The 65,034-nt window shown below is 40.0% G+C and overlaps 1 protein-coding gene across 1 annotated transcript; it reads right to left on the bottom strand.

Annotated features, from left to right (window-relative positions):
• Positions 1 to 4,738: 4,738 nt before the first annotated feature.
• Positions 4,739 to 38,502, bottom strand: FAM160B1 (family with sequence similarity 160 member B1). The gene is made up of 17 exons (XM_035029715.1): positions 38,257 to 38,502; positions 31,941 to 32,019; positions 27,347 to 27,516; positions 25,567 to 25,671; positions 25,000 to 25,122; positions 19,876 to 20,169; positions 19,490 to 19,686; positions 18,318 to 18,432; positions 17,674 to 17,750; positions 17,399 to 17,591; positions 17,050 to 17,219; positions 16,526 to 16,669; positions 15,544 to 15,634; positions 13,340 to 13,483; positions 8,595 to 8,735; positions 8,132 to 8,235; positions 4,739 to 8,030 (listed from the first exon to the last, which is right to left on the bottom strand). The coding sequence occupies exons 1-17, from the start codon at positions 38,299 to 38,301 to the stop codon at positions 7,925 to 7,927; spliced, it is 2,298 nt and encodes a 765-aa protein (XP_034885606.1). The 5' UTR covers positions 38,302 to 38,502; the 3' UTR covers positions 4,739 to 7,924.
• Between the last annotated feature and the right edge of the window lie 26,532 nt (positions 38,503 to 65,034).

Raw genomic sequence — 65,034 nt, 5'->3', positions numbered from 1 at the left:
ACCAATTCAACTTAAGAAAAAGATGATCTATTGTCTAATAATTTTTTAAAAATTTTTTGTTATGTTAATCCCCATACATTACATCATTAGTTTTAGATGTAGTGTTCCATGATTCATTGTTTGTGCATAACACCCAGTGCTCCATGCAGAACGTGCCCTCCTCAATACCCACCACCAGGCTAACCCATCCTCCCACCCCCCTCCCCTCTAGAACCCTCAGTTTGTTTTTCAGAGTCCATCGTCTCTCATGGTTCATCTACCCCTCCGATTTCCCCCGCTTCATTCTTCCCCTCCCGCTACCTTCTTCTTTTTTTTTCTTAACATATATTGCATTATTTGTTTCAGAGGTACAGATCTGAGATTCAACAGTCTTGCACAATTCACAGTGCTTACCAGAGCACATACCCTCCCCAGTGTCTATCACCCAGTCACCCCATCCCTCCCACCCCACCCCCCACTCCAACAACACTCAGTTTGTTTCCTGAGATTAAGAATTCCTCATATCATTGAGATCATATGATACATGTCTTTCTGTTTGACTTATTTCGCTCAACATAATACCCTCCAGTTCCATCCACGTCGTTGCAAATGGCAAGATCTCATTCCTTTTGATGACTGCATAATATTCCATTGTATATATATACCACATCTTCTTTATCCAGTCATCTGTCAATGGACATCTTGGCTCTTTCCACAGTTTGGCTATTGTGGACATTGCTGCTACAAACATCGGGGTGCACGTACCCCTTCGGATCCCTACTTTTGTATCTTTGGGGTAAATACCCAGGAGTGCAATTGCTGGATCATATGGTAGCTCTATTTTCAACTTTTTGAGGAACCTCCATACTGTTTTCCAGAGTGGCTGCACCAGCTTGCATTCCCACCAACAGTGTAGGAGGGTTCCCCTTTCTCCGCATACCCGCCAACATCTGTCGTTTCCTGACTTGTTAATTTTAGCCATTCTGACTGGTGTGAGGTGGTGTCTCATTGAGTGTCTAATAATTTCTAAAACAGAATGGAAATAAAGATTGCAGGACACTAATAACTGAAGCAGCCAACAAAGATTTGAGAGCCATCAGATGCTCTGGGACTCGCTACATTGTTGATAAGAGCAACAGGATAAAGAGATTTAAGAAAGAAAGCATGTTTTAAACATGGAAGAATAATGTTTAAGGAATGGCTGATTTGTTTCCCTCTAGAAATCTTCAGTAGTACATGGTTCTCTGGGGAAGTCTAATCAATTAAAACCCAACATGCTGTTCCCCTTGTGAGTGGCATGAGAAATACATTTCTCGTGTTATTACATAAATGAGTCTCATCCTCAGGGCTTTGAAATATAACTTCATCCAGACTATAGGGAATTTGTATGCCATCTCATCTGTCTGCATTATCGTGAAATTGATTTTATGATTCCTTACTCATAAATTACAGGCCTGAGGCAGTAACAGACTTGGAGATGCCTTTGCTTTGTCTTCCCTACTCTCACAGGCTGGGCGGGTCACCTGCTTTTTTTCTGAACCACATCTAGCTCTTCAAGCTTTGCAATTCTGGTTATAGTTCTCAACCTAAAAAATGTGTTTTGAAAAACAGAGGTCTATTAGACCCAGGATGTGTTCTTGGCTTGTTTGGATTCTCTAGCCTGAATATTATCCCTGAAGCCCTTGGCACACTATTGGAATTAAACATTTTGTTAAGAGTTAATAGAATGATCACCATGCAAATGAATGTACCTAACAACATGAGTACCATTAGGAAACAACTACAAACGTCAATGGATGTCTTCTTTCTTTCCCCGCCCTCACCTCCTCAAATGAGAGCAAAGTAACTATGGTAGTGCTTGAGTTTCTGGCAGTCCTACTGGGTCCTCCTTTCATGTCAGGATTTGGTTAGTCATCAAGAGTCAAGAGAATTTGGGGCGCCTGGGTGGCTCAGTAGGTTGACATCTGATTCTTGAGTTCGGCTCAGGTCATGATCTCAGGGTTGTGGGATTGAGCCCTGCGTTGGGCTCTGCGCTCAGCGTGGAGTCTACTTGTCCCTCTCCTTCTGCTCCTCCCCCACTCATGCTTGCTCGCTCTCTCTCTCAAATAAATAAAATCTTAAAAAAAAAAGTCAGGAGAATTATTACCTAAATGTCCCCTCCTCTACCCTTCTAAAAAGAAAATTTCTATTGGTTGATATACTGACTAGTCTAATTAGAGCGAAGAGTAAGATCAAAATATAAAACTGAATTTCCTTCAATTCCTCAGACTCACCCTTGGGAGACCAGCTAATTCCTTGGGGCTATCTCCAGATGACTGAGGGTAGGAAGGGAAACATGTCGGGTCTCTTCATTTTGCTCCCTGGCAGGTATGACCCTTAGGTTGTCCTGCCTTGTAGCCTGACCTCAGCCTTAAATTTCAAGAGTGGGAGTTATGAAATGAGAACCAGCGGAGGTTTAGACATTTCATCCATCTCCCGTCTCCAGCCTGTGGCTTCTGAACTCACCTCTCCCGTCTCTGTCAACCCCAGCTGGTTCTCAACCGGATATGCAGCCATCTTGTGCCCCAATAAAGAATGGTGGTCAAGGAAGCATTGAGTTAAAGCAAGGAGAAACATTTGGTTCTACAAATATTTTACTAAACCAAATTTTATGCCTAATGTTCAGGTCATTTTTTAAGACTACTTAAATCTTTTGGTTTTAAGATTTCAGTTGACTTTTTGCCTTCTCTCTATGTAATAGTTCTAGAAAGAGATCATTTAAATCAGAACAGTTTACTACTATTCACCAACTGAGAAAATATGGGCCCCAAAGCACAATTGTTTGGGCTGGTGCTTTATACCAATCTCAGAATGAAGAAGGTCAAACAGTTAACTGTGATAAACGTAACAGGACAGAGAACCGTGTTCCATTTCTCGCTGACTTGACTTCATGGTTATGACTTCCCGCAATATCCAGCATATCTCTAGTTCCGAGTAAGAACATAATTCAGTCAAGACTTGAGTTTTAGTTCTGTTTAGGTGATCTCCAACACTAGTAAACCCTTGAACAACACGGGCTTAAACAGCACACATCCACTTACGAATTTTTTGGCTGTAGTACGGTATTGAAAATATACTTTCTCTTCCTTATGATTTTCTTAGTAACATTTCCTTTTCTCTAGCTTACTTTATATACTGAATACAGTATATAATACACATAACACAGAAAATATCTATTGACAATTTGTGTGACATTATATGCAGATTTTACTTCATGATGGTGGGGGGGGGATAAACATCCCTAACACCCTGGCGTTCTTCAAGGGTTAACACTACTTCTTTCCCCCTGTGCTCTCACAACACTTGGGCACAGCATTCACCAATGGGGGCTGGAATTCACCAGAATTCCTTCACCTGTGACTGTGACTTCTTGAGGACAGAAATTGCTTGTGTTTCTAGCACCTTAAAACCTGGCTCATGACCCAAGTTCTCAATAAGTTATTTGTTGAATAACCAAATTACTGTTTTGTTTTCGACAGCGTATTTTTGACGTTTAGAGATGCTATTATAACACAGAAAAACCTCTGATGCACACAACAAACCGAGAGCAGTGAGTGTACATGAAACAGGCTTTGGTGGATCTCCCTGATAGGCAGTCAGGTAAAGATCAAGTAAAATTAAAAGCCAGTCTCCTAAGAGCTGGGCCCATGAGCAACAACTTTCCTAACTGGCTTAAGACCAACTGAAACCGATTCCACTTCTTCCATCCATGGATCCTTTGGCATCAAACTGTCATACAGTGCTTCTGCTGGCTCGTTTTTTATTTGCTTTGAGAAAGAGGTGTAACTTTTACTTGAGAGTTACTCTCCCCAAATTCTGACTTTAACAATTTTATGTCAGTTCTTTAAACTCCCTTGAGATAACAAGTTTTCCAGATGAAATACTGCAAATTTCTTAATGAACAGCAGCCTGAACTAGGTTTTTGGACTCGGGATCTGATTATACATCCCTAAAATGCAGTTTTCTTTGATAGCAGCTCAAGGCAAGAAGGGTAATTTCAACTCCTCAATGTCTAAACCTACCTCCCTACATCCTTTCAACCTGTTCTCCTCTTTTAAGTTCTTCTAAAACTATTCTGAAAAACAGTGGCTGAAAGATCCTGGGTAGGTGGGATTAATAATTACGCTTTTTCTCTCCCTGGCTATGCTATGTATTACGTATTTCTTTCAGTTTCCAATCAGGGCACTTTGGCAAATACTCAAATGAATGGAATAAGCCTAGAGTCTAATTGTCTTAGGTGTCAGTTAAAGAAAAGTTTTTATATGCGTTACAAATATATTAAGAAATAATGCTTATAATGAATTGTTTTTCTAAGACTTGTATAAACACTCCTTCCTTTAAGGATGTGGTTATTAAGGAATGGGGTGGAGGGTATATAATGAGGCTCACTCAGGGGGATTTTTCAAGCTATACATTCCCCTGCCACAGATATTCTGATTCTCTTCCTTCTTGTTCTCTCCCTGGAATCAGTGCTATAGTGACCCATGAACTGTTTTGTGTCACACCTTTTTTTTTTTTTTTTTTTAAAGTGAGCTGTATACACAATGTGGGGGCTTGAACTCACGACCTTTAGATCAAGAGTCTCATGCTCCACCCACGGAGCCAGCCAGACGCCCCAATTTGTACCATACCCTGCTGTGCACGATGAATTACTGTTTTAGGCTTATCGGTGAATAAAATGTTTTCAATTAGAATTCTACAAAAATATAAGACACTTTGCTTAAATTACATTATTTATTTTTAGATTATCCCTCTTAGTCCTGCATGCATCATTAGCACAAAAAGTTGAACTTAATCACAACCTCCTTTTGAAGAGACGGTAGGTACACAATCACCATCTGAAGAGTTCTTCACAGATGGCCCAAGAATTCCGGCCTTGGTAATACTGTCAGTAACCTACACAATGTTCAATAGAAAAATTTACCAAATATCCTTTGTTTAATATAAACAAGGCAGGAGGCCAGAGTATTATAGTAACACTATTTTACAGGGCCCAGAAATATGATTATCTATCATGTTTTAACATATCAAGTGTCACAATGACATGCATATTTTGATTAATTATACAACCCAAAATATAACTGCCATATAATTTGTGGTTTTAGCACTTGACTGCAACTTCTGTCAATACCTGTGAACTTCATAATTAAATGGGAATTGTATATTCATGTGATAATTTATGGAAATATGTCACCATGACTTATGAAGTAATTCCATAATTTGTGCCCCGTAAAATTAAGTGTAACAATCTTTACACTAGCAACAGTGTAAGCAAGCTAAGGATTTTGGTCCTTTTGTGTGTGTGTGTGTGTATATACATACACACACACACAGACACACACACATATATACACATGTACACACACATAATAATGTACAATTAAACCAAAGGGCTATGAATCCTCTCATAGCTTCCATATTGCACAGATAGATACATTATGAGAACATTACATAGTTAGAATGTGAGTACTACAATGATAATTGGATGAGGACAAATCTGAGTTCTAGCAAGTGAAGGATGTGGCTCATTACTAAAAATAAAGTCAAAGACTATACTGTTAGAAAGTTAAAAAAAATGTGCATACCTATTTATACTGATGTGAAGCAGGGCTAACATTCAGCTTGGAACTTGCTATGGCAATCGGTTGTTAAGGTGCTACTTTCCACCCAACACAGTGCATTTGAGTCACTGTTTTGCAAGTACTGAGTAACAGAAATATTCAGCTTTCACAAGACAGTACGGAACAGACTAGTAGCACATTGTTTCACTGACAAATCCAACTCACTCTGAGAACTTGTGCTGGCTCTAGGTCTGTCTGAACTAAACAGAGAGAAGAAAGAAAGAGAAGCTTAGAAGAGAAACAACTCAGACCTTAAGCTTTAGCTGACTACAGCTCAAAATCATTACAATAACTTAGGAAAATTAACCAGCAGCATACACACACACAAATATAAAAGTTAAAGCTTTTCTGAGCTTGGTGTCATGTATTAGCTATAAGGTCCCACTGCGAAATCAAGGATAAAATAGTATTTGGCTTGAGAGGTAATTGCTAATACACCCATTGAGCACTACGAAAACATTAAGAAGTATCTACTATCTCTTAATGCCTTATTTTAAATAAACCTACATCAAAGTAGACTACAGCCGTGTCTAAAAATGGAAATGTTGCAGTGTTTCTTGCCTGGGCTGGTCAATAAATACAGAGCACTGAACAATGCTTTCCCATCATTAAAAATCATTTGAAGAAAATCACGCACAAAGTAACCATCTCCCACTTTTGTTTTTTTCCTTGTTCCGCTTAATAAATGTGCTTAGACTGAGCTAACAAAGATTTGCATTAAATTAGAAACGTAGTCTTAACATTGATAAGCATTCTAGAGCCAAGAATATTCATAATCTTTTGCTATTTTGCTCTTAATAAATAGCCAAAACTAACTATAAATCAGAAAAATACAACAAAATTAGCAGAAGGTGTAAAACGCGCTTCTATGCACGTGCCACATGATGTACATAACGCAAACATGCTACATAAAACAACTTCTTACAAGGAGCAGCGACACCTCCTTCCAAGCTGGAAATTTTGATAGTCCGCTCCCGGCAAATTTCAGTAAATGGAGAGGTAAAGCACAAAGCGCTGCTGCTTAACATTTCAACGGGAAGAGGAGGAGGAGAGGAAGAAGAAAGCTTAAAAGCAACATTTGAGTGACAAGCATCACTTAAAGGAGGAGTAGAAAGTGGATCAGCAAACAGCATTCTGTAAATCTAGGACAAGCACGCCGTGCACAGCGCAGCTCTGCTCAACTACCACACACAGTCCTTCATATAGACCCAATTTACCCAAATTCCTTAACACGTAAACAGGACAGACTGGTTTTCTTTTTAAATCTCCTTAGAATCATTTAAAACAAAAGACTGAACAAAATGGAAAAAAAACAAACAACTGTAAACACTGAGGAGGCCCACTGGCATTTTGATTGCTGCCGAAGGGTTATCCGTTCCCGCCTAGACACTACCATGCATTTCAGTAAGACATCAAATTATAAAGCAATTTTTATAAAGCAACTTTCAGAGAGGGACAGAAGAAAAAAAAAGGTTCTCAACCCAATATATGTTCATTAGCTTAAAAAAATACTATTTCAGCAAACATTACCAATGGTGAGCACAAATTCAACATTGTTGCAAAAATGACAGTTTAAATATACTGGGACCCATACGTGAAAATCAATCACTAACATGGCTATGTGCACCAAGAGTAAAAGAACGTTTTTTTAAAAAATATATATTATATTAATCAAGAACTTCTTTATCATATTAAATTGTTATTCTTAGAAAAGCTGAAGAAAGTTAATGGTGCTCTACACATTTTTATCTCCTATTAACTCATTTGATGGTTTCTGAATTGTATTTTTTCTCATTTACAGTTTTTTACCATATTTTGTTTGATAAGAATTGACCTTAAAAAGTTATAAAATTAGTTCGTTTTTTTCTTTGCTACTTATTAATCCAAAAGAATATAAGCATTTGAGTCCCAGAGAATGTCAAAATGCCTTGCTACCTAAAAGGATATTAAAATAACAGAAATATCATCAAAGTCATGACATCAGAAATTTTGCAGCTTTTCACACAGGCATTAGAAATGCTTCTTTCCTGAAGTTCCTTTGATTGTATCCTGGATTCAAGGACGTGCAATCTTACATACAGAACCATTACGGTAAAGCCAATGAAAACAACATCATACAACATTTTACTGAGAATGTCCGCTCAATGGGTTCTTAATGGTCCTGTCCAGTTTACAGCAGTACTTCATTTAAAAAGGCTTTTTATCCTCTCGGCTGGGTGAAGCGGAGTCTTTTTTGATGAAATGTACACTACAGTTCGGCTCCCTTAGTTCCTTGCAGGACGCTATCACGGTGTGGAGGAAGTGTGGTATTTCACAAACGCGATTGCCGCCAGTTCCTTACAGAACTCTTCCAACACGATCACACCCTCTAGCAAAGTGATGTGGTCAATGCTGGTAAAAGGAAAGCAAGCAGTCAGTCAATTCAAGATACTACCATTTCATCAAGTTTTGGTGACTTGTTTAGATCAAAAACATGTAAAACACTGGCTTACATAGGGCCTTCAGGTTCCAAGCCAAGCAATCGCTTTCTGACTAACAGAAGCTTGGGAGTAAAGTCTGGAATACGCTGGATTCGGACCATCAGGTCTCCGACAACCTGCATCAGAGACAAAAGGCACTGCGTTCCTGAAACCAATTACACAGGGATTTCCAGGATTAAAAAAAGACACTCAACTTCCTATTACTAAATGAAGAATGTCACCCTTCACTATTCACATAACGATCTTTGGCAGAGGACTCACACCTGTTCCTTAAAATATAAACGTTACCATTTAAAAGAATGGATTTTTCTTTTTTTCTCCACATGCTAGAGTAAAATAATGACTTCTTGACAGTATACAAGTAGTATTTCCCATTATATGACACTAAGCACATACAATGGTAAGGAATGTTAATGGACATGTGTATCACAGGTTTCATCAATCCTAGAGAACATAAACAGAACTAAGAACTCACCCTGACGATGACAGAGAAGAGGGATCTACAGCCAGAAGCAAGGTTCACATAAGGATCCAAAAGGTACTCGTGTATGTGTGGATGAGGGAAGAGGGAAAGTCTAGATAACACGGAGGTGACTTGTAAATTTACATCATATGGCTATGAAGAGGTAAAAAACAAAAGGACATTTGACATTATTTATCATGTATATACCTGAGCACTTCATTTACCATTTCAATGTGTCTTTTCAGGAAAGGAAAATATTCCATCTTATTCCTCCCTCCACACGCTCTTCTACAACGAAAACATTGATAACTAAGTTGGCTCTCACCGTCTTAGTCAAAGTACATATATCACAGTGCTAAAACTTAGGAGGAAAAAAAAGCATGCATATAGATATGTGAAAAATACTAATATATAACATAGTCATAATGCTTCTGTTTTACGCAGGTTGTTCTAATTAATGAGTGTTCAAGAGGTCATCAAAACTCACTGAAGTGTCATATGTAACATTAATAACAGCAACACAGGACACACTGAATAGAAGACCAAAGACAGAAAGGGAACTATTAAGATCTTTCAAAATATGGTAGTCTAATTTTAGAAATGATATTTTTCATCTTTTAGATTATTCAACTACTGCCAATTTATCAAGAGCATGTATACAATAAAATAAAGTCAGATACACCACAGAACCTTCTCGGCAGAAGGAGAGTACCTGGGGATAGAAATGACCACCACATGCCTCACAGTGAATGAAAAGGTTCAAAATGGTGATTACAGACAAGGATCATTTCATTTACACAAGAGCATTAATTCTCCCAAAACACTTACACATCTGGGTACAATTCCTCATACATTTTTTTGTACGCTGTATCACATTTTACTTGAATTCTAGTTTTTTTATTTTTAATCTGTTTACTCCACATAGAAAACAACTTGGAGATGCTTTACAGACTATATCAAAATCAAAGCAAAAGGTACACTGTACAAAAACAGTTGCTGTCATCGTGCCTAGAACTTTCAACAGAAATCTCATTCCTTCCAGCTTTCTTCTAAGCAGCCAAAGGAAACCGAGTGGCTGCGACAAAACTGACTTCCGTGGGAGGGCTGGGAGCAAGGTAGGAACCCGCGCTGAGGCTGGGGAAGAGAAAAGGGATTCTGGACGAGTGAATGTTAACCACAGACTCTGCCGGCTTCACTCCATTCACTGAGCAGCTGCTAAACCCTTGATATATGGGGGGCCTGGGCAGCTCAGTTGGTTGAGGGTCTGCCTTCGACTCAGGTCATGATCCCGGGGTCCTGGGATGGAGCCCCGAGTCAGGCTCCCTGCTCAGCGGGGAGTCGGCTTCTCCCTCTCCCTCTGCCCCTCTGCCCGGCTCATGCTCTCTCTCTTGCTCTATCTCAAATAAATGAAGAAAATCTTTAAAAAAATAAAAATAAGCCCTTGATACAATGAACACCAATTAAGAAGTGAACACTGGCATTTGGAAGACAACAAATGCTAGGGCATGTGCCAAAAGATAGCAAAAGTGCTATTACATGGAGAAACCACAAGTCCTGTGTTAGAAGTCCAAGTGTAGCGGGTTGGTTTGTTTTTTGGGGTTTTTTTTACCATGAGATTCGTGAACATGGATTTTCTGAACAAAGAACAACGATCCCTAAGTCACTCTTATTCACAATCAAGCCTCAAGCAAGACAAATGAAAGGAGATACTATTCCTACGGAAGGATAATTTGAAGAGCGTATTTTCCAACTTGATAATATGTGCAACAGAATATAGCCTCCAGGACTCACTTCATAAACAACAACGAATGCACATGAAGTTGTATTTTAGGCACAGAGGAAACATTTTTAAAAATCTTTAAGAAGAATGCATTTGGTAAAGCATGTGAACAAAATCACTTAAAATACAACTTTAGTACAGTTTTGTATGTGACTTGATTTCTGATAGTTCAGATATTTAGGTCACTAAATTCGCCATTTATAGGAGCTTCAATAAGTCAACAGAATTTGGCTTTCAGCAGGGATATAAGTTGCCCCTTAAACTTTGTTTTTCCTTATAGGGTGTTAGTTCGGTTTTTAGCTTTATCTGCAAGAATCTATGGCCTTGGTTGTTTAAGAAGTTTAAGGCTGACTCAGATTATATTTTAATGTGAAAATGAAAACAAATCTCAGCTACGCATAAATTGTTCTCTCTCTGAAATGGCTTCTACTTCATAATGGTAATAACTTTAAAACAAGTTGGCCTTTTTTCTTTAATATGAATAACCCTTTCTTGGGTTAACAGGAAGTGCTTATATCTATTATTTTGGATTTATTTTCTGCTTTTACATACAGTATTCACCTGAAACAAAACCTAACCAGATTTTTCTGACATATCAAATGGACTTGGCCCACCTTTGAGCTCACACTAAATATAAGGCCTGAATTTCAGGACAATAAACTTTGACTTAAAAGCATACTAATGACCAAAAAAACAAACAAACCCCAAAACAAACAAACAAAAAAACATACATACTGATGTCACCAGCAAACTCAGTCTCAACCCTTCTCCTAAAAGGCTAAATTTACAGAGAGCCAAAGTAATATGATTTAGTGATATTAAGTCAAAATTATGATAGCCTCTGAAATTTCTAAAAACTCCTGTACTTAACAAGATTTTGTATTTTTTAAAGTATTTTCAATCATTTTCTTCATTTAATTCTTACAAGCAAATCTAAGTAGGAGGTTACGGCAAGTAACACCAGCTTCACCTTAACAAGAAGAAAATGTGACAAGGGGCACAGTTGCCCAAGATCATACTCTTCCCTGTTGGGGCAGAGAGAAGCTGGACCTACCTCCCTACATTTTTCATGGTGTTCTTTACATTCTGCCTATGGACCTCAGCACTTTACTATCTTTATAAAATCATCACAAATACTACTAAATGTTTGTGTTATAAGGTATTTTCAGAAAATTAACATTGTGACAACACAACAGTATTATGAATGATTTCTCATTTATAATAATGCATATAATATATAATACATATATATTATATATAATAATTTCATGATTTCTCAATTATACATGCAGGAGACTAGCTACTTCACTAAATTATCTGTAGTAAATGTTTAATCCCAGGTTGGTTACCCTGACGCTATTTCTATACTAAGAGAACACAGGCAAACATGATCCTCAACAAAACACATTTAGAAAAGAGAGAAAATGAAACTAAACCAAGCACGCTCAGCACACCAGGACTCATGACTGTCTTTGAGATCTGACTACATAATGTTCTTACCAAAAAAGGCTTGGAAAATCAAGGGTTTTAAGACCAAAGGTTTGAGGCTGGGGCCTGTAGTGAACCAGCTGTAAGTCACATTAACTGCAACTAGGGATCCTCCCTGACAAAGTATGACCAGAAGTCAGTCTTGCCCAGCACTGAGGGTTACAGAAGAATGGTTGAGACAGTGTGCATGAATCAGCTCTGCAGTGTGACGTGCTAGCTGCTGAAATAAAAAGAACTTTAAAGCATTTCAGGATATTCTGCCTCCAAGGATCCTTTTATGTCAGCACTCCACAAACTAAAGGGAAAAATACCCACGATCCAAATGAAGCTTAGCAAACCAGCACAAAGAACACAGTGAACTGATGAACCCCGCTACCCAGGGGGCTTCCACAGCCAAGATGTGTACGATGTATATACAGCATAATGCCTACAAGAGCTGGATTTACCAACCAACCAAACACGAGAAATACAGCACTTGCTATTAAGAGGTTAAAAGAAAAAAGGACTTACTCTATCTCTTAACTGATTACTACCAGAAACAGCAGTGACTGAAGTCTAACCCTGTGAAATACTTCTTAAATTATAATTTCTTTATTTGGTTTTCTGGGAATTGAAGACAGCCTGCTTAGGGAGTAAATTTCTTTTACAACTCCCTATGCTCACATAAATATTTAACTAAAATGCTAAAAAAGAACAAGTACTTTAATAAACAATTTTAAATTAATTCCGAATTGGTTAAGTCAAATTTCTATGTTGAGGCAAGTATTACGCCAGGTGGTTTTATTTCAAGTGTATATCCCAGGGTGTAAAGCATTTCAAAGCTCTATCCTCACTCTGTTCATCTGTCAAGGAGAGAGGGAGGGAGGGAGGGGTTCTGTAATCCCAAATTCATTTCTCCTGACAGCCACACATACATACACAGCAACATACCAGCTGATGGTGCTTTTTATCTACCTTGGAATAAGTAAGTTTACCTTTTTCATTTCATCTCCCCCTTATGAAAATGAGTATCTTTCATAAGTTCTTTATCTGAAGAAGCAGATTCCTCTAATATTGTTCTGTCAGTTTAATGAGACCAGAGTGCTCAGGATTCAATTTGAAATGACATTTAAGGTCGTCTGAATTGAACTTTACAAGGTTGACTCAATTTGTATCTGTACTAACTGTACTAATAAAAGAAAAGGCTTTCTACGTCATACAAGGAAAGCATTCTAATCACCTCCAAAATGTGTGAAGGTTATTAAGAGAATGGTCTATAATGAGAAGTAAAATATATGATTATGGAACAGCCATCAGGCCGAATAAAGGTTTCGAACATAACAAACGCATCAGAAACGCACCACTCGCTGGCAATCAAGCTTTACGAAAAAGTCATCTAGTGGAAAAACTAAAAAAACAAAACTATTAAAGATCTAAACTAAAACTTGAGATGAACCCATGGTGAATGGTAACAAAATAATGTGAAAATTAGTATTTTAAAGCTTATTACCTGATCAAGAATTCTTCCCATTCTGTCAAATAAAACTTTCAAAAAATGACCTTCAAAGAAAGTAGCTTCTAAATTGCACTTTTCCAATGCTTTTGGAGACCCAGGCCACTCCCATCTTAAGCAGATAGCACAGTAGTCCCGGAACTAGGGAAAAGCATTTGCATCATTAAAGAACAAACCAGAACAAACTGAGATCAAACATAAATGATTTCCTCCAACAGGCATATAAGAACGCACATGAGTGCCAAGTGTCTGTTCCATGGGAGGCGCCCGTGGGAGAGGAAGGACTCAGGGAACAGGCTAAGGAGAGGGACAGGTAAGCTTATGATCACCAGTGCCAACGTATGTTGATGAAAACATAGGCATGTGTTTTCCTTTAGAGGAATTTAACTCTTATTTTTATCACAGATTCAGAGAAAATTTAAAAAGCAAAGTAAGCCCTAGCCACATTATCAAATCTATCTGAAAACATTACATGCAAATAGATGAACAGATGCATGTTGTCGGGAAGGCGGGCTTGGCTCTTCGCCGCTGCACTTCCACCACGGCCCCAGCGTGGGAGAAATCCGTGCTGCGTGGGGCGTGCTCCGCAGAAGGTTTGCTTCCCTCGCAGTGAGAGGAGCACAAAACTGAGAGTCAGCATTAGAACCCTGACTGCATTTAACTGAGCAAATTTTATGTCTGCTGAATCTAATAAAATAATCAGGGGTGGTATTTTTTTTTCATCTTTCTAGTAATTCATTTTTATTATATTTTACCCAAGTGTAATCTGTCTGGGACAGATTGGAAATAATAAGAAACTGGTCCTTCACTACACAGTTTACCACTGGGATAAACAACATGGGTTTTGGTAAGTGCAAGACCTCACGTAACAAAAATAAATTTGAAACGTCTTCCCCAACACATAATTTACCTGAGTTTAAACAAAAGAAATTTGGAATACAGTTTTCTTCCCCATTCTTTCCCTTTTCAGATTCCCCTTATTCAATAAAGCGACATTACTCTGACCTCTCTAGTTTGGAAATTACCTGAAATTAAATCATATTCTCACCATGAAGCACTAACTTCAACTTTTAAAAGAAAAACATATTCAAAACAATCAAAAAGCCAGCTTCTTCAGTACTTTGTGAGTTTTAACTAATTTGGCTTTCAGTAGTTTTCTATCCTAAACCACACCCCAATATTTAATAAAGCATTTTCCCATTAACATGTCTGAAATTCTCACCTAGAAATTAAACATTTTTTATCCCTCTTGTCTGTCTTCTAATATTTCTGAAACAATCCATAATAACTGCATTTGTAGAAAATGGAAATGGAACTTTACAGAAAGAATAAACGAAAAATCCAGTTGATACTCCTGAGATCGGTACCACTTGTCTTGCCTTCACTCTCTCGTCCCTGAAGGCGCCAGCTACACAGTTACTCTAGTCACTCGTGCAGTCATCTGGACTTGCGCATTCATGCTACAGGCCCATGCAAATTAATTATACAGAACTGTACACTTCAATCTCAAGGATTTAAATGAAAATTAAATGTGCATTTTTCTGACTTGAGACATTTTAAAATTGGGACTTCTGTAAAATGCTAGGGAGAGGAAAGAAGACCTTGAGAAGGCCATTTAGGTTACTGCTTCGGAGAAGACCTTTCAGAGAGTCCTATCAGGGAGGTAGCAAGCTGCGGGGGAAGGGAGTAGTGAGCGCACGGAGTGAGGGAGCGAGGCACTTGTACGTAACTGTTCAGGTGAGAAAAGAGGTGGAGAAGGGTACAGGGCAATGCCTGTGGACTAGGAGTAAGGGTGGGTGGTGGGTAGAATCATTTAGAAGTTATGTTTTGGATCAGTAGGGAAAAGCATAGGGGGGCAGATAGAATTTAAAGTATAGAAAGAAAGGGAAGACGGAGACAGAGAGGGACAGAGGGAGACAGAAGAGAAGGGGAGTGGTGGGGAGGGAGACACAGGGGAAGGGGAGAGGTGGGGAGGGAGACATAGGGGAAGGAGAAAAAGGAAGGGGAGAAGCATAAAGAAATTTTGAGACAGAGAGAGTCAGTAAGAGGCAAAGTAAGGTCACCTGCCTGAAGTTAAAGTAACAAGAGGGAGTTCGGGTCTCGTTGAGGGAAACCTTTGGAGAAATGACTGTGGGCAATGGGACAAAGTGTGTATGTGCACTCATTAGATTTCATTTCCAAAAATTAACTACTTCACTTACCTGCCTATGAGCATCTCGGAGGTAGGTGTCATATCCAGTGCCCTCGACATGGTAGGACGATTTTGCTTCATCGGGTACCAGACAGAGAAAACTTAAATGAGAAAGCCATAGTCAATAACAGAAATACTCCCACAATTCAGTATCTTTATACCTTAAACTATTGAATGATATCTTCAGTTTAGGCAAGTGTTGATGCAAATGGAAACTTGAAAAATGAAATGATACATTCTTAAGTCCTTAATCTTGAATCAGTTTTACTGACTGATTACTCTTTCATATCTCAAAGGTTTTATTTAATAACCACTCATTCCACTTAAAGTAGAAGTAAGCCTAAAACGATCTTTTACATTCCAGCACAATGACAGACTGCCATGATATCTGTTAACGTCAGGAAACTGGCTTTTAAGTAATTGAAGATTTTTATGCACCCTAATTTTGCATCTTGAGCCACATGCAATTTCTCTAAAGTCACCTGCCAGAACCAGGCACATCAGTGACAGCGCTGTGAAGGAAGAAAGAGAACATCAAGGGAGAAAGAGAATATCGCCAGAGAAAGGGCACTTAAAAAAAAGAAAAAGAAAAAAGTAAAACCACAAGTATCAAAAGGGAATGGCCCCATGCTTAGCATACGTGAGTACATGACTAAGAAGTGCAATTTGTCAAACTGGACATTCTCCATGTTGTTCCAACTGAGAATAACTTAAAATTATTTATGTTAAAAAAAGCAGGGCCATCTGAAGGTTCATCTAACCACTATGACCCATTTTTGTTTCTATGTTAAGTAGAGCTTTCCCCCTTTGCTATCGATTGTTGCCCCGAGGCTGTCACTTGCTATATAAACATGACAAAAAGCAGATATAATTTAGATTAAAGAAGGGAAGATTGAATTTACAATATATCTTTGTAACAATCTAAGAACAGAACTATTATGGGTTATAAAAACAGCAAAAGAAACATAAGTCAAATTTATATGGCAACTTACCTATTTACAATTTTATGGACTTCAGTTTTCCCATCATTTTTGGGGTGGTCTGGAGTAGCAGGGGGTGAAGAGCTAAGCCACTCCTGATTTGACAGAGTGTTATCCGGCGAAATGTCAGTAAATAATGGGTCTTCTTCCAGATCTCTATGTTTAATTTAATGATGCATAAAAAAGACAACATTTTATTACATTTCTCTAAACCAATGAGATTCTCTGTCATGTTCTTAGAAAACATTACATGGTTTTGCTAATAAAAGAATTAAAGAATTACATTTTATAGGGAAATTAACATTTTATACGAACATCAAACTCCAGAATATATTGATTTTGTTCCGTTTAATGAATACCACTTGTGATTTAAAGGTATGATGATATCATGGCATCTAAATTTTATTTTCAAAAATCTTGTAAACTGTTAGAGGCATTTTTTTTTTTTTTTATGAATAAGGGACAGAAGTAGGAGGAGAGAGAAGATGACAGTTCTGTAGGAAATGCTAAGCTTGCACGGCTGGGTGGGGACTTACACGGCTCCTGCTATCAATCCATTCTCCACCACATCTTTATCTTCTGGACACACAGGCTTATACTCGGTATAATTTCTTTCTTCGAGATTCCTTAGGACCAAGTTGTAAAGAATGTGCTCGTTGGGTTTTTGTAAAAGATGTTCAAACATTCTTAACGTCATTATGCTTATCTGAAACCAAAATGATAAAGGCTAACTGAAAAACATCTCTGAATAAATGATTCTTCTTGCCATCCTGTAAGTCATGCTTTTGATTTTAAAGCCACATCAAGAAAGAAGCTATATTCAAAACATCACAAGTACATTAAAATTACGCTTCAAAGCCGCATTCTAAATCTGTCATAGCTTACCTCATCAGATATGTGATCACAATGCTCTATTAACCTATGTCTTAAAGGGTGTCTGCTAACGTCTGCCAGAGTTTCCGGTTCCCTCTGTTCTCCAAGGATAAAAAACACCATTTCTTGAAGCAAAACATCAGAGGTTACTTGCCGAACAATGCGATGGAGCAGAGCAGTTGATGTTAGAATACCCATCTCAGAACTGGGCACAACAAACAGGTCATTAGTGGGGAAAATGACATGAAATAGCAACTTTTTGTTTTTTAAAGGAAAAGGCCACTCACGTTTGCATCAACTGAGGTTCCATAACTCCGATAAAAAACCTTTCATGGACAGCTTTGGCAAGAGTAATAGCAGCAGTCTAGAATACGGAAAGAGCATCGCTATCTTTTTTTAACGGGAAAGAGAAATTAATTTGTAACATCAATAAGTCAGTTTGCATTCTCCATTTGAATTAATGTGGAAAAACAAACTTGCCTATTGAGACTGTCAATGGCATATAAACCTAGATTAGATGCCGGCTACTGGGTCCTTTATATTTTATCTACATTTCCAGGAACAAGGTGAACAGGACAAAAACATTATCCCAATCCCATATAGTATTAACGTCTCCCCAAAGAGGAGAAATGGAGGGAGGCCAATGTCACCTTATGGAGCTTTCTGTTGTAATACTGTAAATACAACTTTCTATTGCAGAACTTGAACTGTGATTTATTCCAGAGTGGTACTACACACACACACACACACACACACACACACACACACATGCGCGCGCACGTTTTCTTGTCTTATTTGGTTGTATTTATTTTACTGACTGTGCTATCCTAAGATAATTAAGACATATTCAGGGATATAAACCGAGAAAATTTTACTTAATAGACATTTACATTTTAAAATTATCAGTAAGTAACAAAAAAAAAAATCAAACCTTTTGTGCTTCCTTTATAAGTTGATCACAATAATCAAACCAGGAAAGAAATGAAATTAAGGCTCGTTTTCCTGGAAATGCTGAAGCATCTTCTTTATGACTATATGAGTCCAAGCTGTAGGACGCAGAAGAAATGCTTAGTCCAAAGTAATCCCAAAGCGTTAATCCAATTTAGCGCATATGGAACAATGAAGGCCCGTGAATGAACTTATGCAGTAAGATACACGTATACAGGCAGTGCTGGATGACCACCAGAAGCAGGTTTTATAAAAGTAAGCCAAGGATTAGAGAAAACCTTTCAAATTAAAGCTGTAAATAACTTTCACTCATTAAGTGGGAAGAGGGAGACTAACACAGAATGGAACTGCAGCGGAAAAACCACACAGACAGCTCCTGATGCTCCCGTCGTAAATTTGACCAAGTGGCAGGAATGAGGCGTGGGAGGTTCTCAGCTGCTGGGGTGGAAGAAAGGGTAAAGGAGGGTGTGCAGAAAGAAACAAGTGGCCTGCTTCTCTTCCTGCCTTAAAACATCGGACAGCAGTAAAGTTAACCTGTGGCTCTGCCCTACCGATGTTGGCAGGATATCGGGTGGGAAAAGACTAGTAAAAACCAAGGAAGAGTTAAAAATACACAGAAAAGTTATAACGGGTTATTATACTAAAACATTAGGCAGCTTATAGATGATAGGATTCGGGGTACTTTTCCTCATGCTGCTTATAAACCTATAAATGTTCTGCGATAATCACATTTTCCTATGAGAATCAGGGGACCCCTAAAAGATGGGTCGGAGGGGAGGGTCCATACACGCGGGCCACAAAACTGAGACTGCCCGAGAGGCATATTCATAAAAGGATGTTCCTTCTTTCAGGCATCAAAAAAAAAAAAAAAAAAAAAAATCAAAGTTACTGGTTTTAATGTAATTAAGGTCTTCATTATTCATTACAATGGAAAAATAGCTTAACTATGTAACAGCTGGATTGTTCCCACACCAGTTCACTCCTGACTGGCCACACATTTCAAACACGCCTCAGAAAAGAATCCCATTTAATGATCGCAAGTAATGTCACATTTTCCAAAACTGAAGATTTAGATCCCTGCACAACAGAAGCGAATTTACAGGTACAGGTGTTAAGAAGTCGCTTCTGTGGGAAAGCACAAGCAACGGTCCTTACCCCCAGTTAATCGCTTCCACTGTTTCAATATCTAACGGGTCCACGGACTGAGGTAGGGCCTTGTACAGGGAGGCGAGTCTGTCCGTCAGCAGTTCGCACAAGCACGTGCTCTGCGTGAGGCACCTGGCAGCCGCGGGCTCCGGCAAACTGACTAACAGCATCAAGCCCTCGCAGGCTTTCACAGCTATCCGGCCATCCTGCGGGAAAACACACGGACCCCTTCAATTCTTGAATTAGACGTATGTCAAGTTGTGTGGAAAAAATGCAACTTAAAAAGAGGTGATGCTTTACACTAAAAGAAGACCAGACTTTCGTTTTTGTTGTTGCTCTATTTCAAATGCACGTAACTGTGATCAGGTAAGCGGGGAAGAGTGAGGAAGACTCACAGGACTCCTAGTGAGATTTAACAAGGAATTCACTAAGTTGTAATCCTGGTTTGGACGAACAGCCGTGGCCTCAGGCAGCGGGCTGACGGCGAGGTTCTCCAGGCTGGCGGACAGCTCATCCATCTGCTGAGGAGGCTCATCTTCCGTCTCGGCGTGCTCCAGCCCCACGGCACCAGACAGTTCCTCTGGCTGACAGAACTGGCCCGTGTCTGTGGACAAGGAATGCTGACCTTTCAGGGAGTCTTCTGAAATTACATCTGGTGTGCCTCTGGAAGCCAATGACTTCAACTTATTCTGAAAAAGAACGCATGTTCTGTAAGATGCGTATCAAACGGCTTATAAAATAGAAACCGTGTTTTTATCGGTTTTTCTATAACTCACGTTCAGTGTCTAGCCAATGTGGCAATAGGTAAAAGTGTTAGGACCAATGAAAATACTCAGACGTCAACAAGCTGTGTTTTAGATATTTTAAAATTGCCCAGGCATTTATAACACTCTTTACACTAAGTACAAAACGGTTTACCATGACCAAAAGCAATGAACAATATTAGTGATAACTATATGACTACTGCTAAAAACAACTGATGTTAGTGGGGAAAAAAGATTCAGGAGGTTTCAATTGGAAATAATCGTCTTCTCATCACTGGGCTACTGAAAATACAGAACCTCGATGTTGATTCTTCTAAGATCAGTTTTCTAAGATGATTTTTCTGTTTCCCCTGTACCTCTGCTTTATAAAAAGAACTCAATACTCTCAGGACCTTTTTATTAGTGTTCTTGATGAGAAAAGATTTACTTGAAATGTTGGTCCCACCTCCCCAATACACACACACAAACACAAAGAGAATCTTAACTGAAGCAGGGCGCTTGGGTGGCTCAGTTGGTTAAGCGTCTGCCTTTGGCTCAGATCATGATTCCAGGGTCCTGGGATCAAGTCCCACATCAGGCTCCCTGCTCAATGGGGAGTCTGCTTCTCCCTCTCCCTCCCCCTGGCTCGTGTGTGCTCTCTCCCTCAAATAGATAAATAAAGTCTTTAAAAAAAAAAAAAAAGGAATTGTAACCAAAGCAAATCATTTGTTTCAGGGGAGAAGTGTTTTGCTTTCCATTTGAACCTAAGAGCAAAAATCAAATCACACACACAGGTTAGAAGTCATCATCAACCAGCTTCTCCTCAGGGGCCTCTCACCGTGCTTCACCCACCACAGAGGTGCATTCAGTACTGAATGAATTCAGAGTTCTATTTCCAAAGTTATATTATAGTTACTAGAAATCACTTTTATTACAGTTAAAGATATAGTTTGGACCAATCTTCTTGAGAAATTGAGGCCACAGCACATGTTAAAATAAAACAACTACTCCAAACAACTTCCCAATTTCCTATAAAATCAGTTGCATATCACAGTCCTTACGAATGTGAACACTCGATTCCATCTAAAATACTAGTAATATTGTTGGAAATGGTACCTCAGATAAGAATGGCAAAGGAAGAATAACCTTGGACTAGCATTCACTTCTCAGACGAGTGTTTCTCAAAGTGCGACTCAAGACAAATGAGTCACAGTCGTCTCTGGATATTGATTTCAGGTGTACAATGTCGTGATGGAATCTGCATTTTTAAAAAGCTCCCAGGTGATGAGGAACTGCTGCCTTGTCTTACACTTTGGTTCTTACTGAAACTGTTCCCTTTCTACTTCAAGGGTTTTAATGATAACCACAGCACATTTATATACATAACCCCCAAATCTCTTGAACCCAGACTTCCCTCGCAAATCACAGATTTGCAAGATCAATGCCTGCCAATTATCTCCATCAGGATATCAGGAGGACTCAAAACATCCAGAACTGTAACTACCATCTTTCCCTCATTCCCTCAAAATAAGCTCCCTCGGGGCTCCCTTCTTTCTGTTAGCGACAACCTTCCTGGTTCAGAAACTCAAGCACTCATCATCCTTTCTCTTACTTCCTGCACAAGACCACACAGAATCTACCTCTGGCCTCTCTGGAATATATTCACTTCGTTCCATCTCACTGCCTCCAACTTATAGTCCTTGCCCCTTCTCGTCGGGGTTACTCCCTCAGCTTCCAAGTTGGTTTCCTCTGCTTTTCTTTTTCCTTTAAAGGAATCCACTGTACAAGATGCTGCCATCAATCTGACTTAAGGTACAGACATCATCATGTAATAACATCCCTGCTCAAAAACCTTCGGTGGCTCCCCAGTGACTTCAAGTATGTTCAAATTCTTCATCCTGCCATTCAAAGGTTTTGATCCTAGTCCATCTCTCCAGGCCCTTTTCTTATCACATATCCTAATTTTATACTGTTTCATGAACACACCACAAACTTCTATATCTTCATTCCCTTACGTATGTTCACCCATTCTTATCTGAAAATCTGTCAGGGCTCAAATAAAAGATAACCTCTTCTATGAAGCCTTTCCCAACGACCTAGAGCAGATGTGATCCCTTCATCCTAGGAAGACTTAAGGCACATTAACTTTGTACCCTTCTTAGGATACTCACCTTACTCCACCTCAGATTATAGCCTGAATATTAGTCTTACCCTTGTCACCAGACTATGAACTCCTTTAGGGCAAAGACTGTTCCTAACTCACTTATCATAGGCACTTAAACCATAGTAGATGCACAGAGTAGCTGCTTTACATGAAAAGAGAGATTAGATTTCAGGGGATACACGCCTGAGAACTGCAAAGTACTTTTATTACTCTCTGTACTTACAAGTAATATAGCTGCATTTCTCTGAAGATTCATTCAGTAAGTGTTAATTAAGTAGTTATTATACATTATACTGGATACTAGAGAAGTTGTGGAAGCCCAAAGATTCATGAAACAGTCCTTGCCCTCAAGGAGCTTATTGACCAGCAGGAGAAAATAAAATACATTTAAATAACTCTAATGACAGGGTGACTGTAACAACCACATTAAAAGCTTATGAATAGTCTTGAGAAAATGGAGATGCCTACTACCTCAGGCTGTGGAGAAGTATGCGCTTTAAAACTGGGCGTTCTTTGTAGTGAGGTCTAAATGTAACTGTCTCTATGAAGACAGGGAAACAGAGGACACCTATATCTCCATCAGCATATGTATGCCCATAAATTTTCTCTGCTTCTGATCGATGGCTGTGTCCTTCTGAATGAGTTTCAGGGATTCTGAGAAAAAGTCCTTAAAGCTCAAGCGTGGGCAAAAATCCATGCATCGAAAGTAACTAGGTATCTAAGAAAACTTTAAGTAACTAACGTGAACTTTGAGAGGAAAAATCTCAGACTTAGCCAGATTGAGATATTTGATATATTTATATCAAAACCTAAAAAAACCTGTAATAAACCCTTAAAATCTGAAATCATAAGTGTATTCCAGCCATTTTGAAACAAACCTTCAAAATATGATGCCCATCATGAAAAACTGGCATTCAGCATCTTTATCACTACCTAAAAAGTTAAATGCATGCAATTTTGCAGCTTGGCTGCTCACCTATCTTCAGTAAGAGTGTAGAAGAGGATCTTGGGTGACTTAGTCAATAGAGTGAAACGGAAAACAAACCCACCTACTAGAACGGCTAAAATTTTTAAAAACAAGACCCTGACAACACTCACTGTGACAGGATGGGAAACAACAGGAACTCTCATACGCTGTTGATGGGATGCAAAATGATAAGGGGTAAAACAGTTTGGCAGGTTCTTATGAAAATAAATATATACTTGCCACAGGATCCAGCAATCCTACTCTTAGGTATTTACCCAAGTGAAGTGAAAACCTAAATCCACAGAAAAAAACCGCGTGTGAATGTGTATAGTGGCTTTATTCATAATGCCCAAACTGGAAACAACCCCACGTCCCTCAACGGAGGGATGAATAAACAACTGCGATATATCCACGCCACGGGATATTACTCAACAGTATCAGGGACCAAACTCATCTTTGAATCTCAAATACATTATGCTAAGGAAAAAAAAAAAAGGCAGACCTGAAAGCTGATCCCATCTTTGTGACTTTCTGTAAAAGAGGAAACCTAGGACAGAAGCACATCAGTGATTGCTGGGGACAGGGGTGGAGGGAGAAGGGCTACAAGGAACCCGCCGGAGGGTGGCAGACCTGCTGGGTCGCTTGATGGTGGTGGTGGCTACATGACTGTGGGTTTGTTAAACTCAGAGAACTACAGACCAAAGAGAGCAAATTGCACTGGACCTCACTTGTACCTAATCTAGGGAAAGAAAAACAAAAAGAAAACCAAAAAGATTTTTTTAAAAACCTAGCAAAATTAATTTTTTCTTTTCTTTTTTTTTTAAAGAATTTATTTATTTGAGAGAGAGAGAGCATAAGTGGGCAAAGGGGAAGAGGGAGAGGGAGAAGCAGACTCCCCGCTGAGCAGGGAGCCCAATGAGGGATTCGATCCCAGGACCCTGGGATCATGACCTGAGCTGAAGGCAGACACTTAACCAACTGAGCCACCCAGGCGCCCCCGCAAACTAATTTTTCTACTATATTCCTAAATGACTTCACTGCACAAAAAAAAGAAGTGAATGACAGAAGAAAGTACACAAAGTATTTTCTAATTTAAAACTGGGAGTAAAACCCAAAATATCAATTGATGGAATACGTAAAGTATGATCCAGTGACTATGGCTAAGAAAAGACAGGGCGGAATACTAGAGCGACTGCGACTGCTGTACCAGGCTGGAGAGGTCACTCGGGATTGTGCGCATCCTGTCCCAGTCCGCACACACCATCCCTATGGACCCCAGGCCAGATTACCCGCGCCCCACGCTAGAGCAGACTTGGCTGATAACATGATAGTTTATAAGCTCCTGTGACTCACTCTCCCTGATTTTCCCCTTCAAGCTGCATCCCTGCTAAGCCTTGACTCTGTATTTGTCCAGGCCCTGTACTGCCCTGTAGATCGGCTCAAGTACTTTCTCTGAAAACTGGCCTCCTCAAAATATTTCAGGTTAAAACAAAACAGTGATCGTCAATGAAAAATAATTCTGGGAAGTGAAACAAGCCATATGATACCCACAAAATGTAATTCCTTCTAATATTATTTACAGAATTCAATTCTCAAAATAATTTTAATATAAGCATGCTTTGAAGGTTGACAAGAAGTACCATACCTCCAGAAAAAAATTAACCAAGTAGGGATTTTGTTTCAGCTTTGCACATACAATACAGAGAAACTGGATTTCTTCATTTTCCGTTGGTGTTGCAAGTACTTCACCACATAGTCGAATTAATTTCTGTTAAAAAAAATTTTTAAAAATGTTTCAAACTTGGGTTACTTTTTACAGGTATGTAAATAGCCATCTGTTTGCCTTAAGAGTATTTACAATTTTCATATAATGCAAATACCTTGCATTCTGCAGACAGAACACTATTTACCATCACCTCTAACAAAAGAGATTTACTAGTAAGTTTTTCAAATATATTACCCTAGAAAATTCATAAGCACACAATAAACCCCTTGAGATGTCATAGAGATAAGTTAAAGGAAAAACTAATGTATAAAACTTTAAGAGAAAAATAGAGTATATAATAACCAGAAGCTCAAGTATTTGCTAATTTACACATTATTTTCAGAATAATTTCCTTTATTATTTTTCATCTTAGAACAATCACATTAAATTACTTATACACGAAAAGAAACAGAACCCAGTGCTGTTTGGAGAAGGAGAAGAAAATACCTGCACTGGCCTGTGGACGTTAATGTGTGGGAGCAGCGGCTGCTGGATCCTCCCCAGGAGTTTAGTGTAGAACACCAGCACCTGCTGCTTCATCCCTGGGGGACACTGGGCGCAAAGAACAGAAAAGCAAACAAGGGAGAACAGATGATACAAACACACTTACTTAAAAAGCTTAAAGAATAGGAATGTGAACGTATTTCACCCTCAAAAGTCAATGCAACCAGCCAATTAATGAGTCTTTCAATATAAAATTCTCCATCAAATATTAATGACTGGTATTCTAGAAATAAAATTACATCTGGGACTATATAATACAGCCAATGGAACCGCAGGCCGATGTAATGACAGCCAGCATGGTAACGACACGCTGTTGAAATCAGTTTGGTTTGGGCAACATCAACCTGTTTGTATTCTAAATGCTAGGGTAACCCCGAACTATTATGGTTAACTCCATGGCTGTTCTGCATTAGTTGCAAAATTATTTACATTATGATTATTATAAACAATGAATATTCAATAAAGAAGTTCTTATAACATGCCATGCTTTAAATCTTTGCTGAAAAGTAGGTAAACCTGATGACTGCTTACGCTGTGGGTTAAGAGAGCACAAACTAACAAGGTTATATGTTCTATCACTAGCCTGCTTATACTGTTTGCAATTAAAATACAGTCACAAAATGAGCATTTCCACAGCATCCTCATAGACATGCTATCTGGAAATGGTATAAACGATAATCTTATGCACAGTATTTTTTTTAGATAGCAAATACTTTGCATTATTCAGATAAACCCATAATATTTACAGTCACCAATATAAAAATTAATTTGCCAGTGCTACAATTATTGACCTTCACTCAAAAATAATCTGTATTCAACTTAGTGTTGTACCGTCCCTCTCTCCACACGATAGGGGAGCAGATACCCTGCCTCAAAAATATAAATTGCATGAATTTAACTTAAAATGAATTGGGAGTACTACAGACTTAGTTAAAAGGAAAACTTTCTGTAATACCACTATTCATAACTCTATTTGGTGTTCAAACATGGTTTTTTTCCAGTTTGATTTTCACATATATTATAGAAATTCACAGAACAAAAGCACAGATTTTGAGACTTGGGGGAGGCCCTTCGTGATCACCTGTTCGATTGTTAAAAAGAGAAAGATTAACCAAAGGGACGTTCAAGGTCACAGTGTGTTAGTGGCAAAACCAGGCCTCCCAACCGCACTCCAAAGTTCTTCCCTTTCCCTCACACCCCCACAGGCTTTGAAACTTGCCTTTTTATGTAGTTTTAAAGTTTCCTGGTACAGAATATTATTTATATCATAAATACCAGTTTTGCAAAGATTTCTCAGGATTCATGAGGCCTAAAAACTTAACGTGGCTCCACTCATCGGTAGAAGTAACATCAGAATAATCAGTGACATTTTCTTTCTAGATTATGAAAAATAAGCCCTATTTTCCTAACCCAGTTTACACTGGGTTCCTTCTCACGTCCTTTGATTCTGAGTACATGCCCTTGAGCGTATTTTCATAAATGTTTACACTAATTCTCAGCAGCCTGAGGACCAGTTGTCACCTAGAGCATCTGGGGGCTTTGCTGGCTCTCTGGACAGTCACATTTGTGCAGGCTGCACGTTTTCTGTTTTTCACAGTCCTGACTTGGATCCCACCATGCTTAACACATACCTCTATAATTAAATTTAGTACTTGCAGCTTCTTTACCTCTAAGACATTAATGCATGTATTACATGCCCAAGAACATGTGCACAGGAACTTACATCAGCTTTTCCTAAGGTATATAACGTTTCCAAGATCTTGTGATGAAGCAAATATTCCATACACGGCCCTGTCACTCCGAACTCTCGCTCCCGTTCTTCCTGTAGCAAAATACCTAACATCTGGTCCAGATGAGAGGGAATATTTGTATCTGTCACTGGGGCTTTATCATCTAAATAATAATAAAAAAAAAATTCATCAAACATTCAAACAATTTAAAACTGCCTATTTGTACCTAAAATGCCCTTGATATTTCTCTATTCCAATTCAAAATGAGAGAAAAATCTGAACTACACACTAAAGTGGTATATAATTGGTATGTAATTATCTTTGGTATATAATTATCTTTGCCAGGATGTAGGTGATTCTTTTTGCCACGTTCTTATTCAAAAATGGAATCAATATTCTGAAATATATTCTATTAACTAATGTCTATGTATAATTCAAAATAAGAGCCATTTATACAGAAATGGGGACATGATCAAGAAAAATACACATAACATCAAAATTTTGTATACACTTAAAATTAAAAACAATTTTTTTTTCAAACAGCTAGTTCAGAAGTTCTGAACTTTTAGATCTGAATTTTAAGTCTCTTTATATAGAAACAGGTTGGCCTTAAACATCAAGCTGAATTAGGTAGGATACATAGAAAGGGCAGGTTCTGTTTTTGTTTGCTACTGAATCATGTCATAACACTGGGAAGTCAGACACTTACAGCCCCTAATTCATCTCCATCTGTGAAAACAGGAGGAGCCCAAAGAACAATTTCCGGCATCTCTCATGAACAGACAACTATTCCCAAAGCCAAAACTTCTTCTCAGGAGAATTCTTATTAAGCACTATTGATTTTTTAAGATAAAAATCCATTGATACTTTTTCGAGTTCACAGTTGGGACTTAAAAATCACATGGTTTTCTCAACTTACCCTTACTGTACGAGGGCTAAATTGCTCTTAATAGAATGTTTAAATACAAAATATACTTGGAAATGCCAAGTTCCTATTTATGTCTCTACTATGATTTCCTTAGTACTCCATACTATGTGCAACACAATCCTAGTATGCTATATATTTGATGATGTTGCTTTGCCTGTATGTGTGCACATGTACGTACGTACACACAAACACACACACGCGCACAGTGTAAACCGTAACACTAAGCCCTATAGAGAAAACAATGGAAAGACAGGGGTCACCCTTGTTTCCAAGGATGACACATGTACCAAATTTGATATACAATGTGGCAGGTACTAAAAGCATGGGGCCTTGAGTTAGACAACTTGCATTCAAATCTTGGCTCTGTCGCTTGTAGCTGGATGACCTTGGCAAACTATTTAAGCCTCCGTCACCACCACCTGTAAAATGGGGGTAATCAACACTAGGAAGTGTTGTCATATGATTTCAATGAAACCATGTGTGTAAAGCTCAATGCCTTCGCACACAGTAAGAATTCAAGAAATGTTAACTTTTGATGTTTCATTTTGTATTCTTCTAAAACGAGTGGCCAGCCACTAACAGAAGATAATTTGTAAATTTATTTGAAATTTGGGGTTTTTTTTTTATGTTTTTTCCTCTTTAATTGCAGACTTTATATAAACACTCCAGGAAAGAATGAATGTTCAAGTATGGTTTGATTACAGTTATCAATGGAGAAAAATGACCAGAAAGGCTTTGTAAATTGAGAGACAAATGAATTGTAAATGTGACTTGACAGGATTAAAATCCTAGCTCCCTAGAAGGCAAGACGTAGTTTTTGCCCTCTACCCCCTTCACTCCTAAGCTGCATGTAGGTCTCTGTGCCTCCATATGCTATTCTTCTACCTGAAATGCCTTTCTCCTCCTCCTGGATCTTGCACCTAATCATCCTTTAAACCCCACGTTATGGACTCTGCCTTCTTCTATTTCTCCCTTCTTTGTTCTCTCTGTGCCTGACACATATACACACATTTGTCCCATACTTTATTATAATGTACATACTTGTTTCTACTAAACTGCAAAAAAAAAAAAATCATTTAAAGCAAGAACTTAAAGCCTTTCCCTTGAAGTATTTCCTTAAAGCTATGGAGGAGGGAAAAATTCACGTGGGCTAAGGAATAGTCATTTGAAAAGGCAGCTCCTCTCAAAAAACTTTCCTACAGATCTGCTGTCTAAATATCCAAATTAAGGTAGAAATTATATTTTATGTGGAAAGGTATACATATATTTTGTGTCTAATTTTTACTTATTATACAACTATAAAGGATTTTTTGTTTTAAGGAATTATCACCTACGACCCCATCAGCTTCCCCAATCAGACTGCCTGAATACTCTTATTTCAGGAGGTGCCAGACTTTGGCCTATGGGGCAAATCCAGCCTTACTACAGGTTTCTGTTGGATTCGAACAAAGAAACACTATTCTTTTACATACTGTGGATGGCGGCTTTTGCACAACAGAACCGAGCAGTTGCAAGAGAAGCCACAGGACCCACAAAGCCTAAAATATTTACTATCTGGCCCTTTACAGAAGGTTTGCCAACCTTTGACCTATGTATTTCACATTCCCCTTACTCTCCATACTTCTTATTCACTGAGAAAGACAGAAGCAACCAGAAAAAGAACTCTTGAAGACTTTGTAGACCACAGCCACCCTCCTTCTTCATCTATACTTATGTGCTCTGCTTTCCACACCTTATTTTGACGGATGGACTGTCCACATGCCTATTAAGGCTCAGCCCTCACTTGTGTACTAGACCCCACTCCCCTTGCCTGTTTAAGGGTATTGCTCAGAAATGATTGCATCTTACTCTTGTCCACCGCTCCCTCTCTACTAGATCATTCCATCAAAGTACAAACTAAAATATCTTCCATCTTGGAAAAAAAAAAAGAAAGTAAAACCCTCTCTTGAGGGGTAACTGACTGGCTCAGGCATAAGAGCATATGACTCTTGATCTCCGGGTTGTGAGTTCAAGCCCCACACTGGGTACAGAGAGTAAACAGATAAAGAGATACTTAAAATGAAACCCTCTCTTGAAACCATACCTCCCCTTGGCTAACGCTCCATTCTCAGCGCCCCTTCCCACTGACCTGAGAGAGCAGTCCACACACATTGTCCATAAAGGTTTTGTGCCCTTTCTCTTAAACATAATCCAATCAGGTCCCCTCTCTCTTCCTTGCCATTAAAAGGGCTCTTATCAAGTCCACTAATGAGCTCCTTGTGGCTAAGTCCAAAGATCCTTTCTTAGTCTTCATTAACCCGACATCAGCGTCATTTGACACAATTAATCCCTGTCTCCTCTCCTAGCCTCTAGGACACCATTCTCTCTTGGCCGTCTTCTACCCCACTAGCAAAAGTGGTTTTCTTTGCTATTGTTTTCATCATCCCAATGTCTGAGCATGGGGCCCGAGGGCTCCATTTCTGAACATCTTCTCTCTTCCATCTATCCTTACTCCCTACAACATCTCATCCAGTCTCATGGCTTTCAATCCTACTTACGTGTGATGACTTCAATGTCAATCTCTGCTTTAGAACTCCACCTTAAGTTCCAGATTCCTATTTCCAACTGTCTACTTGACATATCCAATTGGACATATAGTTGGCATCTCAAATTTAACACGTCCAGAATACTCTTACAAACCTGCTCCTCCTGCAGTCTCCCTGTCCTGGTAAGTGGCCTTTCTATTTTCCAACTGCCTAAGCCCAAAACTTTGGAGTTTCCTTGACTCAGTCTCTCATACCCAACATCCAATCTGTCAACAAAGCTTTCTGCAAAATACACCCAGAATACAGTCTCATCTTACCAGCTCCCTGGTTTAAGCCACCATCATTGCTCAGACCACTGCAATAGTCCCCTAACGGTCCATAGCTTCACCTCTGCGTCTTTCCAATCTAATTTTTTCTCACAGAAGCTAAAACAGATTATGTTACATGCTGCCCAAAACCCTCTGATGGCTTCCCACCTTGGAGTCAGAGTGAAAGCCCTATAATAGCTTACAAGGTTTGTGACTGCATCTGGCTCCCATCTGATGTCACCTCCTCACACTTTTCTCCCTGTTCACATTACTCTAGCCAAACTGGCTTCCTTGCAGTTCCTGGAGTATGCCAAGCATGCTGTATGCTCCAGCCGCAGGGTTTCTACACTAGGTCTTCTTCCTGAAACCAACCCCCCAGGCTTGCTTCCTCTTTCCTTCAGATTCCAACTGAGAAGTCTGCTCGGGCAATGAGGCTTTCTCTAACCTACAAAAGCCAACTGCCCCCCTTCCCCCATGTATACACTTCTATCCCCTCAGCCTGCCTCATTTCCCCCTCAGCCCTTGCCATCTGACACACTATGTGCATCTGTCTATTTTGTGCTCGCGTCTCCGTCGTCAATATATAAGCTCTATTAGGACAGGGATTTTGTCTGTTTGATTTACTGTTCTATTGCTCAGTGCCTAGAACAATGCCTACACATAGTAGGTGCTCAACAGATACATTTTTAAAGTGAATCTAAACGAGGAATTAAAAGTAAAATAACTTGTTTATAAATTTAAATATAAAATAATTTTGAAAACTAATTTGAAATATATTTTAGTATTTCATAAACTTTGTTTAAGTAACATTAGCTTTATTTCTTACCCGAAGTCTCTATGTAGTAATGGGTAATTGCCTTCCAGTGATAAACAAAATCTTCTTGTAAAGGAAGAGAAGGTGCAAGCTACACAAACACACACACACACAAAAAGACCACAACAGTTAAGAAAATAGCATTAAACGTTTCCCATAAAGTATAACTCTGTATTTGTCTACTAATAATACAAAAGCAGCATAAAAATAAGGGATGAGCTTTAATTTGATTCTATATGTCAGAATATCAAAGAAAAACAAAAGGAGTCAAAATCAAGAAAGTAAAAATGATTTATTAAGAAAGAGAAAAAATGTATTTATCAATATTATTATTAAACTACAAGGTCTAGGACTTTTTTTTTCCTCCCCAAAACTGGTTAACTACACATGATTTCAAAAGTAATGGTGTTAAGTGAAAAGATGCAAAATCCTATTTAAATTATCAGTAAAATGAAATTATCAGTAACCAGGGATCTTTGTACCTAGGACTTTGAAATGCAAAACAGTAAAAAGCTGCTATGTAATTAGTTACATGTCACCATTACAAAAACATATACCAAAGTCAACCATGTAATCTGATTAAAACTGTTCCCTACTTTCAGTGACATACAGATGTAAACCTTTTCTTTTTAAGCCTGGATTAGGCAGTGCATATTTTTAGCAAAATACCTACGTGAACAAGACACTACCAATTTAAATTCCACAAGGCCAAAAATGTTTCACTTCAAAGTATTCAAAATTTACTTCAAAAATTTTAAGACCAAAATTATATGCCTTCAGCCATCTCATAGCCAACCTGCCATATATTTTAAATGTGTGTTAAACAGATAAATGACCTAGATGCACCTTCCACAACACTGTCTTTTCCTTAAACAGAGAGAGAGAAAGAGAGAATGCTCTCCCAGTCCTACTATTCCCATAAATACTGGGCAGAAAGTTCACAGTGGATCCAGCTTACTTAAAAACAACCAGGTTTCTATTCTGGCAACCTAAAGCCTGGCACAGTCATCTTTCATTCCCAGATACTTCATCTAAACTGATGACCTCGGGAATCATGTTACTCCTGTCCATTTTGATTTTTTGTGTTCTCAAGCAGAGACCTCAAAGTCTGAAATCCTAATAAAACAATCTCAAAACTACTGGACAAATTATAAACACTGGTCATAGACACATTACGCCCTTCAATCCTAATGAAATGTCCTTAGGGAAGAAGTGGACCTCAACATTTCGTGGCAATCGCCAATGTTTAAAGGCTCGCTCTCATGCTTGCCTGTGTGCACTGCTCTGAATCACACTGGGTTAAGAGATCTAAGTATCCACCTCATTTCCAAATAGAGTGCTAGGAAATTTTCAAAAAGGCTTTAAGATCTTTAAAAGTAGTTAAAGCCTTTGGGATTACTATCCTTCAAGAAGAACATGGCAGAGAGATTATTTGGGAGACACTGAGAAAAAAAATTAAAAAGAAAATTAGAAAGTGTTACCTTGGGAAGATGGATTATCTTCCCAAAACTTTCAGATTAAAAAAATGTTTTAATCAGCTACTTGTTTTTAGGATCGTCTTCAAAATATGTCAAAATTCTCTTGGTTTTTTTGGACCTGTTTTTTTATACACCATCTTTCTATAGTTAAATGTATTAACAATTGGGATAAACTCAAATGAAATTTGGCATTTCAAAAAAAACTACCTAATTTCTTAAGTGTAAATATTGCAATATGTTAAATTTTTCTGAGGGCATCTCCTTGGTCTGTGAGGAATTACAGCATCCTTGCTCCAGATTATTTTTACCTGTGGGACTTAACTCCATTTCCAAGTTAAGTCACTAGATCAGAGGTCGTACAGGATTTGTGTTAGGACCTTTGCTGTTCTAGTCCAACTCAAAGCAGGATGGTGTTGCTTACCTGTGAATACCTCTCTTCCAGGAGTTTGATTTAAGTAAGAAATCTATTTAAGTAGACAGGGAGACAGTTCCAAATTGCTAACAACTTAACAATCTCGTTCAAACATGAGTAAGTTTCCTTATTTATATAAAACTTCCTACTAAAATTGTCTTTCATTACTAATTCTAACATGCAAATTACCTGTTTTATCATTGCATAAAATAAACACTCATGTGATGGGTAAAAATAAAAAAAGGAAGAAGTGTGTGAATCAGCATGAGGGGATTCTCACTTGAGTTCACTTTTTGCAAAACAGAGATTAAATTTTTGAAAATTCATGCAATCACACTCTCAACCAAAACTGGACCTGAGTGCCTACCTTGGGCATGGCTTTCTCTGAGAAGCCTTGCCAGACTTCCTGCCGAGGATCCAGTCCTTTCCACAAACTCTGTGGCACCCTCTCCCAGCCTGCTCGTTCTCTTAGCCCTTATCCCACATTTGTCATTGCTGATCTCTTCCACTCGATCCCGAACTCAACAAGGGGCTGGGATCGTGTCGTCTCTTTCATCACTGACTTCCCGTTTAGTTTTCAACTCAGTCATGGCACAGAGTAAGCATTCGGTGACAGTCACCGAGTGATTAATCCAATGACACAGCAGTTGCTGTCATTTAATGAGTACTTATGTGCCAGGCACAGTGCTGCAAAGTTGACAATTCCTGTATGGTCTTAAATGATCTTACAATAAACTCCGATTTTCCCCAAACTCCTATTAAGAGCCAAAGCCAGTTAACTGCCTCACCCAAGGGGAAACACTGCTTATAACTAGAAACCCAGACTGTCTTTCTCCAGAAGGCCTACCACACAGAAGGACCTACGCAGCAACTCAGAGGAGAGCCAGACATCTGCCACATAAGCCCCATCTGCTCACTCTCTCATGTGTCTCACGAAACAGTCCACACCCTGATCTTCGAATGTGCTTCTTCCTTCCAACTTCCCTAAGGCCCCCCCATCTCCCCACCCTCTTCCAAGTCCAACTCAAGCCTCCCTTCCTCCAGGGAGCCTTCTCCAAGCCCTCCAATCCTAACTGCTTGCCCCCACAGAACTCACTGGCTGAACAATCATCCAAAAATTAATAACAATGGTTCACATTAATGAAGCACTTACTATGTACCAGGCACTGCACTAGGCACTTCATATATATTATCTCATTTTAATTTTCACAATAATCCTATAAGATTGGTATAATTATTTCCATTTTACAATGAGGAAACTGAAATGTACAAAGATTAAGTAATTTTTCCGTGTAGAAGGGAGGGACGGCTGCAGGACTGAAACCTTATTCTGGATGGCTCTGGGGGCTAGGGCTCACTCTTGTGCACTGTTTAATTTTTAGCTTGTGTATTTGTTTCGTCTCCCAAATTAGACTGTAAGCATTGTGAGCAAGGACGCAGGTATACCGTTTCCTCTGCGCTGTGCCACGCTTTCATGGTGGGCTCATAAAACATTAGCTGAATGACTAAAGGATGAAAAGTTTGAGATCCCATCAGAAAAGAATACACTCAAGAAGACACTACATATGTATGATTTGAGGTTTTAATTCCCAGGACAGAAGAGCTTTTAAAAAACTGCCAGTCCCAACAATCATCAACTCTTAACTGTAATTTGAAAAGAAAAGATGCAAATTCTGAAGGATGACTTCCACTGAATTAACCAGTTAAAGTAGATAAAACTTTCTTCTTTATCCTCTTGGGATAAATCTGCCCTCAAAGGATGAAACTGGCTGAAATTTAGAAAGAACCAGCTCCTGGCAGATTACCTAGGACAGACGAGGCCCTCAACAAATATTTAATTGTACTAAATGGAAAGTGTTTTACTCGTACTTTGGAGAAACTGTGCTAACATGATCTAGTCCAACCTAGGAACTAACTACAAGATTTCACTCTTATGACATGTGGCAACAGGCTAACAAAATGGATTCACTGCAAACTTACTGGCCAATCATTTTTATTCTGAGGGAAGACTCACTTCTGAAAAGGAAAGCAAGAGTTACGTTACAGTTTTTGTTTTTGATCAAGGTATGAATTTCTCTTCTAAACTCAAAATGTAATCGGTCAGCTCAATAACACATTTTCAAGTACTAATCTTGAAAATCTTATATATTTTTTTCCTTTTACTAGTTAACAGGAAGTAAGAAGAAACTATTAATTAAACAATAAGGAAAACTCTACATGTAAACCTCATTTAAATGAATTGTTTATCTGGTCAACCCTAAAGAAAACATTTGAAGATTTGAAGGCTGAACCACAATTGTACAAAGAAACCTATAAAGTAATAATATCAAAGTGGCTGAAAACAGTGACACTTCAGGTCATGTCAGCACCTGCACATAGGATAAAGTCCCACCTCTGAAAAATCCAGATAATTATGTTAATTGCAATACTGTATCAGAAAATGCTAATTGGGCATACAAATTAAAAGGAGAGAAAAGCTAATGAAATGAACTGATGAATGATAAAAGCAGTTTACAGAAGAAAATGCAAGGCAAATAAACAGAACTGAAAAAAATGGAAACCAGTCTTCGGCTAGGCAAAAACATTCTTCAAATACCACAAGAATGGCTTATTTATCGTTATGTATGAGTTCATTCCCAAGAGAGAATGTAAAAAGGAAAAAGTTTGCCAAATTTTTTCTGATTTAACCTATCAAGGTAAACTGGAAGGTATCACAGCTGAAAACATTAACTCTAATCAAATAAAAACATTAGTTTTCTAAATGCTATGGATCAGTTACTAGGACTAGATGAATATAATCCACTCTTAATTTTTTCTCACCTCAGCAAAGTAAAGAAGCCGGATATTACAGAGCCAGAGTCAGACAATTTACATGGGTAATTTGGTAGCATATACAGTTATAAAAAGATAATGAGGACAGAAAACACAAGCCTCAGGATAAAAATTAGTCTTTACTGGGAGAGTATGAAAGCTATCTTTCTTTTTCTAAGTACTTACTTTGGTAAATAAATATCAACCTGATAGGTAAAGGATGTAAATAATGTAATATATTTTTTATTCCCAATTATCTCAGTATTAACCTGTACTCAATGTTAACATTAAGGGATTTTAAGTTAAAGAATAATATAAAATGTAAATGCCGCTGTTTTTGTAAATTTCGGTTAAATTCTTTTAACATAAAGTTGCTGTAGATTGTGTACAAGAAGGGAAAATTAAAAATTGTCCTAAAGTCTAAAACTGTCATCTCCATGTGTAGTACTGCTCTTCATTCATGAAAACCCTCTCTTTGATTTGATACACGTTTTCCCAAGAACTTGTGGTAGAGCTTAAATGATTTTTAAGCAGTTCCCACGTATCACTTAAAATAACAATTGTACTAAAGTTTTGTTTTCATATTTAATTTTAAAAATCCATTTTATTTGTATCTGACCATAAAAACGGTTCTGTTGCAGCTGGCTTTTTTTTTTTTTTTTTTAAGTTGGGTGGATTTCAAGGTGCTATATCACACAGTCTAAACACAGAAAATGACATTTTTTAAATTAGCGAAGTACTGGTTTCTTCCACAGGATGCGTTTTCCAATTTGGGCAACTCTCCCTGAGTAGAGAGAAACAACCAAAGTAAAGCAAACTAGACCTCTCATTATGAAAACAGAGCAAGGCATTTTCTTTTCCTTCTCTTCTGTTAGTCTCTTCGGGTATTTGAATGTCTCTCTGTGCTGGTGTCTAAAACCCTCAAGCGAGAGGGTCCAGGAAGAGAAGACAAGAAAGGAAACAGGGTCTCGCTGCTCTGCCGGGGGCTCGGAAGGGTCTAGACCCTACTCGACCAGACCCCTCCAAGCTCCCACTTCACAACAATCAATACCGGGCAGCTGAGTTCGGCCGTGAGGCCTGCGGAGGCAAAGCCCGCAGGATTACGAAACGGGGTCTAGAGGGCTGCCCCCTCCCAGAGGCGCCCCCCCACCCCCACCCCAGCAGGGGCACACCTTCCTGCCACCCCACCTCCCAAAGTCAACACAACACCAAGCCAAACCCAAGCGCCAGCCAAGTCTGGCCATTTCTTTTGTCCTGCTCCACGCCGGCCACCTTTTATCCGGAGCAGCTTAACGGTCCGGGCGGCCGGGGGTGCGCCCTGCGGCCCCGCCAGGTGCTCCCGACCACCGTCCCCCTCCGGGAGTCAGGCGACGCCCGCCCCGGCCCGGAGCGCCTGTGCCGCCGGGGCACCCCCGCCCACCCTCCCGCGGACGCACAGGGGCCCGCGGCGGCCCGGGCCGGGACGGCGAGGAGGGGGCCTGCTCCGAGCCAGGCCCGAGGCCCCGGAGCGCCCGCCCCGGCCTCGCCCCTCCGCGGGAACCGGGCCGCCGGGGCCCAGGCCGAGGCCGCAGGGAACGCAGGCCGCCGCATCCCCGGCCTGTCGTGAACCCGCTGCCCGCGGCCTTACCGCCTCCACGGCGTGCTGCAGGATGGAGGTGAACTTGGAGAACATCTTGTCCCGGGACTGCAGCAGCCTCTCCCGGGACGACCTGGAGAGCTCCTCGATCCGCCGCCGCCGCCCCTGCTGCGGCTGCCGGGGCGGCTCCAGAGTGAAGGCCGGTGCGGGGCGGGGAGGACGGGCAGAGGGCCGAGGCGGGCTCGGGCGCGGCCGCCTCGGGGGTGCGCGGGCGGCGCGGCGGCTCCGGCGGGCGCTGGGACGCGGCGGGCGGCGAGGAGGGCGTTCGGCTCGGACTCGGGACCCCGCGACGCTCCGGCGGCGGCTGAGGCTCCGGTTCGGACACGGTGGCAGCCCGGCTCGGGTTCCTTCCGCCCGCTCTGCCCGCCGCGGCCTGCAGGGGGCGCCGCCGCGGCCCGCGGAGGCCCCGACCTGGCCTGCCCAGCGGCGGGGCGGCTGGACGCCGCGGGGGCGGGAGAAGCGGCGCCGAGAGGCCGCAGCCGGCGGGGGGCGGGAACCCGAGGGGTGCGGGCGCCGCCCTCTCCCTGCTCGCGCGCGCCTCGGACACGGTCGTCTCACGTCTGAAAAATTCAGCCAGCTTCCCAGTTTTGTTTCTGCGGGGGCAGTAGCAGGCCGATGTTGGAGGGAAACGTAGCCATATCTGTACATAATATTCCGAGGTTCGTCTTTTAAGGGCAGATTTGGGAGACTCGTAAGAAACAGTACAGTATTCCTAAGGCAAAAATGGTCCGTGCATTCAAATGCTAAGAATTAGAACAAATCAATTAATGTTGGTGAAATGGCTTTGCTAACTGCAAAATATATTATTAATTGTTAATTATTCACCATTAAAACAGGAAGCCCCAAATGGACAAATAGTAAGATGGTTCAGTCAATAGTTTGTAACTTGTTTGATAGGTGCAGGGCATTCAGTATTGTATTTTCTATTCTGTTTATCAGATGATACTGGAAAACAGAGAGGGAAAGAATCTGGAGGGATTCTGCTAAATGCATACGACAGGTGAGTGGGGCTACATTGTAAGTCCTTGGGCGGAGGCTTCTTAAAAACACTATGCAACAGTATATTCGCCAAACTTTGAAGAAGCACAGGGCGCCGTGGTAAATTTTAGGTTGGGTTGATACAAGTTATGAAAATGTTCATATCCTGGAGAACTTTGTGTTTGTTTTTGCTAGTATTGGTATTTTATCAAAAGGACCGTTAAGTTCTTGATAAGGTGAGCGTGGAGTAAGTTTTGCATAACTGGTGATGAAAACACGGATTTGTTGGGGCGCCTGGGTGGCTCAGATGGTTAAGCGTCTGCCTTCGGCTCAGGTCATGATCCCAGGGTGCTGGGATCGAGTCCCGCATCGGGTTCCCTGCTAGGCGGGGAGCCTGCTTCTCTCCCTCTGCCTCTGCTTCTCTCTCTCTCTCTGACTTTCATGAATAAATAAATAAAAAAAAAAATTAAGAAAAAAAAAAGAAAATACGGATTTGTAATTGAGTTTGTTGAACAGAAAAAAAGCAGAAAAGTAGCAGCGGTGTGGAGTGGTAAGAGCTAGTCTCTGGAGGTGGGTAGTCTGAATTTAAATCCCTCTGCCCCTCACCGTGGCAAGTTTTTTAATCTCTTTGTGCTTTAGTTTTTTCATCTGTGAAATTGGGGAGAATAGCACCTACCGTGAGAGGTTGTGTGGAAATGTATTAACATATGTAAAATACTTTAACCATGTCCAGTCCATAGTAAGCAGTACATTGGCATTTGTTATTACCATTATTATTAGTAGTAATACTAGTATTTAACAAAATGGTAGAGCCAGAAGTCAAGGTTTAAGGAGGACACTTAAAAAAAAAAAAAAAAGGATTGTATTTATTTATTTATTAGAGAGCAGGAGCAGGGGTAAAAGGAGAGGGAGAAGCAGACTCCCTGCTGAGCAGAGAGCCGGGTGCGGGGCTCCGTCCCAGGACCCTGGGTTCAGGACCTGAGCTGAAGGCAGATGCTCAACCGACTGAGCCACCCAGGAGCCCCAAGGAGGACACTTTAACTATAGATCTCCCCTGACCTTCAGTGGGGTTATGTCCCCATACCTCCACCATAAGTTGAAAATATCTTAAGTCGAAATGCATCTAATACACTTAACCTACAGAACATCATAGCTTAGTCTACCTGTCTACCTAAATGTGCTCAGGACAAATACTTAACATTAACATACAGATGGTCAGAATCATCTAACACAAAGCCTGTTACATAGTGGTGCTGAATACCTCATGTACTTTATTGAAAACTGTACTGAAAGTGACAATGAGTTTAAGTCCATCAGTTGTTTACCCTAGCGGCCCACGGGGAGCCTTGGAAGCTGCTGCCGCAGGGCATCGTGAGAGCACCCTTCGGCGTATCACTAGCCTGGGAACAGATCCAGTTCCAAGGACGGTGTCTACTCAATGCCTGTCGCTCTCACACCAGCATAAAGTCAAAAAAATCGTAAGTCAGACCATTGTAAACTGGGAACTGTCTGTAGTTTTGTCTTCTTTTCTCCTCTGTTTCTGTTGCTTATATCCTCGCAATGCAGGTAAATAAATGTGACTTTAATTTTCTGTGTACTAGTCTCCAGAATGCTGGAGACACCCTCTGTTGTTTGCTTAAAAATTGAAATGTGCCCTACCAAATTCTGGCTAATTGTGTCTGCTTCAACCAAGAGGACATATTTTTTATCATGCACACAGCTTGAGGTGGTTAGTCATATTATTAACCATAATTATTTTCCTGACCTAATAAATACATTTATGTGGCATTTTGTATTTTCATAATGCCTTACAACCACTAATTGTAAAAGAGGGTCTGTTTAACACAGGCTTATTGAGGGTTGTTTGCATTTGATGATGCCCGTCTTTGTATACTTATTATGAACATCATAAAAAATGTTTCGCTCAAGATTAATATCAATATTTAGGAAGATGATTCATCTCCCTGATATCTAGGTTCCAAGACATACAAGTTGGGCTAGAATTATAATTGAGCAGATACTCTTCTCATCCTAGAAAGTTTGTAGTGACACATGGGCAGGGTTGGACCTCCCACAACAAAGTGTGATTTGAGAAAGCATAATACAAGCTTCCCTGGCCTCCAAGCCACTTAGATATGAGAACCTGAAATTCCTCACTTAGCACTTTATTTTTTTATTCTGTTGACTTAAGTCAAAAAAGAAATTTAGTCCCCACTAAAAATTAAAATACCCTTGAGAGAGAATACATCAAATTCTATCATTCATTACACTTCAGAGTGAATGAGTTTGCTAAATCCTTTACTGAACGAAGTTTAATCAGCAAGGTCACAGAAAAATCCATAAAACTGAAACTCAGTTTGGATGAGGACAGAGAGTTAGATGATACCTACTTCCAAAGTTTGGCAGACTTCTGGTTAAATAGATAAGATTGAATTTAGCAACATTTCCTCCCTAAATGCTACTACAATTACAGTAAAGGGATTTCTCAGAGTATAAGCCCAAAAGGACAAGCAAATTAAGAGAGGAAATGGCAACAAAATTTTGAGAATTGGAAAGTAGTGGTAAAGGGAATAACTGATATGGTGCCTTAGGAAAGCTGAATCCTAAGGCAACAATTAAGAAAACTAAGATCCGAAGTGATATATTAATACATTTACAGAACCTTCTCAATGACTTTGAAGTCAGTAGCAATGAGTACCTCTGGAAATAGAGGTAAAAGTGGGACTGAAAATAGCAGGATGGATTGAAAGCTTGTTTAGAAGTAGATAGATCATCCCCGAGGTACAAGATTGGCTGACTTCCCCTTCTCCACCCTGGTTTCAGATTAGAGACTAATTCCAGGAAAGATCTGAGGCTTCATATTGTCAGGAAGGAAGAGGAGGATAAAGTTGATGTGGGAATCAAAGGCAAAAGAAAAAATTAAATTTCCTTACTGCCTACAGCCCATTGGCAAGCCCTTGAAACCTGTAGAGCGACCTTTCTCTGGGAGCTCAACTGCCTTGATGTTGACACTTTGCTAAGGGCAAAAGGCAACCTTAGCCTGACCTGGAGGATCCTGTAAGTCTTCTTTAAAATACAAAAATTCCTTTGGAGACTTCCTTTATCTCTACCCCCAAGTTACAGCCATCATCCTCCAAGCATGTGGCCCACTGATACACATCTGAAGGGTCTCATGACTGAGGGTTTACTAAACAGTAATAAATGACCTTTTCCTAACAATAGGTAGACCTCCAGGATCCTGTGAGTCTCCTTTAGTATATGAAAGTCCTTTTGGAAACCTCCCTTTGTCTTTACTTCCCCCATCTCCAAAGCCCCACCTCACAACCCCAGTGTAGCTCTTTTCTGCCCACAGGTCCTGTCCCTGTGCTTTAATAAAACCATCTTTTTGCACTGAAGACATCTCAAGAATTCTTTCTTGGCCATTGGCTCTCAATCCCAACCTTCAAATCACATCAAAGTGAAGGTAGATAATTGTGTATACTGAACACATCCCCAACCCTCATCCTCTTCTTGGCCCCCAGAATGAAAGCATCAGGCTGACCACCACCCTCCCTCCCCCCACAAGAAGATAGGTAGGGTCCTCTCTGGAGAATCTGATTAGTCTAAGAGAAAAGATGTAAGGGTACTGAAGAGGGAACCCATACAACACTACAGTGCAGCCTGTAGTTGACAAGCTTGTATGCATGCTTGGAGCGTCCACTGAGTTTTTTCATGCACCTCTCTTAAATGGGATCAGAGAGTCTGGGTCATCAACAATTTGAAAAAAGTTAATGATAGAGACCAAAAGAAAAGTCAGGACAAAAAAGAAACTTGGAAGGAACAATTAATTGCAGTTGATAGGAAGAGGTGGAGAAGAAAACTTAAAAACAATCATTAATATTCTCAGATAAAAGATATAGCATCTTTTAAAACAAGAATGGTATGCTATTTTAAAAAGCATTTAGGGTACAAAAAGGAAATCTTAGAAATCAAGAATATGATAACAGAAATGAAAAACAACGTAAAAAGGATAGAAAATAAATTTGAAATATTTTCTCTGAGACTAGGACAAAAATGATATAGGGATGAAAAATGGGAAAGTTTTTCAAAAATTAGAGTGCTGATCCAGGATCCAACATCTGAATAATTGGAGTGAACAGAGGGAGGAAATCATTGAACTAAAAATTCAGTATAATTTTACAGATCTGAAAGACATGAATTTTCAATTAAATGCCAGAACTATGAATGAAAATAGACTCACTCTAGTGGATGTTACTGTGAAATTCAGAACACCGCGTTTAGAGAAGATCCTACACAGTTTCCAACGAGAGAAAAAAAGAAAAGTCCATACAGAGAATTAAGAATTACAACAGCATGGGAACTAAGAAGGCACTGGGGCAATGCCTTTACAATTCTGAAAATAATTTCAATCTAAAATTCTATACTAAGAAATTGTCAAGTATGAATATAAAATAAATCATTTCAGTTGTGCAGGGTATTGAAAATTTCTCCTACCTTGCACTCTCAAGAAGCTATCAGAAGACATGCTCCATGAAACCTCAGGGAGTAAACCAAAGGGAAAAGGGATAAAGGAATCAGATCAGAGGGCGCATCATCAGAAGGAGGTGAAGGAAATTCCTAGGGTGTTGGTGAAGCAGAATTCCGGGATAACTATGCATCAAGTTGGGACAGCCAACCAACCAGTCCAGACTGGAACAGGTCAGAAGAGATGTCCTCAAGAAGATAAAACTTACAGATGGATTATCTATGTGTTTGAGGAGATTTACAAGATAGGAGAGTCTGAGGTTGAACTAGTGATAAATACAAAGAAAACTAAGCAAAGAAAAAAATGAGATCATTATGAACACCAAGGAAAATAAAATATTCTGTAGGAACAAGTAATCATAATACATACATGGCTCGACTACAAATATGTCTATATAACTGTAGTAATGTAAACACTGATCTAATTAAAGTTATGTTATTGCTACTATATTGGGAAGATGAAAGGATGGATATGTGGTGGAAGTGGGGGCGGGGCGTGTGTGTGTGTGTGAGAGAGAGAGAGAGAGAAGCTAAATCCTTATCATCTGTCATGAGGAAACATTAGATATTGGTTAGAACAGAAATATCATGAAGTGAAATTACGGGCATATTATTTAAAGAAAGGAAGTTAATAAGAGTTTGCTCAAGGTGTTGAAAGAGATTCTTCTGTGGAGCAGGAAATTGGGAGTTTTGGAGGAAGGATAGGGGCTTTCATAACAAACCATGTAAAACTTCTTGATTAAATTATATACTGGTATAAACACTATGCCTTTTATTTGGCAAGGGGAGAAACTAGAGGCAAGAAACCATTTTTGGTACTTCTTTAAAAACTCAGACAAGGGGCACCTGGGTGGCTCAGTCGTTAAGCGTCTGCCTTCAGCTCAGGTCATGATCCCAGAGTCCTGGGATCCAGCCCCACATCGGGTTCCCTGCTCAGCAGGAAGCCTGCTTCTTCCTCTGCCTCTCCCCCTGCTTGTGTTCCCTCTCTCGCTGTGTCTCTCTCTGTCAAATAAATAAATAAAATCTTAAAAAAAAAAAAAACTCAGACAAGATTATAAAGGTTAATTACTATGGGAATAGAAAGGAGAGGGTAGTCTTGAAAGATGTGGTGAGAGCAACCCAACTTTTGTAAATGATTAAATATGAGAAAAGAAGAAAGCAAAGATGTTGTGGAGTTTCTAGCTTGCATGAGGTTAGGTGAAGACTGAGATTGCTTGTAACTGAGATATGGAAAGATAAGATCTTTTTATTTTAATATGTTAGATTTGCTGACCTGTATGATGAATCTGTGTGAGCATGTCTAGTATGGGGTGATAAATTTGAATTAGAAATCAGGAGAGAGATCTGGGCTAGAAATAAAGATTGGAAAAGTTATCTCTTATAGGTGGTAAATGAGATGCGGAAATGAGGGAGATAGTTCAGTGAGATAGTATAATGAAAGAAAAAAGAATGAATATAAACATGAGGACTCCTTGCATTTAAGGGCCAGAATAGGGAAGAGGAATTCACTGGAAAAAAGCAGTCAAAGAGATAGGAAAACATGTGAAAAAGCTCAGGGAGAAGTGAGTTTCTAAAATTGGGAGTTTGGTTCAAGATAAAATGGTGAATTTGCATAGACTACACACTTCATTTCCGGAACTCAGCTCTACAGCTGCCATAGCAACGAGGAGGAAGCCGATAGATTTCAGAAACTTACATAGCAACTGTGAAAACTCCTCGGCCAGAATAGCAGGTCCCACTGGTGTCCGCTACCACATTCCCTTTGCCCATTTCTGATTGCGGTTGCAGCTGTGGTGGGCAGTTCTGTGCAAGTTCAGACTCACCTCATGGTGACAGCTTCTCATCTCAGTCTCATGCTACTCTCATTAGAATTTCTGCCCCTGAAAATTCTGTATGGGGAGCCTGCTCCTTCCAAAAGCATGGTGGAGTTGAACCCATGAGGACAACTCTTAGCCAACAGGGTTTGGAATCTAATGGGTAAATACTCCAGTGTCCTGTCTCTGTGGTGGGAAACAATTCTAGGAAGTGTTCTGAGCACTTTTCGGGAGGTCCCAGTAGGATCAAGTACCTACTGACCACAGTAGTGACCTCAATAGCCCTCTTATGCCTTTGTTCCTTCGTTCTTATTCTCCCTACACCCTCACTTCCCAGGATCTGAAGTAAACTACTTACAGTCAAGTCTTCATCTCAGGCTCTACTTTTGAGGAAACCCACTGTGTGTGGGAATTAGGGTGGAAGAAGTCCAGACAGAAAGGCCAAGTGCTACAAATTAATTGGATGTATACCAAGGGAGATACACATTCATCTCATAGGCTAAGAGATTAATTACAATAAAAGAAATAATTCCTGGAATTGAGCTATGCCATATTAGGTCCAGCAGCTGCACGTGACAAAAAAAATCCCAAATAACAGTGACTTAAAAAAGTTTCTTTCCCTTTCAGGTGAAAGAATTTTGCCTGGTCAGTAGCCAGGACTAGTATTAGGACATTATCATAGAGATACACTCTTAACTTTCTGTATACCATCTATCACTGCCATACTCAAAATCACTTTGTGGTCCCACATAGGTGCTACACGTCCAGTTTCCAATTTTGGGAAAAGTAGCAGGAGGAAGCAAGGGGAAGAGGGTCTGCTTCTTCCCTTTTAACAAATTCTTTCTGAAAGTTCCACACTTCTGCTAACATTTCATCAGCCAGAACTTACATGACCACATCTGGTGGTTGGGAAATGTAGTGTTTAATTCTGAATAGCCACTAGAAAAATAAAAATGCAAAGTATACAAAAAATTTTGCTCAATCCAATGGAATATGGTAAAAAATATATCGAAGCATGAAAAATAGAAAACAAAATAGGTTTTTGTATTAATTATAATAAACAGAAATGGACTAAACTCACCAATTAAAAGCCAGAGATGCATAGAATGGATTTTTAAAAATACCTAGTACCATATTTTCTAGAAAAGGCATGTTTAAAACAAAAGGGTAAAGATAGGCTCTAATAAAGAATAGAAAAGGATGTACCTTAGAAATATGAAACAAAGAAAAACCAGGTTAACAAGTATAGACGAAATAGAATGAAGATGAAAAACACCACAAGAGGTAAAAACAGATATAACATATTGGCAAAATAATAGTGGATCAAGAAGACATAATTTTTATGTTCGTAAATATACTTGATATAGACAAAATATATGGTATAGACACAAAATATAGAAAGCAATAGCTGACAGAACTACAGAGATAAAGTGACAATCTATTGTACTTAGAGGGGTTTTTTTTAAAGATTTTATTTATTTATTTGACAGAGAGATAGAGAGCACAAGTAGGCAGAGAGGCAGACAGAGGGAGAGGGAGAAGCAGACTCTCCACTGAGCAGGGAGCCCGACGTGGGGCTCGATCCCAGGACCCTGGGATCATGACCTGAGCCGAAGGCAGCCGCTTAACCGACTGAGCCACCCAGGTGCCCCTAGAGGGTTTTTTTTTTTAAGATTTTATTTATTTGACAGAGAGAGAGAACAGGCGGGGGGGGCAGCAGGGGCAGAGGGAGAGGGAGAGGCAGGCTCCCTGCTGAGCAGAGAGTCTGACACGGGGCTCGATCCCAGGACCCTGGGATCATGACCTGAGCCAAAGGCAGCCACTTAGCCGACTGAGCCACCCAGGCGCCCCAAGTACTTGGAGGTTTTAATTCACCCCTAACGTGAACAGATACATCAAGCTCTGAAAATAAGAAAAGATACAGGGCATTTGAATAACATGATTAACAAGCTTGAACTAAAAGTTATGTAGAAATTTATACCAATCAAAGATACCACATTTTCAAGCATAGATGGAACATTCACAAAATTTGATTATGTACTAAGACACAAAGGAAGCCTAAGGAAATTCTAAAGACTCAATATTCATTCTGTAATAAAATCTTTATTGAGCAACACACACACACACACACGTTACAAAGACCCACTATATAAAGAGTAAACTAGAGTAAGGGGAGAGAAGATGATTTGGGGAAGTCTTATTTTAAATCAAGTGGACAAAGAAGTCCTCTCTGAGGAGGTGCCACATAATACAGCAAGGAAATTAGCTTTGCGCCGAGGAGAGAACACTTCTGGCAGTGACAACAGCAAGTGCGTATACCTTCTGATGGGAAAGACGTTGGCGTATATGAGGAAGGCAGCGTGGCTGGAGTAGGTAGGTGATTGAGGAAAGCAGTTGAATGCATATGCAGTTAGGGAGGTGGCCAGGAGTCAGATCATGGAAAGCAGTAATTTTCAATGCTATGAAACCCAAAGGTTTCCCCCTTTCTTCATGTAAAAATGTTAATAGAAGTATAATAAACACAGAAAACTCGTATGTGTAAAGCATAGTGAATTATCACAAAGTGAATGGCAGGGACAGTGGGCACTCACATCAAGAAAGAGCATTCTGAAGGAGCCTCTTAATGCCCATTCCCAGTCCCCAACCCTTGCCATGGGCTCTTTGCTGTTCTGACTTCTAACATCATACATTAATTTTGCCTCATGCTAGTCTAATACCTTAATGATATTCTGCTGATTGCTGAGTGGGAAGTATTAACATCTTTATGCATGTTATTAAGAGACATATGGGCCAGGAGGGGTAAAGAAGGCCCACAAAAATGTAGAGGCTTGCCATCTTGGAGACACTTCTAGGCATTCAGAGGTCTGGGGCACGTCAAGATATCTTTTCCATGTGAAGAACAAGTTGTGACATCTGGCCCCATGCTACCACCAATAAAGGGTAGAAGACCTAGTAGACCCCTTTGGAATTTGGAAGCAATATATAGCTCATTTTTGTCCACTAGTCTGACCCATTTACTAAATGACCCAAAAAGCTGCCAATTTTGAGTGGGTCTCCAAACAATAGAAGGTTTTGTAGCAGGTTCAGGCTGTGGTATACGCTGGCCTGCCACTTGGTCCCTATGACCCAGCAGACTCAACGGTGTATGACGTGTTGAGGGGAAGATAGCGTTACTGTCTGGAGCACCTGGAAACCTCTTAAACAAGAGCTGCAGTACAGACTCTCAGGATTTTGGAGCAAAGCCATATAAAATTCTACATATAAAACTTGCTTTTTTTTTTTTTTAAAGCAGCTTCTTACTTACCATGTGGCCTTAATGTACACTGAATGCTTGACAGTGGACCACCACATTACCATGAGACCTAAGCTGTGCTTAATGACCTGGTGTTGTGTGACTCATAAAGTCATCCATTTAAGTCAGGCATGCCCAGCCGCACTTCATATATACGAGACTGGGCTCAAGAAGATTCTGGAGATGCAAGTAAGTTGCATAAGGAAGTGGTCCAGATGACCATGGCCCTACTTATACAGCAATTTTTCCCCTGGTTATCACTTGTGGCCTCATGAAGAATTCTCTGACCAGTTTGCTAAGGAAAAAAAAATTCTGGTTTGGTTTCCAGATGGTTTTGCATGATCTACTGGTAGCACCTGGATGTGGACAGCACTATGGCCCCGTTCCAAGATGACCCTGCAAAACAGGGAAGAGAAGCCTCTGGGGAGCAGAATGTGCAACAGTGCACCAGGTTGTTTGCTTTTCCTGAAAGTGGAGGTAGCCAGAGATATGGGTATCCACTGATTCCTGAGATATGTATGGTTAATGGTTTGGCTGTATGGTCAGGAACTTGGAAAGACGTGACTGGAAGATTGGTGACAAGGAGGTCTGAAGAAGAAGTATGTGGATAGAGCCCTCTGAGTGGGAACAGAGTATAAATATATTTGCATCCCATGTAAATGCTCTTCAGAGGGCAACCTACGTACAGAATTTTAATCAGCTGGATAAGATGACCCATTTTGTGGATGTCTATCAGCCTCCTTCCCCAACCACTCTTATCATCATTGCCCAGTGGGCTCACAAGATAGCCACCTCAGCAAGGATGGGAGGTTAAGCATGGGATAAGAAACATGGACTTCCACTCACCAAGACGAATACAACAAAGCCACTGTTGAGTGTCCTACCTGCCAACTGCAGAGACCAACTGAGCACCCGATGTGGAACCATTCCCTAAGGGCATAAGTCAGCTTCCTGTGGCAGCTTGATTCCACTGCACTGTTTTCATCATGGAGGACATCAAGGAGAGTTGGATTGCTACTACTCAGTGGGAGCAAGGAGGAGTATGTCTAGAATGCAGGATGTCCCCTGGGCTGCTTCTTAGTCTTGCTTCCAGGTCCTATGATCACAGTGAATGGAAAACTACAACAACCCAATTTAGGCTGTATGGCTAATGTCCCAGACTCTCCTGGAACAAACATTTGAGTCACCAAAAAAACCACCCAGCTGAGGCACTGGCTGAGGGTAAGGGGAATATGAAACTAGTAGTAGAAGGTGGTATATATACAAGTTATGACCATATGACCAGTTGCAGAAATAAGGGCTAAAGCCGTTATGAGTAATTCTTATTTTATATGAATATGTTTATATTTATGTTTTTTTATATATATACCAAAAACCTGTTTTCTTCCCCTTCTTATTCCCCTATCATCTCAGTAGTTAAATTATAGGGTACAAAAGAGAGAGTATAAATTAGCTCAAAGAGGAATGAACATCACCCAAAGATGAGAAAGAGATTTCATAGCCTCTTTTGGGAATATGATTAATGTGGTTTTAGTTATATATGGGATAATTGTACGTATTAGGTGGAAACTTGACCTTTTAATTGCCTTCATTTGGAAATTAAGTGAATTTAAAGAGATGTGTATGTGTGCCAAGTTGACAGGGAATCCATCGACTGCAGAGGCTTTGTAGTGTGTCGAATAGGTTGGGCTGAACTACATCTCCCATAATTCCCTCCCCTATATGTTTCCAGCTAGGGTGTGCCACAAGAGACATTTTTGTGTGAGATGTGCAGCACAAACATGCAGCAGCAGACATGTAATCTTTTTACGCTCAGAAGATTGGGTAAGGGTCTCTGGGTGCTTCTGCAGCTCATGCACATTGTTGTTTGTCTGCTGACTCACCTCCTTGGTGTGGTGTGGGCAGGCAGCCCACAGCTGCTTCACCTTCCCCTGGATCTTCCCTCAGCTCTCTGACTCCTCCTGCAGATGTGCACTTATCTCTGGGACACAGGGCGTCAGCTTCTCCTGCATGATACCCACATCATTAAAGCTGGAGACAGTGAGACTGACACAGACTCCAGTCACCATTTGACAACCCCTCTTCTCAACTGCCAGCCTGCAGATTTCAAGGTCTAACATCAGATACAAAGCCTTACACAGACTGTTTTTATCAGCTCCCACCACAGCATAAGGTCTAATCCTTGTAACAAATCTGTGTGTGTGTGTGTGAGAGAGAGAGAGAGAGATCCTAATGGTTCTGGATCTCTGACTGAATCCTGACTGATATAGACCTATATAAAATGGTATTTAAAGGAGTGTTATTTTTCCTTCCCTTATCATCCTCCTATTTCCCCCCACTCATGCTCTATAAAACCAATTTCATAGGTTTTTGCAATTTCATTAAAGTTTCTAAGATGCAACTTGAGAGGGTCTAGAGTGCTTCATTTCATTACCCGGAAATGCATCAAGGCTAGATTATATTTCTTTTACATGGTATTATAGTGGTCATCATCTTGTTTTCTCTTCAAATGAGTCTGGCTCATTCATTGCATGCTGTCATGAAACCATGTTGGTGGTGATGAGAATGTTTTGGGTCCCCATACATTGTGGATTAATCCATTTGTGGATTAATCAGAACTGCAGTTGTAGGAACTGACTTGACAAGTGTGAACTGAAAAAGTGGGATCTACACTATGAACCGTTGGCTCGGTGCTGACACTGTGGAAGGAGCCGTGGTAAGGATAATAGAAGTAGTAGGTCTGCTACTAACAACGCTGACTTTAACTGTGAAACAAGTCTTCCTAAGAAAAGTCCCTTTTAAAGTAAGGACCTCAGGGACGCCTGGGTGGCTCAGTCGGTTAAGCGTCTGCCTTCAGCTCAGGTCATGATCCCAGGGTCCTGGGATCGAGTCCCGCATCGGACTCCCTGCTCCTTGGGAGCCTGCTTCTCCCTCTGCCTCTGTCTCTCTCTCTGTCTCTCATGAATAAATAAATAAAATCTTTAAAAAAAAAAAAAAAAGTAAGGACCTCAGCCTGAAGTTTGGAGCTGTTAAACAGCATCTGTCAGGTAATAATCTTAGTCCTGCATTTGGCTTAAACAGTAATAAAGGGTTTTGATTTTTCTGCCTTGAAATCATCAGGCCATCAAGCAGTTCCGGCAGTGTGGTGGGAAGCTGGTAAGTTTGCTAGTTTACACATTATCTCCGGAATCTCTTTCAAGGGCATTTATATCAGTACATTTGCCCTGATCCTATTTTGTATTCTTTCCTCCTTGGAGTAATACTCTTCAATCCATTTCCAACATTTTAGTCTTTATATATAAGTTTTTATCTTTCTGTTTGTTAGAAAAATCTGGAAATTCTTTGAGAGTATAGCTATGTTGTCCTAGGCCAAACTTTGTGTTCATCTCCTTGGAGTGTGCCAAGTGGACTCTACTTTTGAGTTTAGAGTCATTCAGGGATGGTCAGGGTGCGTCTTGAGAATGATTGGCATGTCTTTGCAAGGCGACTTCCCTAAAGTGAGGTTACAGGAGATCTTTAAGTGAATCTAGTCTCCTCAGACACAGGAGAGCAGGCTATGCTGGCAAGAGGGGGCTCAGAGAGACCTGGGAGTTCAAATTCTCATCTTTGTTCAATTCCATCAGAGGTCCCATTCAAGCCTACTCCTTCTTAATGCCATAAGTTTAACATAAGAGACATGCATAGTCTGTGAATTCAACTTAAATTATTACTTTACAACTCCGACAACTAAATTTTGGATATGATTTTCAGTAAGTTTGACCCTGCCGCTCTGAGAAATAGTAGATTATCTTAGGGCTGCCATAGATACTCTCTAGTCCCTTGGCTGTGACCTGAGATGAAAGTTTAAAACCCTGATCTTGTTCTTCCCTTTCCATAAGCTCTCCAGCATGGTCAGAAGCAGCCATTGACCCCACAGTTCTTGTAGTCATCATTATTACCATAACTCATCACCAAGTGCAGCCACCACTTGGTCCCCCAGACCACTTGTTTCAGTAGGCACAATCAACTACAGGTGACACTTTAGGTAATCATGATGCCTTATATGGCCACAGATAACCAGATAACAATTTTCTATTAGCAAAGAGCTCAGGTGATTGCAAAGTTAAGGATATAACCAAACAATCCCAAATCCCATCTTCAAGGGTCTGTTTCCCAGAACCACTCTGGCACCAAGTACTCATTAGAATGAAGTCAGGAAAACAGAAACCACAGCAGTCATCTCAGCAGAGGAATTTTTTAAAATTTATTTATTTGAGAGAGAGAGAGCGAGCGAGCATGTGTGCGGGGGGCGGGGGAGGGGCGCGGAGGGAGAGGGAGAGAGAATCTCAAGCAGACTCCTCCCGAGCACGGAGCCTGACACAGAGCTCGATCTCACGACTCCGAGATCATGACCAGAGCTGATATGAGGAGTGGGAGGCTTGGGGCGCCTGGGTGGCTCAGTCGCTTAAGTGGCTACCTTCGGCTCATGTCATGATCTCAGGGTCCTGGGATCGAGCCCCGCATCGGGGCCCCTGTCTGCAGGAAGCCTGCTTCTCCCTCTCCCACTCCCCCTGCTTGTGTTCCCTCTCTCGCTGTCTCTCTCTGTCAAATAAAATAAAAGCTTAAAAAAATAATATAAGAAATGTGTTGCAGTGGAGCTTGAAGGACTAAAAAAGCAAACATTGAGGCCCATATATAATAACCTGCCAGAGGAACAAAGAGCAGAGGTTGGTGTTTTCAGAAACTAGAGGCTTGGAAGAGGGACCCCATAGACCTAAGGCTTAGTCCCCTGAGAAAAGAGGTGCTGTCCTGCTCATACTAGTACTGCAAGGGGGGCACCTTAAGGCTCATTTGGAAGTGCCAAAGAAGCTAAAGACTGGAGCCAATTGCCATTAGCAGAGGAAAGTAGTGTTGTTGAAGTCACAATGGCAGGAACCACACAGGACAGAAGAGGCGCTTTTCTTCTTCTGCCTCATACCCTCCCTCTAGCACCCCCTGCTGGCACAAGTGAGCACAGCGTTACCTGGTAAAGGGAAATAACAGTTTCCCTTTTCTAGACCTACACCAGAAAGTGGAGTTAAGGAGGGTGGATTTGGGCCAAATTTAATAGAATTATGTGTGTTTTAACATATAAATGCAGAGACTCAATTACAATAGAGGAGGATAAAAGATGTTTATATCTACATGTGGAATCAGCATGAAGATGATAGCTATCAATTTCTTCAGGTGTGTTATACAAATAATGCAAATAGCCAATGGTGTTGCCAAGAATAATGTGATTTCAAAGTGGTGAGCAGTTGTTGGTAATGTTCCAAACAAAATAGTGTGCCACTTCCCCTTAATTTACAGAGTAGTGCTTTCCTGGACATTGTGTTACATATTAAATTCTCAACTAATAGTAAATGGGTTTTTCACCTACGTCAATATCCAGCCAGAAATTCAAGAATCCTATAGAGCAAGAGACAATTCTTTCTTTTATGGGAATATCCCGTATATTGCAGGATGTCTAGTACTGTTCCCTGCTATAGTCCTCCATGAATTTCCAAAACACCTGCTAGGTTATGGTTGTCTCAATTAGACCAAGTGCCAGAGGATCTCACCAGGGGGGCAAAGGCATAGGGATTTGGGATTTTATTTTGAGTGAAACTGGAAACTATTTGATGGTTTTGAACAGAAATGTTCAATTTACATTTTTAAAAAGATCACTCTGACTGTAGCTATGTGGAAAATAAAGGGAAAGCAAGAATAGAAGCAGGGAGTCCAGATGGGAGACTCATGTTATTCCAGTAGGAGGCAATGGTGGCTTGTTGGTGGAGGAAATGTTGAGAAGTAGTTGGACTCTAGATACATTTCACAGGTAAAGCAGACAAGATTTGCTGAAAAATTGGATATGAATGAGGGAAGAGCAAGATCAAGGAGGACACCAAGGTTTTGGCCTGAATGACTGTAATGATGGTGTCATTTTTAAATATGAAGAATACTCAGGGAGAAGTGAACTTTCAGAGGGGGGAATCAAGAGTTCTGCTTTCAATCTATAAGATGTCTAGTAGACATCCAAGTGGAGATGCTGAATAGGCAATTGGATATACCAGTGTAGAGCTCAGTGGGGAGGTCAAGGATTACATGAAAATTTAAGAACATGAATCTGGTTGCAATCACCAATGGGATGAATGTAGATAGGGTAGAGAAGAGGTTGAAGAAATAAGCCCAGTGCTCATCAAGATACAGAGTCTGGGAAGAGGCAGAGGTACCTGCAAAGATGTTAACATCAATCATCCTGGCCTGTGTGTGTGTGTTTGTTTGTTTACCATAATGCAATACTATGATATAATAATATTTATACTAGCTAAGACCAAGCACTATTCTTTTATTTTTAAAGATTTATTTATTTATTTTAGAGAGAGAGAGAGAGCACATGGGGGAAGGGGCAGAGGGAGAGAGTCTTAAGCAGACTCTGCACCAAGCATGGAGCCCAATGTGGGGCTCAATCTCACGACCCTGAGATCATGGCTTGAGCCAAAACCAACAGTCGGGCCGCTTAACCAACTGCACCACCCAGGTGCTCCTACCAACCACTATTCTAAGGGCTTAATATATACTGTTTAAAAAATATATTAATAACCACTCTGAGTTACGTTACGTTGTTGTCTTTGTTTAATGATGAGGAAACTGAGGCAAAGTTGAACATATCCTACCAAATATTAAAAGCAACTGTAAACTTATGCAACTAGATAGGGGTGGTGGTTGCATAACACTGTGAATGTACTGAATGCCACTGAATTGTTCACTTTAAAATGTTTGATTTTATGGTATGTGAATTTTACCTCAATTAAAAAAAGAATAATTGTAAAGCCAAAGCAATAAAATAGCACAGTTATAATGTAGGAAGAGACTAATAAACCAATTTAACAGTCTAGACTATTGAAAAATATCTGTATTGCTATAAGGAAAAAAATTATGCTAGGTCTCTTCACAATATATATAAAAACAAATACCAAATGGCTTACAGACGTAAAAATGAAAGGTAAATTTGTATAAATAAATTGAAGAAAATGTAAGAGACTACAGAATGGGAAGATTTTCTTAAACAAGACTCCATAAGGCAAACCATAAAGAGGAACGAGGGATTTTACCATATCAAATGAAGTATTTCTGCTCAGCAAGAGACATAATGTACAAACTCATTGATAGGTAACAACTGTCAAAAGACTTGAGAGTCTACCTCAAGAAGCAAGAAAAATCTCAACTAATCAATCTAACCTTACACCTGAAGGAGCTAGAAAAAGAAGAATAAACAAAACCCAAACCCAGCAAAGGAAGGAAATAATAAAGATTAGGGCAGAAATAAATGATGTAGAAACTAAAAAATTAAAACTGCAATGAGATATCACCTCACACCTGTCAGAATGGCTAAAATTGAAAACACAAGAAACAACCAGTGTTGGCAGGGATGTGGAGAAAAAGGAACTCTCTTGCACTGTAGGTGGGAATGCAAACTGGTGCAGCCACTGTGGAAAACGGTATGGAATTTCCTCAAAAAATTAAAAATAGAACTACCCTATAACCCAGTAATTGAACTACGGTGTTTACCCAAAAAAATACAAAACACTAATTCAAAGGGATACATGCACCTCTATATGTATAACAGCATTATTTATAATAGCCAAACTATGGATGCAGCCCAAGTGTCCCTTGATAGATGAATAGATAAAGAAGATGTGGTGTATATATACACAGTGGAATCTTATTCAGCCATAAAAAAGAATGAAATCTTACAATTTGCAATGACATAGATAGAGCTAGAGAGTATAATGCTAAGCAAAATAAGTCAGAGAAAGACAAATACTGTATGATCTTATTCATACATGGAATTTAAGAAACAAACAAATGAGTAAAGGAAAAAAAAGAGACAAACCAAGAAACAAACTTACAACTATAGAGAACAAACTGATGGTTACCAGAGGGGAGATATGTGTTTGGGGGTGGATGAAATAGGTGATGGGGATTAAAGAGTGGACTTATTGTGATGAAAAAAATAAAATAAAAGCAGCGTTTGGAGGTCAGAATGATTCTCATGCTAGCCTTGAAGAATCAAATAGCCATTTGTGAGAGGGTCATCTGGCAAAGAACTTTGGGGGCCTCTAGCAGCTGAGAGCAGCCCCTGACCGATAACCAGCAAGAAAGCATAGCTAGGCGCATGCCTGGATTGCACTCTGTGTAAAACCCTGAGCAGAGGACCAATCTAAACCTATGCCAACTCCTGGTCCACAGAAACTATGTAATAATATAGCATTTTTTTTAAAAGGACTTTATAGTCTAAAATTAGTGTATAAGTTTCTTATTCCTGCTTTAACAATTTACTACAAACCTCGTAGCTTAAAACAATAAAAAATTATTATCTTATTGTTCTGAGGTCAGAGATCTGGAATGGGCTCCAGTGGGCTAAAATTCAAAAAACTCCTATATTCAAGTATGAATAGCATCTGCAGCATTATTAATCTTACATATAAATACCACACATAGTATAGTGTATGAGAATATACACTGAAGGTAATATAGCATATCATAGTATATTATTATATAAAGGAGATAAAGGAGAAAATAGTCACATTTAACTTTCCTGGAAAAAAATAGTCATTACATAGTTATCTACTTTATGAATACAGTTAATATTAAAGTAACAGATAACTAATTTCTTTTACTTCATGAATAGAGATAGCATTTTTTTATAATGGGCTCAACATTGTGAGGAATTTAACTTTGTATATATACAGAGGAAAATGTGTTATGTCATTCAGATAAAGTGGACCAGATAACTTCATAATGCCAGGTCACAGAATAGAATATTTAGGAATTAGAGGCCAATCTAGCTATCCTGTTCTGCCCTCCAGAAAGCTATACATTCAATATGCAATCAATATGGAAAGTGATAAAAGAGATAATTTACATTCTTTTCTTTAAATACTAAGTTTTTGAAGCCTGGTGAGGATTTATCATTTGGGACTAGCTGTATTTCAAGTGCAAAACAGCTACATGGGGCTAGTGGTATCATAGTGGACAGTAGTTTTAGACAAAAGAAGAAGGCAACAGAATAAAACAAGGGACTACTTCAGGGAAGATGGGAAGGTGGACGTGAGATTGCACTGGGTTAAAAAAAATGTCAGCATTTCTGAGGAGGTGAGAGGGAATGGAATTTTAGGCAGAGGCAGACCAGATCAGAAGTGAAGCTCTTCTTTCATTGTAAGAGGAAAGGAGGAAAGAACGGGTTTGGATACAAAGAGTCTCAGCTAATGGATTTTATTTTCTTTGGAAAGTAAAAGAGCAAATGAGGATGAAGGAAGAGGTGGCAGGGGCAGATATGGAGTTTTGAGGAAGGTGGGGAGTATTCGAAACAGTCTCTCTGGGACTGGAAGAGAGTGCTGACTAGGGGACCTTGACTATGAAACTGGTGGACAGCTATGGAAGCCTGTGTGAATGTGAGGACCATCTATCTAGCCAACAGTCATGTGATTTTTCTCCAGCAGCCTTCAGTTGCCTGGTTATAGGTGATAGAGAAGGTATAAGATAGTCAGTTGAAAGCAATCAGGACTAAGGCTTTCCCAGGCAGATGTGAAAGAAAGATCATGAGACAAAGGAGGTGAGGAATCTCTCCAGAGAGTGGTTCTTCAAGTGATGGACTTTAAAATCCAATATGAAGTGAAGACAAGAGAGATCTGATACAGAGAAAGTAGATATCACAGTTTCCTGAAAGTTCCATCCAGGTCTGGGGACCCATCTTGGGACGATTGATTAGAGAATCAGAAAAACAGGAAGTTATAGTGAGAGAGTAAGGTGATTGCATTTATTGTTTACAAAGTTGAACAGTTTTGGTGATGACAAATTCAGGGTATTAGTATGGAATGGGTTCTGAAATGAAATGGCTGGGAAGGGCACTGGAGATGAGGAGGTTAAGTAATTTGAAGGCCATGGTAACAGATGGGTCACCCATGAGGACATGGAAGTCTTAGAATAATGGCAGGACTTGGAGTGAAAAGGACAACTGTAGGTCAGGTGCTAAGTTACATAGATGAAGGATGGTGACCAGGAAGTCTAGAAATGAGAGCAACATGGATGGGTGGAGGTTGGTACAGCCATATGGCTTAAAGCTAAGAGGAATAGGATTTCCTTTCTATTTTACTTTATTATTAGTTTCACAGATAGAATTTAGTGATTCATCTGTTGCATGTAACACCAAGTGCTCATTACATCAAGTGCCCTCCTTAATGCCCATTACCTAATTACCCTATCCCCCACCGACCTCCCCTCCAGCAACCTTCAGTTTGTTTCCTGTAGTTAAGAGTCTCTTATGGTTTGCCTCCCTCTCTGTTTTCATCTTATTTTATTTTTCCTTCCCTTCCCCTATGTTCATCTGTTTTGTTTCTTAAATCCCACAGATGAGTGAAATCATATGGTATTTGTCTTTCTCTGACTGACTTAGCTCAGCATAATACCCTCTAGTTCCATTCACATCATTGCAAATGGCAAGATTTCATTCTTTTTGATGGCTGAGTGATAGGAACAGGATTTTCTACGTGAGAGTGAAAATCAAGGTCTGGAAGTGGCACTGGGGAGAGAGGAGGTCCCAGCCTTAAAGGTCATCTAGTTAAAAGACCTCATTCTATAGATGAGGAAAATGAGGTCAGAGAGTGTGGTAGGCAGCCTTCAAGATGTTCCCCAGTGATTCCCATCTTCTGCTATTTACACCCTTGTGTCGTTCCCTCTCCCATAGTGCATCAAGGTCAGCTTATGTGAGCAGTAGAATACAGCAGAATTGATGGTAATTGTTTCTGAGTTTAGGTGACAAAGGATATCACAGCACCTGCCTTGTTACTCTCTCACTCTTGGATCACTCACTTTGGAGGAAGTCAGCTGCCATCTCATGAGCAAGCCCATGGAGGAGCCCACGTGGAGAGGAACTGGAGCCTCTTGCCATTGGACATGCGAGCAAGCCTAGAAGCAGAGCCTCTAGCTCCAGGTGAGTTGTCAGATGACTGCAGCTCTAGCTGACATCTTGGTTGCAAGCTCATGTGGATCCCTGAGCCAGAAGCAGTTAAGCCACCCCTGAACCCACTCCCAGAACCTGGGAGATAATTTGTTAACAATAGATCAATAATTCTGAGACTTTTTGAAACTTACTCATAGTCAGAAAGCTAGTGTCCAACTTAAAATGAGAACAGAGGGCTGCAGGCTCTCAACTCAATATTCTGTTAGATATGCTGTATTCTGATATATCTTGGACTTCTTTTGTACTGAACACATGCACTACCTAAAAAAGGTTCAGTGGATCACAGTTTTGCTTTTTCATCAATGAAAGAAAGAAAGAAAGAAAGAAAGAAAGAAAGAAAGAGAGAGAGAGAGAGAGAGAGAGAGAGAGAGAGAGAGAAAGAAAGAAAGAAAGAAAGAAAGAAAGAAAGAAAGAAAGAAAGAAAAAGAAAAAGAAAGAAAACTGGATCATGCTTCCTCATGGAATGCAGAATAAAATTCAGTAAGGTAAAAATTTTCTTTGTCCCCATAATAATACATAAGCATTTCTAAAACATGCTTACATCTTTTTGCCATTATTTCTGGAAGGATTGAGAGGACTAATTCAAGTGTGTGCAATAGCTGAGTGGTAAGACCAGAACTGAAATTTCTACTTGGCTTCTTTTAATCACTTGACAAAGATGGCATAGAGTCCTGATAGTAGTTCTATCATTTAAATACTTCAAGAATTCTGACCTTCCCTACAGTGAATCAATGGCAGGATCTACGTCTGCATTTCTGTCTGTCGTCTCTAAATGTAATATTCAGAGAAGGGCAGATTGCAAAAAAGGCACTTTGTGGCTTCCGCTTCCATGCCATGGAGTCTGCCATTTGGATGCACATAACGATTATGTCAGAGAAATTTTGCGTGATCTGTTGACTTACAGTTTGGGACTCAGATTTTCTAAGTGTGATTAAATAATGTTTTGATTTTATTTTTCCTTTAAGAATACAGCTAGAAAAGTAGAGGAAAAGGAGAAAAACAGGGGAAAAGTAGGAAAGTAGGTTTGAGTTTCATGACAACATGGGTTTTTTTTTTTAAATTAATCTCAAGTGTGTTCAAGATTCCAATTTCACTAAATCTCACAGAAATTCAGATATATTTCCAGTTACTTCCCATTACAGTCAGTAAGATAATTTGCTGTCATATATTCCCAGCATTAGGGAGATTCTTGAATTTTTCCTATATATTTTTCTCTCTAAGCTTGAAAAAAAAAATAGATTTCTAACTATTCCTTGGTATCACTTACTCTCTCAAAAGTCATAGAAAGACAGCTTTTACTCCCTTGATATTTTAGCACTTTCCTGGTTATAATCCAGCTAATTAAGTGTGACTTGAGCTTACTTGCAATAAAATACTACTTCATATTTTATGTTAAATAGATTAGTGATAAATGTGAGTTTTGTTTTTTAAAAAAATTTGCGTTTTTTTAATAATCAGCAAAAAAAGAAAACAAAAATGTATGTCCTTAATTACTTATGGTACTAATTTTTCTAGTTGTGTTTTCATTCTTCAGAAAACTCCGATGTTCCTAATCAAACTTAAGCTTTGTAAATTCCTTTGACTTTTATGACCCTATACGTGATTTTTAGTAAGAATTTATTATTCAAGGGCAGCTGGGTGGCTGAGTCAGTTAAGCCTCTGACTCTTGATTTCAGTTCAGGTCATGATCTTAGGGTTGTGAGATCGAGCCACATGTCAGGCTCCACACTGGGCATGGAGTGTGCTTAAGATTCTCTCTCTCCCTCTCCCTCTGCCCCTGCCTGCCTTCTAAAAAAAATTATTCATTCAACAAAATGTATTAAGTACTTATGTGCCAGACACTTTTATCTGTGTTGGGGATATGGGAGTGAATACAAAGTCTTTGTTTGGTTTTTTTTTTAAAGACTTTATTTATTTATTTGAGAGAGAGAATGAGAGAGAGCACATGAGAGGGGGGAGGGTCAGAAGGAGAAGCAGACTCCCTACCGAGCAGGGAGCCCGATGCGGGACTCGATCCCGGGACTCCAGGATCATGACCTGAGCCAAAGGCAGTCGCTTAACCGACTGAGCCACCCAGGCGCCCCACAAAGTCTTTGTTTTCATGGCACTTGTGTTGTAGTGGGGAGAAGGAGTCAACAAGCAAATGAACAAAATAGATACCTAATATGTCAAATGGTGAGTAAACGCCATGAAGAAAAAATAAAGCAGGATAAGAGGATAGAGAGTGACAGACCTGAATGAGGAGAAGGATCAAGATATGTACATGTCTGGGGCACAAACATTCCAGATGGAAAGACAAGTGCAAGGGCAAACAAACCATACCTAAAGGGTTAAGAATAGCCAGGAGATTTGTGAGGTCGAAGCAGAGTCAGCAGAAGGGAGACGAGATCTATGGGTAGAGCAAGGGCCAGATCGTGTAGAACCCAGAGCCAGAGGTAAAGAGTTTGGTTTTCACCTGATCCCTTCTGGCTGCTGTATAGAGACTGTAGGAGTGTAATTGTGGAAGCAGGAAGACCAATGAACAGACTGTGCTAGTCTGAGTCCTCTGAGAAGCCATGTTGGGATTAGATGTGTGAGAGATTCATTAAGAGGAACACCTGAGAGGGCACATGGAAAGGGGCCAGAATAGATGTTAAGAGCCCTCAGACTGCAATGTAGGTCTGACCCAGATAAGGGACAGAATGGGGGGCAGGAAGGTCAGATGGAGCAGCCTGAAACTACAGTGCAATTCTATGAAATGTCTTAAGGCCAACAGAGAGTCCTTGAGCCAAAGTCACCCACCAGCAAAGCACTCGTCTCCCAGGAATGGACCTGTCCCAGTATTCCTAATCAGCCAGAAGCTGGAAGCAGTCCGTGGGACGTGTGGCCTCCATGTGAACTCAGTGATGGATGGGACCACCAGTCAATTATCCTTCCACACTGGGAGCTCTGAGAGGCATATTCTCATGCCCATCACAGAGACTTTGCCATAATCCAGATAAGAGAGATAATGGTGGTCTGGGTTAAGAAAGTACATGGATTTTGCTTTCTGTTCATCTGGACATATTCTGAAGGTTAAATTGACCTCATTTGCCAATAGATTTGATATGGGGTGTGAGGGAGGCAGAAGAGACACAGATGGCGCCAAGGTTTTTTGTTCTAACTGAAGAATGGGGTTGCCATTTATCGAATTAAGGAGACTGAGAGTCTTGAAGGAAGGAATCCGCAGTTTGTTCTGGCCAGGCTAAGTTTGAGATGTTGATTAGACTCCAAGTGGAGAGGTTGAGAAGGCCGCTGAATATATGAATCTAGAGTTCAAGGGAGTGTCCCAACCTGGAAATACAAATTTGAAAGTCATCAACATATGGACAGCATTTAAAGTCATGGGACCGGATTAGTTTTGCCTAAGGAGGGTGTATAGATGGAGAGAAGAGGTTCAAGGCCTGATAGGGAGAAGGGGAAAATCCCACACAAATACTGAAGAAGGAGTGGCCAGGCAGAGACAAGAGGAGACCCACTGAGGAGTCGTGTCCTGGAAGCTGAGTGAAAAAAGTTTTCTGGAAGGGTACATTTTCAGTGCTCTAATTCTTTAATCTTGATACCTCCTAATTGAAAGTTCTATGAAGTATTGATATCTTGCTAAGTGGGCCTACTAAATAATGAAGAAAAAAATGAAGCTTAAAAAGAATATTGACTTTGTGGCCAATTCAAGACCTGTCTCTACCATCCATTGTGTGTCATTTCTTAACCTCTGTTTGCTTGATTCCTCATTTCTACAATGGGAAGTATAAAGTTGGTAAGAGGATGGAGTGAGTTAATAATTGGAACAGTGCCTAAGACATGGTAAGTGTTCAGTAAGTATTACATACCATTACATAATAAATATTGTAATTAAAGATCAATTTTACTATCTTTCAAGTTTTCTGATGATAGTAGCTAAGATATAAGGGTTTAATGTAGATCCTTGCAGATTTCATTTCTCTGACTGGGATCCTGATGTACTTGTTTATTCCTTATATTTCTCTTTTTATATTTTTTCTATATTTTAAAATAAACATAGTTTTAAAAATCTGCACCAACCCTTTTGTTTAAAGTTTTTTTTTTTTAACCAGTTACCAGCAGAGGTTTCTTTAAGCAAAACATGTTTAGCCATAGAGATAACATCAAAATAAAGAGAAATAATTTCGTAGAACAGTGGTTCATAAGTCTTTTTGGGTTGTTGATCCCTTTGAGAATTGGATGAAAGCTCTCCCCTAAAAAATGCACATGTAAACACACACACATACACACACATGCACACGCTCAATTTTGATTATAATTAGAGGGAGTTTGTGGATCCCTAAAGCCAACCAATAAACCCACCAGGCAGCCATGAAAACAGGCCTTGAATTGACTGCCAAGTCCACATTCTTTTTTTTTTTTAAAGATTTTATTTTTTTAAGTAGTTTCTACACCCAACATGGGGCTCGAACTCATGACCTTGAGATCAAGAGTTGCACGCTTCTCTGACTGAGCCAGCCAGGTGCACCTGCAAAGTCCACATTTTTATAGGCTTAATTTTCTTCTTGATTGTCTCGTAGGTCCATTGAACAAGATCTTCAAAACATTATGAATTTTAAATTATTCATATCCTTCTAATTTAAGCAAAAAGGAACTCCCTTTAGAGAAATTTCAGTTCTAAATATGGTCAGTTGGGGGCAAAAGTGTATACAGAGCAGGTGACCTGAGCACTCAGAACCCTGCTCTTATAAGGGTCCCATGCTTGGAGTTAATGTTGTGCTGTTACCATATTGAAATTCTTAATAATTTTTGAACAAGAGATTCCACATTTTTTTAAAGATTTTATCTATTTATTTGACAGAGAGAGAGACGAGGAGAGAGGGAACACAAGCAGGGGGAGTGGGAGAGGGAGAAGCAGGCCTCCCACTGAGCAGGGAGCCTGACGCAGGGCTCGATTTCAGGACCCTGGGATCACGACCTGAGCCGAAGGCAGTCGCTTAACAACTGAGCCACGTGACCTGAGCCAAAGGCAGATGCTTTGAGCCACCCAGGCGCCCCGAGGCTCCACATTTTTTTTTTAAAGGTTTTATTTATTTGACAGAGAGAAAGACAGCCAGAGAGGGAACACAAGCAGGGGGAGTGGGAGAGGGAGAAGCAGG

This window comes from Mirounga leonina, unplaced genomic scaffold (genome assembly GCF_011800145.1).
Source record: "Mirounga leonina isolate KUSES-001 unplaced genomic scaffold, KU_Mleo_1.0 Mir_114, whole genome shotgun sequence".
Taxonomy (NCBI): Eukaryota; Metazoa; Chordata; class Mammalia; order Carnivora; family Phocidae; genus Mirounga; species Mirounga leonina.
The sequence above is the reverse complement of the archived record's forward strand: the minus strand, read 5'-3'. Positions and strand labels throughout refer to the sequence as shown.

What these genes read in the sequence shown, in the direction of transcription:
- FAM160B1 (XM_035029715.1), bottom strand. Translation starts at nt 38,301, where the DNA reads ATGTTCTCCAAGTTCACCTCCATCCTGCAGCACGCCGTGGAGGCG. An exon ending in TAAATCTCACTAGGAGTCCT is followed by an intron (nt 19,687 to 19,875) that starts GTGAGTCTTCCT and finishes GTTTTCCCGCAG; the next exon opens with GATGGCCGGATAGCTGTGAA. An exon ending in GTGGAAGCGATTAACTGGGG is followed by an intron (nt 18,433 to 19,489) that starts GTAAGGACCGTT and finishes TGCGTCCTACAG; the next exon opens with CTTGGACTCATATAGTCATA.